At 58.3% G+C, this 60,286-nt stretch overlaps 5 protein-coding genes across 9 annotated transcripts; 3 read left to right on the top strand and 2 right to left on the bottom strand.

The window, feature by feature from the left end:
* Positions 1-451: 451 nt before the first annotated feature.
* Higd1a (HIG1 hypoxia inducible domain family member 1A) lies at positions 452-8,832 on the top strand. 3 transcript variants are annotated; one of them, XM_070017517.1, is made up of 4 exons: positions 452-551; positions 5,674-5,791; positions 6,250-6,384; positions 7,103-8,832. In XM_070017517.1, the coding sequence occupies exons 2-4, from the start codon at positions 5,695-5,697 to the stop codon at positions 7,150-7,152; spliced, it is 282 nt and encodes a 93-aa protein (XP_069873618.1). In that variant the 5' UTR covers positions 452-551; positions 5,674-5,694; the 3' UTR covers positions 7,153-8,832. The 3 variants fall into 3 exon arrangements, with proteins under 3 accessions (XP_069873618.1, XP_069873620.1, XP_069873619.1); XM_070017519.1 differs by having other exon boundaries at positions 462-551; positions 5,677-5,791; XM_070017518.1 differs by lacking the exon at positions 452-551 and adding an exon at positions 4,073-4,209.
* Positions 8,833-11,522: 2,690 nt separating this feature from the next.
* Positions 11,523-33,542, top strand: Ccdc13 (coiled-coil domain containing 13). Its single transcript, XM_070017426.1, has 16 exons — positions 11,523-11,621; positions 12,759-12,985; positions 14,123-14,271; positions 15,700-15,842; positions 16,861-16,932; positions 18,644-18,766; positions 20,598-20,702; positions 22,848-23,009; positions 24,444-24,620; positions 25,270-25,476; positions 27,415-27,554; positions 28,537-28,620; positions 29,492-29,614; positions 31,839-31,984; positions 32,214-32,331; positions 33,084-33,542. Exons 2-16 carry the CDS (start codon positions 12,765-12,767, stop codon positions 33,241-33,243), a joined length of 2,130 nt encoding a protein of 709 aa, XP_069873527.1. The 5' UTR covers positions 11,523-11,621; positions 12,759-12,764; the 3' UTR covers positions 33,244-33,542.
* Positions 33,543-34,518: 976 nt separating this feature from the next.
* On the top strand, positions 34,519-43,629 carry Hhatl (hedgehog acyltransferase like). Of its 3 annotated transcripts, none has more exons than XM_070017515.1 (12): positions 34,519-34,765; positions 35,811-35,928; positions 37,311-37,378; positions 37,881-37,994; positions 38,078-38,272; positions 39,013-39,222; positions 39,477-39,648; positions 40,919-41,063; positions 41,135-41,170; positions 41,853-42,054; positions 42,624-42,765; positions 43,133-43,629. In XM_070017515.1, exons 2-12 carry the CDS (start codon positions 35,823-35,825, stop codon positions 43,255-43,257), a joined length of 1,515 nt encoding a protein of 504 aa, XP_069873616.1. In that variant the 5' UTR covers positions 34,519-34,765; positions 35,811-35,822; the 3' UTR covers positions 43,258-43,629. The 3 variants fall into 3 exon arrangements, with proteins under 3 accessions (XP_069873616.1, XP_069873617.1, XP_069873615.1); XM_070017516.1 differs by having other exon boundaries at positions 35,785-35,928; XM_070017514.1 differs by having other exon boundaries at positions 35,767-35,928.
* Positions 43,630-43,767: 138 nt separating this feature from the next.
* Positions 43,768-49,714, bottom strand: Klhl40 (kelch like family member 40). Its single transcript, XM_070017425.1, has 6 exons — positions 48,515-49,714; positions 47,961-48,121; positions 47,059-47,172; positions 46,178-46,363; positions 45,427-45,573; positions 43,768-44,480 (listed from the first exon to the last, which is right to left on the bottom strand). The coding sequence occupies exons 1-6, from the start codon at positions 49,682-49,684 to the stop codon at positions 44,369-44,371; spliced, it is 1,890 nt and encodes a 629-aa protein (XP_069873526.1). The 5' UTR covers positions 49,685-49,714; the 3' UTR covers positions 43,768-44,368.
* Positions 49,715-52,365: 2,651 nt separating this feature from the next.
* Zbtb47 (zinc finger and BTB domain containing 47) lies at positions 52,366-59,030 on the bottom strand. The gene is made up of 6 exons (XM_070017512.1): positions 58,963-59,030; positions 54,861-56,345; positions 53,920-54,067; positions 53,553-53,668; positions 53,197-53,341; positions 52,366-52,950 (listed from the first exon to the last, which is right to left on the bottom strand). Exons 1-6 carry the CDS (start codon positions 58,963-58,965, stop codon positions 52,718-52,720), a joined length of 2,130 nt encoding a protein of 709 aa, XP_069873613.1. The 5' UTR covers positions 58,966-59,030; the 3' UTR covers positions 52,366-52,717.
* Positions 59,031-60,286: the final 1,256 nt, after the last annotated feature.

Below are 60,286 nucleotides of genomic sequence, written 5' to 3'. Positions count from 1 at the left end.
TCCCATCCTCCCACCCCTGTGAGCCCCTCCCATCCCCGCACCCCTGTGAGCCCCTCCCATCCCCGCACCCCTGTGAGCCCCTCCCATCCCCGCACCCCAGGCCGCAGGCCGCTCGAGGTTCCGGAGAAGACATTCGTTGAGGTTAAAAAAAAAGAAGAAAAAGGCCGAGAGGAAGAGGAGCGGCCGGGGACGGGAGCCGCCCGTCGTCTTCGAACAGGGGGGGCCGCAAACCCCGGAGCCCGGCGGGCCGCACGTCCCACACGCGCCCGGGCCGGCGGCGCCGGGAGGCCGCCCGGAAGCGCTCCGCTCCGCCCGGCCCCGCCTCTTCCCCCGCGCCCCAGCCAATCAGCGACCCGCTTCGGGCCCCTCCCCCGCCCACCCTCCGCGCATGCTCACTTCCACGGGAGCGCGGCCTCCGTGCGCTGCCTTCTGATTGGCTAAGGGCGGCGGTGGGCGGGGCGGGCGGTGTCGGCCGGACGTGACCCCGGGGGCGCGCGGAGTCCCCCGAGCCGGGCCGGGAGCTGCTTGGCGTCGCCGCTGCGGTGCGTGAGGTAAAAGCCGGGGGTCCCGCGAGCTGGGGGCCGGGGCGCGGGGCGGGCGTGTGTGCGGGGGGGGAGGCGGGGGGGGGGGTAAACTGAGGAACCGGGCCTCGGGGTGCCGGCCGGCCTCGGGGTGCCGTCAGGCCTCGGGGTGCCGGCCGGCCTCGGGGTGCCGGCCGGCCTCGGGGTGCCGTCAGGCCTCGGGGTGCCGGCCGGCCTCCGCCGGGACCGGAGGGGAAGCAGAAGTCTGTGGGTGACTCGACAAGACGGGGTGATGGCGAGAGGGGAGGGGGAGGAGGGAGGCGTCGTCGGGGGCCCGGGTCTCGGGGTGCGGCCCCCCGAGTTGGAAGCCTTCACCGCGGAGGAGTGAGGGGGGACGGGGCGGCGGGGGGGGGCGATCCGAGCTAGGGCTGAGGCCCGGACAAGGTCACGGGGGGGGGGAGAGGAGGGGGGAGAGAGGGGGAGGGAGAGAGAGGAGAAAAGAGAGGAGGGGGAGAGAGAAGGAAGAGAGGAGACGGGGAGGGAGAGAGGGGGGGGAGATGGGGGAGAGAGGAGGGGGAGAGGAAAGGGAGAGAGGGGGGAAGGAGAGGGGGAGGGGGAGATGGGGGAGAGAGGAGGGGGAGAGGAAAGGGAGAGAGGGGGGAGGAGAGGGGGAGGGGGAGAGGACGGGGAGAGAGAGAATGGGGGAGAGACGGGGAGGGAGAGATGAGGGGGAGAGGAGAGGGGGAGAGGGAAAGAGAGAGGTGAGAGGGAGAAGAGAGAGGAGGGGGGAGAGGAGAGAGGGAGAGAGAGAATGGGGAGAGAGGGGGAGGGGGAGAGGGTAGAGGGGGAAGAAGGGAGAGGGGAGATGGGGAGGGAGGAGGGGGAGGGGAGAGGAGCGAGGGAGGGGGAGAGGGGGAAGAAGAGAGAGGGGGAGAGAGGAGAGGGGAGAAGGGGAAAGAGTGGGGAGAGGAGAGGGAAGGGGAGAGACATGCAGGAGAGGGGAGAGATAGAGGTGGTGTTGAAGGTCTGGCCACACTGCCTGTGGCACTGGTAGTTCTGTTGATCTGTATGACTCCCTCCCCCCCCCTCTGTCTCTGTCTCTGTCTCTCTCTGTCTCTCTCTCTCTCTCTCTCTTCCTCTCTCTTCTTCTGGGCTGTTCACATTTACATTGCCTGACAAAGCGGGCACAGCCCCATTAAATATAACCGATGACAAAAAGCTGGAGCCCAGAGAGTTCTCTAGTGAATGAGAAGCCCTTGAAATGCTTCAGCTTTCTTAATCCCTTTTTCTTTCTTTGTTTGGAGTCAATCTTGGGGTGGGGTGGAGACTTGAACTTAGGACCTGGACACGCTGCCTTTTTAGCTTTTTTCACTCAAGGCTGTGCGCGCTACTATTGGAGCCACAGCTCCACTTCCACTTTTTTTTTTTTTTCCTTTCTTTTGGTGGTTAACTGAAAGAAAGGAAGAGTCTCACAAACTTTTCTGCCCAGGCTGGCTTTGAACTGTGATCCTCAGATCTCAGCCTCCTGCATAGCTAGGATGACAGGGGTAAGGCCACAAGGCTGGGTTTTTTTTCCCCCCTCTCTTATTCCCAAGCTGGGTGGGAGTGCAAATCCCCACCAAAGGACTCTCCTTCTGGAAATTCCAGAATAGCTGGTTTGGATGATGCAAGGTTTTTGACAGATTCCTGAGCTCCTGAATGAATTAAAAGTTTTCTGAGCTCCTAACTGACACCTTTGGAACTTTGTCTAGTAAGAGGGGTTCTCTTTAATTCTTTGTGTACTAGGGACTTGTTAAACTATTCCTTCTTCAGGCCCTGCCCCAGGACAACTGGAGTAGCATCTCCAGTCTGGAGCAATGGCAGCAGCCATTTTGGATAAGCTGACAGGTGACTGAGGTTGGAAAGCTCTGTCCTGTTCTTGCAAACCAAGATGACATACTGTGACGTCACGCTCTGACATCAACTCGAGGATGCTGGGCCAAGTTCTTTCCTGTTTTCCATCTCATTTCTCTGCATGTGTGGGGAAGTCTTCAATATTATCTAAAAGCTTCCAGAATCACTTTTGTCTTCGACATACTGTCTTTGAATCTCTGTGTTTTGATGCTTTGCTTAAATCATTTCTCAATCTGTTCAGTTCTCTCACAGATCTGGAATTTTTACCTTGTGGGTGGAGAAGGAAAACTCTAGTTGGGGGGGAGGGGAAGCCACCTTCTCAAATCAGGGTTGGAATGGTTAGATGATATAAATCATTGAAGAAAAGAGATTTCATTTAATTTGAAGCATGACTTCTATGGGGGGTTTTAACTATTCAGAGATTATTGTGTCTAGGAAGTACAGGATTTTTGTATTTTTTGATTAGAAATAGACCAACATGATAGAATTGATGATTGGTAATAATTGTCAATCAAAAGAACTTGGTTATCAGGAGAAGCTGGGTTCCAGTGCTACCGTCTCTCTTACTCTGTTCTGTCAGAGATGTGCTGGGGTTGAACAGCTTACATAACTCTTTGCTCTTCTGTAAAATAAGGATATTGACAATCATCTGCTCCATCATTGCGCTCAAATTATATGATTTGACATTGTTGACTCTGAAACTTTGCAAGAATATCCTCGTTAATTGAAGTAGCTATATGTCATGAATTCTTGGGCAACTTCTAATTAGTAACTACATTGATCAAGAATGTATATTTTGGAAAGTCTTTATTTATTTTTGTCAGTCGTGGGCTTTGAAATCAGGGCCTGGACACTGTCCCTGAGCTCTTTTGCTCAAGGTTAGTGCTCTACCACTTGAGCCACAGCGCCACTTCTGACTTTTTCTGTGTATGAGGTACTGAGGAATCAAATCCAGAGCTTCATGCATGCTAGGCGAACACTCTACCATTGAGCCACATTCCCAGCCTCTTGATAGTTGTATCTCATCTGATTTTATACTTCTCTTTCATTCTGAAACATATGCATGAGTTGTTCTGGATTAGAGATATTTCCCCTTTCCCTCATCATTCTTTCCCTCCCTTCCTTTTAGCCTTTCTTCCTTTTCTTTCCATTTAAGGTAGGTCTTTCTGTATAGCTCAAGCTAGCCTCAGACTCTCAAGCCTCCCTACCTCAGCCTTTCCAGTGGTAGCATTACAGGCAAGTGTCACTGTACAGTTCTGATTCCTTTTTTTTAAAAGCAAATAATGACTGCATGATTCCCACACCCTAATTTCATTGCAGAAGCTAATTAATTAATTAGTTTTTATTTTTTTACCAGCCCGGGGGCTTGAACTCATGGCCTGGGCACTGTCCCCTGAGCTTCTTTTGCTCAAGGCTAGCCCATTACTATTTGAGTCACTGGCTTTTTCTGAGTAATTTATTGGAGATAAAAATCTCACAAATTCTGTGTGGGCTGGCTTCAAACCATGATCCTCAGATCTCAGCCTCCTGAGTAGCTAGGATGACAGGCGTGAGCCACTGGTGCCTGGGTTTTTGTTTTTGTTTTTAACAAATCTGGTTTTGCACCATTGGTTATTTCAGTATTTCATTTGCGGGTTTTGTTTGTATTTTTCTTCTAGATAGCATCTTGCCATGTAGTTACCACAGGCCTGGAACTCATGATCTTCCTGCCAAAACTTCTCTCAGCCTTCTGATTGCTGAGATTACAGGCTGGTGCCACTGTGCCTGACTCCTCAGCATTTTATCTGCAAACATAGTAAGCCTCTTGAACCTGGAGATTATTGAACTTTGTATTAAGTTAAAGGTCAGGGCTGGGAAAGTGGCTTAGTGGTAGAGCGCTCGCCTAGCATGCATGAAACCCCAGGGTTCGATTCCTCATGGACCACATACACAGAAAAGGCCAGAAGTAGTGCTAGGGCTCAAGTGGTAAAGTGCTAGCCTTGAGTACAAAGAGGCTTAGGGACAGTGCCAGGACTGGCAAAAATAAAAAGGGAAAAAAAATTAGTCACTTGTGGGCAGGAATCGAAGGAAAAACTGGGGCAAAGTGCAGGAAAGGGTAACATTGTCCAAAAAGAATCATACTCATTACCTGACTTGTGAAATAGTAGTCCCTCTATACAACGCCTTAATAATAATAACAAATTATGCTTATGCCAGGTGCTGGTGGTTCACGCCTGTAATCCTAGCTACTCAGAAGCCAGCCCAGGCAGGAAAGTCCATGAGACTCTTTATCTCCAATGAACCACCAGAAAACTGGAAGTGACACTGTGGCTCAAGTGGTAGAGCGCTCGCCTTGAGCTGAAGAGCTGAGGGACAGTGTCCAGGCCCAGAGTTCAAGCCTCACAACCAACCAACCAAAATAAAAAAAATTATACTTCTGTACATTTTAATCAAAGATCAGTCAGTAAGCCTTTATTGAGTCTTAGGAAGTGATGGGAGTATTTTAAAGTCTTGGTTCTAGCCAGCACCAGTGGTTCACACCTGTAATCTTAGTTTCTTCAGGAGGCTGGGATATGAGGATTTCAGTTTGAAGCCAGTCTGGGCAGTAAAAGTCTGAGAGTCTTTATCTCCAGTGAATCACCAGAAAGCTAGAAGAGGGGCTGTGGCTCAAGTGGTAGGGCTGAGTTGGTCATAACTGACACTAATCAGAGATTCGTGTGTAGTGTATTATTTGACGCCTTTGTTTTATTTAGGAGTAAAGTTTATAGTCATTCAGAATTGTTCATTCAGGTATACATAGTTACTGTGACAGAGGTGAACTTGGCTTTGCTATTGCCCAATAATTTCTGGTATGAGAGGCCGCCCAACCCTAAAAATAATTACTTTCAGGCACCAGTGGCTCATGCCTATCATCTTGGCTACTCAAGAGGCTGAGATCTAGAGGATCGTGATTCAAAGCCAGCCGGGGCAGAAAAGTCCATGAGATTCTTATCTCCAATAAACCACCAAAAAATAGAAGTGGAGCCATGGCTCAAGTGGTAAACTGCTAGCCTTGAGCCAAAAAAAAAAAAAAAAAGCTCTGGGACAATACCAAATCCCTAAGAGGGTTCAAACCCCAGGAGCAGTGCCAAAAAATGTTTTAAAATTTGTTTTCAAGTTGAAGGCTAGTAATATATACCACATTTCATGGAAATGGGAAATGTTTTATATTCATTCAAGTATTTAATAACCACCTAGATATGTTCCACAGTACATGATCTCAAAGTAATTCTCTTTCCAGAAGATTCTTCAAGCAATCACAATGTCTACCGACACAGATGTATCTCTCTCTTCATACGATGAAGGCCAGGGCTCTAAGCTTGTGCGGAAAGCTAAAGAAGCACCCTTTGTCCCTATTGGTAAGTTTGATTTTGACGGTTTAATAATCAGCTATAAACATGAGATCAGAGAAACAAAAGCCCAGCCGGGCACTGATGGCTCACGGCTGTAGCTACTTAGGAGGCTGAGCTCTGAGGATCACAGTTTGAAGCCAGCCTGGGCAGAAAAGTCCCCAGGAGACTCTTATCTCCAATGAACCAGCAGAAAACCAGAAGTGGTGCTGTGGCTCAAGTGATAGAGCGCTGTCTTTGAGCTGAAGAGCTCAGGAACAGCTCCCTGTACAAGTGTTCTCCAATAAAGATGTACAGGGCATACTGGGTTCCTCAGGCATCAGGTGAGGCATACAGACTTAAGGACCCAGGCTGGCTTTGAACCACGATCCTCAGATCTCAGCCTCCTGAGTAGCTGGGATGACAGGTGTGAGTCACCATTGAAGAGTGGTACAGCCATCTTGTTCTAAAACACCTCTGTTTTGTAGGAATGGCAGGGTTTGCAGCCATTGTGGCATACGGCTTATACAAGCTGAAGAGTAGAGGAAACACAAAAATGTCCGTTCACCTCATCCACATGCGAGTAGCAGCCCAAGGCTTCGTCGTGGGAGCCATGACCCTCGGTAGGTTCCAACCAGCCATTTTCAAATTTGTGATTTCCCCCATCATTGTGTGAGGTAGATAACTTTCAACGAACCTTGATAAAATTAGGCCAGTGTCTTTCAATTGCTGCTACTCAGGAAGCTGAGATCTGAGGCTCACAGTTGAAAGCCAGCCTGGATAGAAAAGTCTATGAGACTCTTATCTCCAGTGAACAGTTTACAAACAAAAACTGGAAGTAAAGCTGTGGCTCAAACTGGTAGAGCACTAGCCTTGAGCAAAAGAGCTCAGGAGCAGTGCCCAGGCCCAGAGTTCAAGCCCCAGGACCAACAACTAGAACAACAAAAAGACTTAGAAATGTAAATTGTTAAGCCAGGTGGCAGTGGCTCATACCTGTAATCCAAGCTCCTAAGGAGGCTGAGATCTGAGGATCTCCATTTGAAGCCAGCCAGGGCAGACAAATCATAAGACACTTTCATCTCCAATTAATTGGCAAAAAGCTGGAAGTGGAGATGTGGCTCAGGTGGTAGAGTGCTAGCCTTGAGTGAAAAAGCCAAGGGAGAGCACTAGGCTCTAAATTCAAGCCCCAGTACACACACACACACAAATACAAATTATTTAGGAAATCTGGAGTTTATACCTGCAAGGATTTTCCTCTATTCGTTAGTATTCTTAGCTGTTTTGTATTTCCTTAATGTTGAAGAAAATTTCCAATGGCTCACAAGCGTTTTCTTTCTTTAGGTATGGGCTATTCCATGTACAAGGAATTTTGGGCGAAACCTAAACCTTAGAAGAAGAGATGCTGTGTGTGTCCTGTTGTGAAAGAGCTTGCTTTAATTAGACATCTCATATTGAGGTTTCCTGTTGATGATAGAAATAAATGATTTGAGTGTGTTCCAGAGATAACACGGTATTTTCAATAATGGGCTTTTAAATTATTTTTCAGGCTTGATTTTTTTTTTTTAATTAGGTTACCCTGGGGAGTTCTTACCACAAAAAAAAAAAAAAAAAATTGTGTCACTAAATATACTTGGTTGGAGGCTGCAATGCTTGGTAAGAAATGTACGCATTATCCTGCCCATGTAATTAAAATTAAATTAAAAAAACAAAACAAAACAAAACTTAGAAACATCTTTTAAAATCTAAAAAAACAAAAAAAATATATATATATATATACTTGGTTGGTTGTGTTCAAATGTCCTTTTTTTTGGTGCAGGTACTGGAACTTGAACTCAGAACCTCTTTATATCCTTTAACTTTTTTAATTGTTCAAGGTTGGCACTCTTGAGCCATACCACCATTTCCAGCTTTTTTTGCTAATTGGGAGATTAAGTCACTTGGATTTGTCTGCTCTGGGCTGGCTTTGAACAGCGACCCTCAGATCTTAGCCTTCTGAGTAGCTGGGATTACAGGCGTGAGCCACTACATCTTCCTCTTTAAGCCCGTAGGACAAAAATTGGTTTTAAAATGACAGCTTCTGGTCTGGAAGTGCTTCATCATGCTGCAGAATATGCTACGTGCCTATGTGTTATGTATTAATCTGGTTAGCCCAAGTCATTTTACTTGAGGAGTCCAGTTTGTAGGGTGTTTGCTGGCTCCTGAAAAACTTTTTCAACTATGTGCATGAAATAGAAACTTACAGATCTTCACAAGTGAAAGTTTTCTATTTGTGTGTGTACATACATGTGTTTTATATATTTAAACCAAACCTGAAAAGCTTTCATGAGGTGATAAGAAGAGCGGTATTTTAGGCCCACACTTGTAAATATGAGAACTTTAATTATAGATCCCCGATTTACTGTTTTTGAATTGCAGAATTATATATTTTGCTGATGTTGTATGAGAATCATTTTTAAAGGTCTTTGTGTGTGCCAATATTGGGGTTTGAACTCAAGGCCTGGGCACAGTCCCTTAGCTTTTTCACTCAAGGCTGGCACTCTTACCACTTGAGCCACAGCTCCACTTCTGGCTTTTTGCTGGTTAATTGGAAATAAGAGCCTTACAGATTGGCTGCCTGGGCTGGTTTTTAACCATGATCCTCACCTGTCAGGCTCTTGAATAGCTAGGATTACAGGTGTGAGCCACCAGTACCTGGCTTCAATGTCATTTTGATATAGAGTTCATTTTGTTTGCTTGCTTTTTCATTTTTTTCTTTTTCTTGTTCTTTTTTTTGTGTGTGGTGCTAGGAATCCATCTAAAGCTTCGTACATACTAGGCAAGCAATCTACCAATGAGCTATATCCCAGCCAAGAAAATAGGTACTTTTAAGAGCGAATACAAAGATAATTGAACAGTTTTTCGATGTTAAATAGGCTACTAGAAATGGAAACAAGTTTGCTGAAACACGATACACAAAGTTTGATGTGGTACAGAATGTTCTAGAACACTTGTAAAGTTCTCTCATCTAACCTGAACTTACATTCCATGGTAATAACATGGTATGAGTATTGTTATTAAAGTGAGTGAATGCATCAGGTGTCTTGTATTTATTTCAGCGTAGGCAAAGCCATCATTCTGGAGAGTATTAGGAAAAATTAGACTCCAAGAAAATGACAGAATATACCTCTGATAGGAACTACAGTGAAATGCAATCTACCACATGGAAGCAATGACTCACATTTACTAAAGGTTACACAGTGCTGTACAAACTTTGGATGTTTGACTTGTCAGCTTCTTAAAAAACCCTAGTAAGGGGCTGGGAAGGTGGCTCAGTGATAGAGTGCTTGCCTTGCATGCATGAGGCCCTGGGTTCGATTTCTCAGCACCACATGAGCAGAGAAAGCCAGAAGTGGTGCTGTGGCTCAAGTGGTAGAGTGCTAGCCTTGTGCAAAAAGACTTAGGGACAGCACCTAGGCCCTAAGTTCAAGCCACATGATTGACAGAAAAATAAGTCATGGAGAGCTAACTGCACAAGAGGTGCACAGGTTCTGAACAAATATTGTGCCATTTTATATGAGCCACTTGAGCGTGTGGGGGTGTTGCTCACTGGGGGTTCAATGGTGTACCCAGCTGCTACAGTTACCCAGGAATGGCCTCATTTCTAATTACTGAGCTGCAGTGACATCTGGAGGTGAGAACTGGAATTGCACTCCCACTTTCAAACCTTCCTTAAGTGCTTTTCTGCATCCCGTCAGAAGTTGCGAGTAGTAGTGTGGACACACGGAGGTCATGGGTCATGAAGGCCTTCCTACTTGCATTACAGATGAAAACCAAAGGCTGGGAAGGTGGCTCGGGTAGAGCGCTTGCCTCACATGCATGAGGCCCTGGGTGTGCGATTCCTCAGCACCACATAAGCAGAAAAAGCCGCAAGTGCTGTGGCTCAACTGGTAGAGCGCTCGCCTGGAGCTGAAGAGCTGAGGGACAGCGCCCAGGCCCAGAGTTCAAGCCCCATGAACAACAACAACAACAACAACAAAAAGATAAAATTCAAATACTTGGAAGTCAATTTTACCCGGCACGGGTGGCTCACACCTGTCATCCTAACTACTCAGGAGGCTGAGATCTGAGGATCATGGTTCCATGCCAACCCAGACAGGAAAGTCCATGAGACTCTTATCTCCAAGGAACCACTGGAAAACGAAGTGGCACTGTGGCTCAAAGTGGTAGAAGGCTAGCTTTCCGTGAAAGAGTACAGGGACAGTATCCAGGCCCTGAGTTCAAGCCCATGAGTGACAAAAGAAGACAGAAAATAGAGGAGATGGGTTGGAAGGAATGGAGGAGAATGATCAAGAGGCATTGTACTCTCAGACTGCCATGTTGAAGAGTCTCCCTTTTTGTACAGCAATTTTATTTTATTCTTTGAGGTCCTGGGGCTTGAACTCAGTCTGGGCGCTGTCCCTGAGCTTCTTTTGCTCAAGACTGACACTCTACCACTTGAGCCACCAGCATGTAGAACTATTAAAGGTAATAAAAAATATATAAACGTATAAAATATATATAAAATATATAACATAGCACATAGATATGTATTATATAATACAAAATACACTAGTATTTATGTATTATATAAAATATACTATATTATATAGTACATAAATATATATAAAATACACTAATATATATTGTATAAAATACACTAATATAGTTCATAGATATATAACATAGTATACATACTGTTTTTTGCCAGTCATGGGGCTTGAACTCTGGGCCTGGGCGCTGTCCCTCAGCTCTTCAGCTCAAGGCGAGCGCTCTACCCCTTGAGCCACAGCACCACTTCTGGTATTCCGATGGTTCATTGGAGATAAGATGTCTCATGGATTTACCTCCCCGGGCGATCCTCAGCTCTCCGCCTCCTGAGTAGCTAGGATGACAGGCATAAGCCACCTGCGCCCCGCATACATACTATATTACATAGCATGTAAATATATATAAAACACTATGATATAGTATATAATATAAAATGTACATAAGATACATAATATAGTATATAAATACATTGTCTAAACTATTATTTAGCATATAAGTACATATATAAAATAGACTATATAATGTAATCTATAACTAGTATAGACTTATTTAGTATATAAATGTATTGTATATAAAAATACTATATAATATAGTGCATAATTACTATACAAAATATAGTATGTGTGTAGAGTATGAAATGGACCGTAATTGCACAGTGCAGGCATGCCAGCGTAATATGCATAAGTAAATGCAGTATGAATGGAATGGAGTGAGGACCCGGGGCGGCTCCAGTCAAGGTGACCTCAGCCCCGTTCCAACTCCTCTGGGATCCCTCATTTACATTTTAAAAAAGCAAACCTAAAACAGCTCGTCTCAAGGTCACCGCGTCCTTGCGGGCCGCCGCGCAGGCCCGACGTGCCCCGGCCTCGGCCCGGGCGCGCCTTCCAGGGCCTCCTCGGCCCCCGTCGCTCTCGGCCTCCGTGCGTCGCCGCGCTGACGTCGCCGGAGGGAGGGGTGGGCGGGACGCGTTGCCTGGGAAACGGTCTCCAGGGGCGGGGCTGGCTGTGTCCGTGCGTCGCCGCGCTGACGTCGCCGGAGGGGTGGGCGGGACGCGTTGCCTGGGAAACGGTCTCCAGGGGCGGGGCTGGCTGTGTCCGTGCGTCGCCGCGCTGACGTCACCGGAGGGGCGTGGCGCGTTGCCCGGGAGACGGTTGCCAGGGGCAGCGCGGCAGCGGCGGCGGCGGCGGCAGCGACGAGGTGGAGGGGGGGGTTGGTTGGAGAACGCCGACGCCGCTCCCGCCAAAATCATAAGACAATTAAAAAATCGAGAGCGAGACGCGGGGAGGCCGCCGCCGTAAGTCCCGGGGTGGGGGGGGTCCCCCACACACCCTCCCCCCCCCCGCCCCGCAAGGCGGAAGTGAGGTGTCTGAGGGCCGGACGCACAGCCTGCCCCGAAGTTCCGGTCGGCGGCTGGACTCGAACTCGGGGCCACCCGAGCTGTAACAGCCAAGCACGGAGCAGAGGCTGGGCAGGGGTGGGGAGGATGCTGGACCACCAGACATGGCAAACCCCCACTCCCAGCCCTGGCTTCCCCCACCATCCCCTAGGCCTCCTGCAGAGGCCTCCTCTTGGTGTCTTGATGGAGAATGGAGGAGAGGGGGGGTAGGGAGGGGGTCTTTCTTCCTGCCATGGGGGGGCAGGGTGGACCTCATGTTACTGGGAATTGGAAAATAATGATAATTTTGAGCCCAATCCACCCCGTGGCTCAATGCCTGTCATCCTAGCTACTCAGGAGGCTGAGATCCGTAGGATCGTGGTTCAAAACCAGCCCCAGGAAAGTCTGGCGAGACTCTCATCTCCCACGAACCACCAGAAAAGTGGTCGTCCACTTCCACTGGGAAGTGGTGCTGTGGTTCAAAGTGGTAGAGCGCCAGCCTTGAGCCAAAAGAGCCATGACCCACCAAAAAAGAACATAATTTTGTGTGTGTGTGTGTGCATGTATGTGTGTACCTCTACTGGGGCTTGAACTCAGGGCCTCGCACTCTTCCTTGGCATTTCACGGAAGGCTGGCACTCTCCCATTTGAGCCACAGCTCCACGTCTAGCTCTTTGCTGATACATAGACATAAAGAGTTCCATGGAGGGGCTGGGAAGGTGGCTCAGTGGTAGAGCGCTTGCCTTGCATGCCTGAGGCCCTGGGTTCGATTCCTCAGCACCTAGAAAACAGAAAAAAGCCGGAAGTGGCACTGTGGCTCAAGTGGTAGAGCGCTAGCCTTGAGCTGAAGAGCTGAGGGACAGCACCCAGGCCCAGAGTTCAGGCCCCAAGACCGGACCCAAAAAAAAAAAAGAGTTTCATGGACTTTCCTGGCCCAGGCTGGCCTCAAAACATGACCTTAGCAAGAAACTCCAGGCTGGAGCTGCAAACCGGGGGTTTTTTGGTGCTAAGCACTTGGTGTGTAGTTTTGCCCCAGACTTCTCTTCTGACTCTGAAGGGCAAGATGACCACAGAGGAGAGCTCCCAGGATATTTTGAGGCTCCAGTTCAAGGCGATGCAGGAGCTACAGCATCGCAGGCTACAGAAGCAGATGGAGAAAAAGAAGGAAAAGGAGATGAGCCATCAAAGCCCAGCAGAGGATCCAAAAGAGACCTTGGAGATCCCGGATGGCCTCAGCTTCCTCCAAACAGACGAGCAGAATCTCAAGAGCATCTTTGAACAGAGGTAAAAAAACAGGCCCAACAGGGGCTGGGAAGGTGGCTTAGTGGTAGAGCGCATGCATGAAGCCCTGGTTCGATTCCTCAGTGCCATAAATGCAGAAAAAGCCAGAAGTGGTGCTGTGGCTCAAATGGTAGGGCACTAGCCTTGAGCAAAAGAAACTCAGGGATGGTACCAAGACTCTGAGTTCAAATCCCTGGACCAGCAAGAAAAAAAAAAAGTGGACTTTAAAAAATGTAATGTAGGGCTGGGAAGGTGGCTCAGTGGTAGAGCGCTTGCCTTGCATGCATGAGGCCCTGGGTTCGATTCCCCAGCACCACATAGGCAAAAAGAAAAAAGCCGGAAGTGGCGCTGTGGCTCAAGTGGTAGAGCGCTAACCTTGAGCTGAAGAACTGAGGGACAGTGCCCAGGCCCAGAGTTCAAGCCCCACGACCAGACCAAAAAAATAAATAAATAAATAAATAAAAATAAAAAATGTAATATAGTTTTATTGGTATTATGACAGTGTTGTACAAAGAGATTACCATTTTGTAAGTCAGGTAAATGAGTACATTTGGGGGGGTTGTTTTTGTTTTTGTTTTTGACCATGCTGTCTCTTCATGTGCGTTCCCTCAAAAGCGATTTTTTTTTTTTGTCAGTCCTGACGCTTGAACTCAGGGCCTGCATCTCTTTGTGCTCAAGGCTAGCGCTCTACCATCTGAGCCACAGCGCCACTTCTGGCTCTTTTGAGTAGTTTATTGGAGATAGGAGTCTCCCAGACTTTTCTGCCCAGGCTGGCTTCGAACCCCTAGATCTTGGCCTCCCGAGTAGCTGAGATGACAGGCATGAGCTACCAGCTTGCCTGCCCCAGTTGGGAAATGTCATAGCTCTTTCAAAGTCAGCTAAGAAACAGTGTTGCTCGGATCGTCTTTCCCCTCTGACTGCTGGGCAGAAATCTGGTTATCTTAGCTCACACTAGTTCTACAGTGAAGGACTTTTTATTATTACATTTCCACAAGGGCTAACAATGCACCGCGATCTCCCCCTAGTGGCCATCCTGGGCATCGCAAACCAAACCTAGGCAGGGAGGCCTGGGACACCGGCCCCCCCCCCCCCAGGACATACACAATCCCAGTGATGCATTGGGACCCTTTGCTTACGCAGGGTGTTGGAAGATGAGATCCAGCAGCTGCGGGAGGAGCTCAGGGAGGCGGTGGACGAGAACGGACGACTGTACAAGCTGCTGAAGGAGAGGGACTTTGAGATTCAGCACCTCAAAAAGAAAATTGAAGAGGACAGATTGGCCCTCACAGGTAGCTCCACCATGATGCTACCACCTCCCCCCACCGACACCCCCCCCCAAGCCCAAATGGCTTGTGCTCAGCAGCCATGTTGAGACCAGAAAGCAAGGACCCAAGAGACAGAGCAAGGGGTCAGTTGTATTCACCTCTGTCCAGCCCAGTTTTATGTATGTATTTATTTATTTATTTTGTTTATTGTCAGTCATGGGACTCGAACTCTGGGCCTGGGCGCTGTCTCTGAGCTCTTCAGCTCAAGGCAAGCGCTCTACCACTTGAGCCACAGCGCCACTTCTGGTTTTCTAGTGGTTCATAGAGAGAAAAGTCTCACGGCTTTTCCTGCCCAGGCTGGCTTTGAACCTAGATCCTCAGATCTCAGCCTCCTGAGGAGTTAGGATGACAGGCGGGAGCCATCGGCACTAGGTTTGAGATTCCTGTCTCCAATGAACAACTGAAAACAAAAACAAAAACAAAACTTGAGCTGTGGCTCTAGTGGTAGAGTGCTAGCAAGCCCCAGGATCAGCGCACACACACACACGTGGTAGAAACACACTTAAATATCTGCTAGATGAGCATGTGCATTTACATTGGGATCTATTTTGTCTCCCCACCAAAAATATAAAAAAAAAAATCTGGAGCCGGGCGCTGGTGGCTCACGCCTGTAATCCTAGCTACTCAGGAGGCTGAGATCTGAGGATCGCGGTTCAAAGCCAGCCCGGGCAGGAGAGACCGTGAGACTCCTATCTCCAATAAACCACCAGAAAACCGGAAGTGGCGCTGTAGCTCAAGTGGTAGAGCGCTCGCCTTGAGCTGAAGAGCTGAGGGACAGCGCCCAGGCCCAGAGTTCAAGCCCCACGACCGACAAAAAAAAAAAAAAAAAAAAAATCTGGAATAAACAATCAGGCCATCTTAGCAGCACTGGATTTAGCTCAAACATCGGGGGCGTAGCAAGGCCTGGCCAGGGTGACCCTACCTCTGTTCCCCTGTCCCCCTGCCTGGCTGCTTTCTGTGAGTCACCAGCTGGCCAGAAGAGCATGAGCTCAGCTGCACCAGCGTCTGCCAATGCTCACTCCCGGGCAAAGCTCCAAGTCAAGCAGGCCTAGAAAGTTCCAAGGATGACCAGGCACTGGTGGCCCACACCTGTCATCCTCGCTACTCAGGAGGCTGAGATCTGAGGATCGTGGTTCCAAGCCAGGCCAGGCAGAAAATTCGCTGTGAGACTCTTATGTCCAGTGAACCACTCAACACCGGAAGTGGTGCTGTGGCTCAAATGGTAGAGCACTTGCCTTGAACACCAAGAGGCACTGGGACAGAATCCAGGCCCTGAGTTCAATCCCCAAGACCAGCAATAATAATAATAATAATATAATATAGACCTGTAGACCCGGAGTTGATGAGCAGGCTGGATTTCCTATTGACCCCACCACCCCTCTCTGGTTGTAGGGACTTCCAGTATGGCTGGAGATGTGGTTGCCACCAAAATCATTGAGCTGTCCAAAAAGAACCGGGTGCTGATGGCGGAGTCTGAGGGAGCGAAGACCAGGGTGAAGCAGCTGAATGGCCGCATCCAGGAGCTGGAGCGGGAGGTGAGGGCCTGCCGCCTCTTCCCAAGGGGACCCGGGAGTTTGAAGCCAGCCTGGGCAGGAATGTCCATGTGACTCTCATCGCCAATGAACCAGCAAAAGGCTATTAGTGGAAGTGTGGCTCAAGTAGCAAAGCGCCAGCCTTGAGGAAAAAAGCCAAGCAAGAGTATAAAAGGCCCAGCCAGGCGCCAGTGGCTCCCGCCTGTCATCCTAGCTACTCAGGAGGCTGAGATCTGAGGATCGCAGCTCAAAGCCAGCCCAGGCAGGAAAGGCCATGAGATTCTTATCTCCAATAAACCACCAGAAAACCGGAAGTGGCGCTGTGGCTCCAGTGGTAGAGCACTAGCCTTGAGCTGAAGAGCTGAGGGACAGTGCCCAGGCCCAGAGTTCAAGCCCCATGACCCACCAAAACACAAAGGAAAGAAAAGAAAGGGAAAGAGGGAAGAGAAAGGAAAGGGAAAGAGGAAAGAGAAGAAAGAAGAAGGGGGAAGGAAGGGAGGGAAGGAGGAAGGAAGGAAGGAAGTATGAAGGAAGGAAGGGAAGGAGGGAGGGAGAGAAAAAGGGAAGAGAAGAAAGAAATAGAGAAAGAGAAGGAGGGAGAAAGGGAAGAGGAGGGAAAGGGAAGAGAAGAAGAAAGGAAGAAAGAGAAAAAGATGGAGGAGGAAGGAAGGAAGGAGTCATTACAGCCTCAGTTTCCCTGCTTACAGCAGGCTTAGCACCTTCATGACCTCAAGTACATCCTTCTCTGTGTTTCTAGAACTCTCAGGGGGTAGGGGCTGTGTGTGTGTCGGTGCATGGCTGTTGCTCAAGCTATCAGCACCTCGCGGGGTCCTTAGTGTTAGCATGAGGTTGGGGAATGGAGACAGACAATGGATGAAACCCTCTCCCAGCCCCTGCAGATTCTCCCATGAACCATCCCAAGGCAAGTGAAAAGTTGGGGGTAGGGGGCTGGGTTTGGGGGGGGGGCGCTGGGCCCTTGCCTAACACCATGAAATATAAAATGCCAGGTTTGCTTTTCCAGCTGCTGGCAGCCCGGGCCCAGCTGCCAACCAGGAAGACAAGCGACGAAGATGCCAAGCCATTGAAGGCCCAGGTATGAATTCTCTTTTGTTCTGGAACCTCTGGGAGAGAAAGCACCTGGAGCTCCCCCCCCCCACCTCCTGCAGCTAGAATCCCTTTGGGGCCCCCTGTACCCCACTTTCTTGCCTGGGCTGGCTTTGAACCATGATCCTCAGATCTCAGCCTCCTGAGTAGCTAGGATGACAAGCGGGAGCCACCGGCGCCTGGCTTAGGATTTAAGTCCTATGGTACAGGGACTCAAAGCAGGCCCTGAAGAAGAAAGACTAGAAGGACCTTCCAGGAAGAGTGGTGCAGAGAAAGCTCTAGACCTTTCTGTGGCTGTAGACTGAATGACTATAGCCTAGATCCCAGGAGGGAAAAGGAACTTGAACCCCCAAAAAGTACAGGCAGAATCCAGTGACTCACGCCTATCATCCTAGCTACTCAGGAGGCTGAGAGCCGGAGGATCACGGTTCCAAGCCAGCCCCGGGCAAGGAAAAGCCATGAGACTACTTCTCTCCAACAAACCACCAGAAAACCGGAAGTGGCGCCATCTATATGGCCCAAAAGTGGTACAGCGCTTGCCTAGAGCTGAAGAGCTCAGGGACAGCGCCCAGACCCTCAGTTCAAGCCCCAGGACTGGCAAAAAGAAAAAGAGAAATGCTATTTTCTTTGGCACACCATGCAGGGCCCAGGCCCAGCTACGCCCAGATGCCTGGTGCCCAAGGCCCTTTTCTGGTCCCAAGCCTCGTAGGCCAAATTCCAGAGCATGCTGCATCTCTTCCCCTGCTCCCCGAGGCTGGCATTTTCTCAGGCCTGAGATCTGAGCTCCCCCACAGACTGCGTTTCTGGAGTTTTCCCCCACTCTTCTCCACCTCCCCCACCCCTCCCCAAAGAAAACAGCCCACCATAGAAGCCTCTGGAACTTCACTCTGAGCAGCAGCAAGAGAGCTGCGAAGTAGAACAGGCTGAGTCAGCTTACCCCCCACCTCCACCCCTTCAGTCTGGTACTACAGAAGTACCTGCCTTACTGGAGCCATACTCTTGATATGAGGTATCTCCTCACCCTCAGCCGTACTCAGAGATTGTTAGTCTAGGCCCATCCATCCATGCCGGACAAAGGAAGAGGGAAGGGGAAGCAGCCACAGGAAAAAAAATAATACACAAATAAAAGCATGCGTGTGTGTGTGTGTGTGTGTGTGTGTGTGTGTGTGTACATCGTGGGACTTGAACTCAGGGCCTGGGGCGCTGTCCCCCAGCCTCTTTGTACACAAGGCGAGCGCTCTACCACGTTGAGCCACAGCACCATTTCTGATTTTCTGATGGTTCATTGGAGAGAAGAGTCTCACGGGGAACTTTTCCTGCCCAGGCTGGCCTCAAACCACGATCCTCCAGATCTCAGCCTCGCGAGTAGCTAGGATGACAGGCGTTGAGCCAGCCACGAGACTCTTTTAATCTCCAATGAACCACCCCCTCAAAAAAAAAAAGCTGGAAACGGGGCTGTGGTTCAAGTGGTAGAGCACCAACCAGCCTTGGATGCAAATGAAACAAAGCTCAGGGACAGCAGGCTGAGGCCTTGAGTTCAAGTCCCAGGACGGGCACAGATTCGTTCCATGTTCTCCATGTCAAGGCCTAGGTTGGCGATGGGACAGATGCTGTGATGATCACTACTGTAAAGGCAGCTGGTGACCACACTTCCTGTCCTGCCCCTCCCTCCCCCTCTCCCTCCCCCTCTCCCCCCCTAGCCACAGCTAGAGATGCCAGAGGTCAAAGCACTGCAGGAAAAGCTGGCTGCCACCAACCTGAAGATGAGCGACCTGCGGAACCAGATCCAGTCCATGAGGCAGGAGCTGCGGATGACCCAGAAGGTTCTTTACCAAGGCAGGGCTTGGGATTTCTTGTCTGGCTGCCTCCAATCCCACCCACCCCCACCCCCATCCCCAACTCTGGGTTCCAAGCCAGCTTAAGCCCATCATCCCAGCTACTCAGGAGGCTGAGATCCAGAGGATCTTGGTTCTCAAGCCAGCGCCCCCCCCCCCCGATTAAGGGGAGTGGAGGGGTCCAGGAAAGAACAATGAGACTCTGATCACCCATGAACCACCAAGAAACCGGAAAGTGGCACTGGGGTTCAAGAGCGCTAGCCTTGAGCGAAAGAAGCTCAGGGACAGATCCCAGGCCATGGGTTCCAGCCCCGGGACCTGCACCCAAAACAACAACAAAAAGACTCCTTCCAAAGGAAAAAGAAAATGCTCAGACTTGGGGCACAGCCCAGCAGGGCCCAGCTGCGCGGTGGTTGATTTGTACGGACACAGTGGATCCTCTGGCACCCACCTCCTCTGCTAGAACCACTCAGACTCGCCAAGAGTTCCAGAACAATGTTCTACTGTGGACACAAGGGCCAGAGACTTACTTAGCTTGCCAGATGGGAATCCAAGCCCGGGCTTCCACGGCGCCCAGGGGACAAAGCTAGAATGCACTGCTGTTGGGTTTTCTTTTGTCAGTTGTGGGGTTTGAACTCAGGGTCTGGGCGCTGTCCCTGAGCTGCTTTTTGCTCAAGGCGGGCGCTCTACCACTTGAGCCACGGCGCCACTTCTGGTTTTCTGGTGGTTCCATGGAAGTTAAGTGTCTCACGGACCAGGCTGAAAGCAGCAGCAGACATTGGAAACTTGCACGATCCTGAACACATCAGGAGCAAAGGGGTCCCAGCTGGATACCACCTCCCAGCTCTGGAGGCTGCAGTCTGAGGATTGTGATTGGAGGCCGGCGCAGGCAGATACATTCCGAGAGACTGATCTTCAACAAACTGCCAGAACAAAAAACAAAATTTATTAGTGGAGCGTTGGCTCCAGCAGTAGAGCACCAGCATTGAGCAAAAAAAAAAAAAAAAGGCAAAAGTGCGAGACCCTTGCATTTAAGCCCCAGTACCAACACCGAAAAGAGAGAGAGGAGAGGAGGGAGGGAAGGTGGGTGGGCAGGCGAGGGGCCCGGGCTGGGCCCTGCTGGCCACTCCTTGGATACTCTAAATATCACTTAGGAGATGGCAAAAGTGACGGTCTCCTCTTTCCCCGAGGGAGAGCTGGCCTGGGAAAGCGTTGGAGGCTGGCCTGTGGAGGCCCTGCCTCTAAGGCTAGGAGGGAGAGGGGGAGGGGGGCGTGAAGGCTGGGGCCTTCCAGGAGCCCCGCACCCAGCATTGACTCTTGGATGAATCCCCTCCCTGCTCTCCCTCTTCTCTGTCTCTTTCTCTTGTCTCTGTCTCTCCCTCTTCCTCTGTCTTTCCTCCCTGTCTGTATCTGTGTCTCCTCTCTGTCTCTGTCTTTCTTGTCTTTCTTTTTTTTGGGGGGGGGAGGGTCCAGTCGTGGGGCCTGAACTCTGGGCCTGGGCGCTGTCCCTCAGCTCTTCAGCTCAAGGCTAGCGCTCTACCACTCGAGCCACAGCGCCACTTCCGGCGTTTTTTCTTTTTGCTTATGTGGTGCTGAGGAATCGAACCCAGGGCCTCATGCATGCAAGGCAAGCGCTCTACCACTGAGCCACCTTCCCAGCCCGCTTTCTTGCCTTTCTGTCTGTCTCTCTTGTCTCTGTCACTCTTTCCCCTCTGTATCTGTCTGTCTGTCTGTCTCTCCTTTCTGTCTCTCTCTCTCCTCCCTGTCTCTGGCTCTGTCTGTCTGTCTCAGCCACACCGAACACCTTGCTTCCCTGCAGGTTCTGGTCAGCGAAGTTGGCGAGGACGTCAACATTCAACAACTCCTGTGGTCGCCCGGGTCCTGGCGGGGCCGGGCCCAGCAGATCCTTGTTCTGCAGGGCAAGGTGAGCAGCTGGTGGGCTTGCTCTGTGTGTGGGGGGCGGGGGGTGGGGGTGGGGAGGAGAAAACCTGCAGAACACACAGCAGAGACAGCGGCTCCACAGTATCTCCCCAGCCCAGCCTGCTTCTAATTTGCTCACTTCACAAATAAACACACATGTCACACCCACCCCCACGCCAGGCAACGGAAACAATGCCAAGGTCTTTGGTTGGAATTCCCCCCCCCCCACACACACACACACACACACACGCCCAACAAGTTTATGGAAATCTGCGAGTCTGTTGTAATTGGATTCTTCTCCCTCTCTCCACCCCCTGCTCCGCTAGTTTGGTCCAGAGGCTTGGAATCTTTTGAAAGTTTTCATGAGCCAATGAAATTTAGCCCCTCTCTCTCTCTCTCTCTCTCTCTCTCTCTCTCTCTCTCTCTCTCTCTCTCTCTCTCTCTCTCTCTCTCTCTCTCTCCTATTTTGAGACATACCAGCAGTAGCTAGGGGCAAGGAGGAGGCCCAGAAAGAGGGGACTGCTTACATTCAAACCCCAGCCCTCCCTCTCTTCCTCCCTCTTCCTGCTCTGCGAACCCCGGGCACCCCGCGGCCTCTCCAGGCCTCAGTCTTCCTACCTGTGAATGGGGAGACTTGTCAGCGTGCGTGAAGCACCCAGCAGTGCTAGAGCCCCACCCCCTCCTGCCCTTCAGCAGGAAAAACACGCGAGAATGCGCGTGATTTATTATGATGATTATTATTATTGCTATAATACTATTTATTTTCACCCCCTGGAACTTTGGGATCATTATTTCTGATGGCCTTCATTCTTGGGAGGGTCTACCATGAGATCCTGGAAATCAACAGCAATGGCAGCTCTGGGTAGAGGGGTGGGAATTTAAAAAAAAGGGGGGGGCTGGGAAGGTGGCTCAGTGGTAGAATGTTTGCCTTGCATGCATGTGGCCCTGGGTTCAATTCCTCAGCACCACATAAGCAGAAAAAGCTGGAAGTGGCGCTGTGGCTCAAGTGGTAGAGCACTAGCTTTGAGCTGAAGAGCTGAGGGACAGTGCCCAGGCCCAGACTTCAGGCAACATGACTGGCAAAAAAAAAGAATTGTCAGTGTTTACTTGCATGAACTCTACTGAGTTCACTTGAGCTGTGGCTCAAACTGTAGAGCACGAGTCCTGAGCAAAAATAAAAATAAAAAAAGCTGCCGGGCGCCAGTGGCTCACGCTGTCATCCTAGCTACTCAGGAGGCTGAGATCTGAGGATCACGGTTCAAAGCCAGCCCAGGCAGGAAAGTCCGTGAGACTCTTATCTCCAATAAACCACCAGAAAACCAAAGTGGCGCTGTGGCTCAAGTGGTAGAGCGCTCGCCTTGAGCTGAAGAGCTGAGGGACAGCGCTCAGGCCCAGAGTTCAAGCCCCACAACTGACCTAAATAAATAAATAAATAAATATTTTAAAAAGCTGAGGAACAATGCCCAGGCCCTGAGTTCAAGTCCCAGTTCCAGCACAAATCATAAAAATAGTAAGAACAAGTCACCCAATAAAAGGGTGGGCAAATGAACTGAAAAGATGGTTCTCAAGAGAAGAAGTAAAGATCTGGGAAGGTGGCTCAATTTGTAGAGTGCTTGCCTCACATGCATGAGGCCCTGGGTTCGATTCCTCAGTACCGCATCCACAGAAAAAGCCAGAAGTGGCGCTGTGGATCAAGTGGTAGACCACTTACCTCGAGCAAAAGAAGCTCAAGGACAGCACCCAGGCCCTGAGTTCAAGCCCCAGGACTGACTAATAGTAGTAGTAGTAGTAGTAGTAATATAATCACAGCGAGTAGCTGGTATGCTGGGATTATAGGCGTGATCCAAGGGGCCAACTCAGATCTTCCCACCCAACACCATGGTATAGGAATGCCGTAATATCTGGTTTTGTGTTGGTTTTCGTTTTAGTTGGTCGTGGGGCTTGAACTCTGGGCCTGGGTGCTGTCCCTCAGCTCTTCAGCTCAAGGCGAGCGCTCTACCACTTGAGCCACAGTGCCACTTCTGGCTTTTTCTGCGTATGCAGTACTGAGGAATTGAACCCAGGACCTCATGCATGCAAGGCAAGCGCTCTACCCCTGAGCCACCTTCCCAGCCAACCAGTGCGTGTTGCCCTCCTCTACCGCCCTCAGGTCCGAGAGCTGGAGAAGCAGCTGGGGCAGACGCAGGGCAGGTCTACGGAGACAGCCAGAGAGGCGTCTCCCAACTACCAAGACAGGAAGAAGCTGTCGGCACAGGACAAAAACCTGCTGAGGATCCGCAGCCTGGAAAGGGAGAAACAGGAGAGCTGGGAGGTCAGGGCAGGCCCTGTGGAGGGGGGGAGGCAGCCGGGCGGGGAGGGGAAGAGGGGAGGAACTGGGGGTAGACTCTGAGATCCAGATCAGCACCCCCACTTGTGAGGGCCATTGGCAGCTGAGGATCCCCAAAGCCCTCACTTAGAGCTCTTAGAGCCAAGATACCCCAGCTCTTCTCGGTAGATCACTGGTTTCCTGTCAGCCCATCTTGAGCCATGTGTCTGGGGTCTCCCCTAGCCCATTCAGTGAACTTTGGGGGGCCTATTTTGGAAAATGGGGGATGCTATACCTAAAATAACTTAATTTGGGGAAGGGGGCGGGCCGGGCACTGGTGGCTCACACCTGTGCTTCTAGTTACTCAGAAGGCTGAGATCTGAGGATCGTGATTCAAAGCCAGCCCGGGCAGGAAAATCAATGAGACTCCTATCTCCATTGAACCACCAGAAAACCCAAAGTGGAGCTGTGGCTCAAGTGGTAGAGCACTAGCCTTGAGCACCAAAGAGGCTCAGGGACAGCACCCAGGCCTGGAGTTCAAGCCCCAGCACCACCAAAACAATAAAATAAAAAACTATTGTTATTCTAAAGATATACGGTGGGGTTACAGTTCCATAAGTCATGTATTAAGTTTTTTTTGGGGGGGGGGCAGTCCTGGGCTTGAACTCAGGGCCTGGGCACTGTCCCTGAGCTTCTTTGGCTCAAGGCTAGTGCTCTACCACTTGAGCCACAGCGCCACTTCCAACTTTTTCTGTGTATGTGGCACCAGGGAATCGAACCCAGGGCCTCATGCATGCCAGGCAAGCACTCTACCACTGAGCCACCTTCCCAGCCTGCACATTTCTATTTTTGGACCATGTCTCCCCTCTTCCCTTGCTCTCTCCCAGATTTTCCCTCCTGTTCCCCACCCACAATTTGTAGAGTCCGTTTTCCACATCATGTCCCGTGAGGACCACGGCTGCCTTTGTTCACCCTTTGTCTCTCCCAGAAGAGCAAACAAGACAAAAAGAAAAGAAAGTGAACCTCATTTCCACTTCCTGGAATATTTTACATCTAGCTTCTGCATCTAAAACACTGTTTGTGTGTGTGTGTGTGTGTGTGTGTGTGTGTGTGTGTGTGTGTGTGTGTGTGTGTGTGTGTGTGTGTGTGTGTGTGTGTGTGTGTGTGTGTGTGTGTGTGCCAGTTCCTGACATTTGAACTCAGGGCCTTGTGTGTGTGTGTGTGTGTGTGTGCCAGTTCCTGACATTTGAACTCAGGGCCTTGTAAGTACAAGGCAGGAGCCACAGGGGGTTTTCTGGTGCTTCCCTGGAGATCAGAGTCTCAAGGACTTTCCCGGCCTGGAACTGCAGCCCTCTAGATCTCAGCCTCCTGAGTGGCTGGGGTGACGGACGCAAGCCGCTGGCCCGCTGGTTCACTCTCTCCCTTTCTTCAACCGCGCAGAAGCTCGCAGGCGAACGCGATGTCCTCCAGCGGGAGCTGGAGGAACTGAAGAAGAAGCTGGAGGCCATGAAATCGCGCAACAAGGTGCTGTCGAACGAAGTAAAGACGCTCAAGAGCCAGATGGCGACCCTGGTGGAGAAGGGCAAACATGACGACGAACTCATCGATGCGCTCATGGTACCCAGCCAGATACCCCGGCCAGGCCAGCGGCTCTGTGTGTCTGTGTGTCTGTGTGTACATACTGGTCCTGGGGCTTGAACTCAGAGCCTGGCTGCTTTCCCTGAGCCTTTGTGCTCGAGGCTGGTGCTCTACCACTTGGGGGACACCTCCTCATCCAACTTCTTGAAAAGATCTCACAGACTTCCCGTGCCTGGGCTGGCTTTGAACCACGATCCTCTATTTCTCAGCCTCCTGAGTAGCTCAGGTGGACAGGCGTGAGCCACCGGCTAGCCTGGTGGGATCGCCTTTTTTTTTTTTTTTTTGCCAGTCCCAGGGCTTGAACTCAGGGCCTAGACACTGTCCCTGAGCTGCTTTTTGCTCAAGGCTGGCGCTCTACCACCTGAACCTTAGCACCCCTCCTGGCTTTTTTTCTGTGTCTGTGGCCCTGAGGACTCGAACCCAGGGCTTCCTGCGTGCTAGGCGAGTGCTGTACCACTGAGCCACGCTCCCAGCCCCGGTTTCTTTTGGTGATCCTGCCCTCCCTGCCAGGGGAGGGGGGAAACCTCAGCTAATGTGGCCCCCCACTGACCAGGAAAAGAGGGAATTTGAGGACAGGAGAAGAGGGGGCGCCTGACTTGACCCCTGCCCCGCCGCCCCCCCCCTCCAGGAGCAGCTGAAGCAGTTACAAGAGATCTTGGGCAGCCTGAGCCTCCAGGAGGAGAAACTGCGCAAGTCCCAGCACACCGAGGACCAGAGGGCCAACAGCGAGGCGCAGCGGAGCAGCAGCCTCGTGGCCCAGCTGCGGGCCATGGTGGCCGAGCGGGAAGACAAGGTGCGGCAGCTGGAGCTGGAGATCGGCCAGCTGAGCAAGCAGGTGAGCAGCGAGCGCGGCCGGCTGAGCAAGCAGGTGAGCAGCGAGCACGCCAGCTGAGCAAGCAGGTGAGCAGCGAGCGCACCAGCTGAGCAAGCAGGTGAGCAGCGAGCGCACCGGCTGAGCAAGCAGGTGAGCAGCGAGCGCACCGGCTCATAGAGCTGGGGCTGGAACTCTGGGCCTGGGCGCCATCCCTCAGCTCTTCAGCTCAAGGCGAGCGTTCTACCACTTGAGCCACAGCACCACTTCGGTTTCCTGACTGGGGCGGGGGGGGGGGGGGGAGATTCCTTGGAGATCAGAGTCTCACAGACTTATTTATCCCTCTCCCCCCCCCCCCCCCGGGCTGGCCTCGAACTTCAGTCCTCCAGATCGCAGCCTCCTGAGTAGCTAGGCTGACAGGCGTGAGCCACCAGCACCCGGGCTGCCTCCCACACATCTTTTGCCTCATGGTGCCACTCTGGACACTTTGGGGGCTCGATGGCACTCCCCCCCCTCCCGTGGTGGGGGCTGATGCAGGGAGGGGGGAGGGAGAACCAGTGGCTTCTGGGAGAAAAATTCTGTGCCAGGTACAGGAGGCTGTCTGAGACAAAGGAGCCTCACAGCTCAGGGCTGCACCGGGTGGGGGTTGAACGGCACAGTCGGAGATAGACCCCAGAACAATCCGCTTCTGCTGTCCTAGGCTCCAGGGCCCGCCCTCCCCCTCCCCCAGCCTCGGGGCCACCTGCTTTGTCCTGCAGCTGTCATTCCCCAGGGGAATGGGGGAGGGCCCCAGGGGGCCGTGCGGTGGCCCATGTGGTAATCCCTGCCCTGCTAGAGATTCTTCAGCTTCACCACCCTCCTGCCATTACTATTATTATTATTGTTGTTATTTTGTGCCAGTCCTAGGACTTGAACTCAGGGCCTGGGCTCCATCCCTGAGCTTTTTCTGCTCAAGGCCAGAGCTCTACCACCTTGAGCCACAGCATCACTTCTGGGTTTTTTGTTGTTTTTTTTTTTTTTGTCGGTCGTGGGGCTTGAACTCTGGGCCTGGGCGCTGTCCCTCAGCTCTTCAGCTCAAGGCGAGCGCTCTACCACTTGAGCTACAGCGCCACTTCCGGTTTTCTGGTGGTTTATTGGAGATAGGAGTCTCACGGTCTCTCCTGCCCGGGCTGGCTTTGAACCACGATCCTCAGATCTCAGCCTCCTGAGTAGCTAGGATTACAGGCGTGAGCCACCAGCGCCCGGCTAGTTCTGGTGTTTTTTGTTGGTTCACTGAAGATTGGAGATAAAGGCCCACAGTTCAAGCCCCATGACTGACAAAAAAAAAAAAAAAAACACCAGAAGTGGGCCTGTGGCACAAGTGGTAGAGTACCAGCCTGGAGCAAAAGAGCTCAAGGATAGTGCCCAGGCCCTGAGTTCAAGCCCTAGAACTTGCACGTGTGCGCGTGTGCGTGCGCACACACACACACACACACACACACACACACACAGAATTATTTGGGACCTTTACTACAAGAGCCAAACTAGTTGAAAGTTAAAATAACAGAATTCCACCCAGATAGAATAATGAGGCGAGAAAAAGCAGGAGCAGAAGGACAGTTTACTTGGAAGTAAGAGTTAAGCTGAGACCCCAGAGGAGGGGCTGGGAAGGTGGCTCAGTGGTAGAGCGCTCGCCTCGAATGCACGAGGCCCTGGGTTCGATTCCTCAGCAACCACAGACACAGAAAAGGCCAGAAGTGGCGCTGTGGCTCCCTTTCTGAAAGAGAGGCATTTCTCGGGTGTCACTGGCCTCCAATCTAGCCAGCCTGATTTGTTCTCTTTGTTGGTCCCCCGAAAAAACAAGCCCCTTTTCATATCCCCTGAAAGCCAGAAATCAATCCGAGCCCCACCCACCCAGCTCCCACCCACCCCCACTTCTTCCCAGCCTCTGCGCCCAGCCCTGAGCACACTGTCTCCCTGCAGTATCCTCGGAATAAAGGCCTGGGCGAGGGAGCCGGTGGTCCTGAGGTCAGCCCTGCCCACACCAGGGTCTCGGAGGAGCAGAGCTTCAGCAAGTGTGCGGGCTCCTCGGGCGATCATGCCGGCCGGTTGGGATCTTCCCGGTAAGAGAATGATGGGATGGGTGGATTGGGGGGGGGGCTTGGTGGGGAGGGAGGGGTCTGGTTTGATTAATCTGCGATCACAATGATAAATCCACCCACTGGAATCGCCACCGTGATAGCCAGGAAAACACAGAATCGCCTCAGCCAGGCAAAGTTACTTCTACGCAGAAGGGCACGACCATCAGTCAGAGATCAGGCAAGCAAGCGACTCAGAGCAGGCTGGCCGGCCCCCCCTATTTATCCCTGATGCAGCAGGCCCCGCCCCTCTGCTCGGATTCGCTGAGCTCAGATTCACAGTCTGCTCCTGATTGGCTGGTTTAAGTAGGGTCAAACATAGGTACATAGGTTATCCCTGATGCAGCAGGCCCTGCCCCTCTGCTCCGATTGGCTGAGCTCACGTTCAGTCTGCTTGCGAATGGCCAGTGTGAATAGGCCCAAACACAGTGACATAAGCTGATTGAAGATGAACAGTTCACAAGTCATTTCAATATACCCTTCCTTACCCTCGGCTACTGCGTGAGCAGTCTGATAGTATGTTGTAATTCCATCTTGAAAGGAACACACACACACACACACCCCACATCCCCCCCACACCCCCACTTCACACCCCCTGTAAGACAAAAACCTTCCAGTTTGTAAATCCTTATCCCAAGGCTGTTCCTCTTTTTCCCTAACAAGATCCCACCCACGGGGCCATTTGTTCACGTCACTGCTGGGTGACAGTGGCTTGGGTGACAGCCTCTCTGGGCTGGCCTCAGACCCTCAAAGACACCCAGTGATCTGTGGCTCAAAGGCCCTTTGTCACCTGGGGTCAGGACCCTGACAACAATAAAGGCTCCCGCAAGCGCCATACGGATCTCCCAGCCATCCTCCCTCCCCCAAGAAAAAGCCAGAAGTGGCGCTCACATGCAGAAATGAGGCCCCAGAAGCTCCCCCCGGGTTCCCCCAATTCTGACGGACCCCGTGCCGCGTCTTTGTCCAGCTCTGTGTCCAGCCTTGGCCACACACTGGTGGAATCGGCGCTCACCAGGCCCTCCCTGCCCAGCCCTCACCAGACCTCGCCCAGGTACGCACCTGCCCCCCACCCCGTCCCCCTACCCCGTGTTTACCAGCCCCTCCACTCAAAGGCCCAAAGATGGGGGCTGGGAAGGTGGCTCCATGGTAGAGCGCGCGCCTAGCATGGACGAAGGCCCTGGGTTCGATTCCTCCATACCCCATCCCCAGAAAAAAGCCAGAAGCGGTGCAAGGGGTAGAGCACCAGCCCAGGCCCCGAGTTCAAACCCCAGGACTAGCAGTACCAAAAAATAAAAAATGGGGTGACAAAGATGAGGAACTTGGGGTGAGGGTCCTAGGGAGAATCAGGTGACTTCAGCCTTGAAGACCTGGCTAGAGGAAGCATCAGGCCCTTCTGGCTTCTAGTACCTTCCCTGACCTGGGGGGGGGGCTTTTAAATCATCCCGGCCCCCAGTCTGTCACTGATACCCTGGGCTCGGCTCTTCGGCCGCATCTGGTAGAGAATGAAGCCTCAGGGAATCAATGGGCCCTGTGTTCTCAGTGCCAAAATGGTGGACAGAGGGCGGCATTGTCCCCCCTGCTTCTGAACCCCGTCTTCTGTCATCGGAGCTGCGCTTGGGCAGTCAGCTCCAGTTACAGTGCGCCCGGACCCACTTCCTTTGAATTTTATCTTGTGGGGGTCCTGGGGCTTAATAAACTCAGGGCCTGGGTGCCATTCCCTGAGCTTCATTTTGCTCAAGGGCGGGCGCTCTACCACTTGAGCCACAGCGCCACCCCTGGCCTTTTCTGTGTATGTGGTGCTGAGGAATCAAAGCCAGGGCTTCCTGCACGCGAGGTGAGCGCTCTAACCACTGAGCCACCTGCCCAGCAGTTGTCCTCAGCTGTTCACGACCTCCTCTCTCTGCCTTCCACCTTCCCCCCAGGTTCTCAGACTCGCCAGAGCACAAAGGCTGGCAGGCCCAGGTGGCAGAGATCAAGGCCCTGTGGCAGGCCACCGAAGTGGAGCGCGATCGGCTCCAGGAGTTTGTGACCGTCCTGCAGAAACGGTAACCAAGGGGCACCCCGCGAGCTCTCCATCCTGGGCGCCGGCTGGGGGATACAGGGCTGGTGGCTCAAGCCTGTCATCCCAGCTACTCAGGAGGCTGAGATCTGAGGATCACGGTTCAAAGCCAGCCCGGGCAAGGAAAGTCCGTGAGACTCTGATCTCCAATGGGGCACCAGAAAACCAGAAGTGGCGCTGTGGCTCAAGTGGTAGAGCGCTCGCCTTGAGCTGAAGAGCTGAGGGACAGCGCCCAGGCCCAGAGTTCAAGCCCCACAACCAACAACAACAACAACAAAGCCAAACAAGAGCTCAAGGCCCTGAGTTCAAGCCCCAGGACTGGCACAAAATAAAACCACAAGAGCACAAGCAAAAACACAAGAGCACTGCGGGAGAGCTGCTTAGCTCCAAAGGATGCTGACCTCTCTGCCAAAATAAATCAGGGCTCCTTGCTCAAGTGACCTTCTTGGCAAGAAATGCAGGTTCCCAGACCAGCATGTGGCTCAGCCATGTGACCTCCTCCCTGGGTTAAAAAAAAAAAAAATACAAAGGACACTGCTGAGAGTCACCGGGATCAAGTATCAGGTGGTACCCTTTGAAGATTGGAGAAACCAGTTCTGTCCAATTAAGTGGAAGGGAGATGTGGGGTTTGTTTTGTTTTGTTTTGTGTTTGTTTCCACAAGTCCAAGGGTCAGAGCAAGACAAGAGCAACAGAGAGCCTCGTAGCAAGAACTCTTAGGCTGGGCGTCCGGTGGCTCACACCGATCATCCATCCTTAAGCTACCCAGGAGGCTGAGAGCCGAGGATCACAGTTCGAAGCCAGCCCAGGGCAGGAAAAGTCCATGAGACTCTTATTTCCAATAGAACCAGCCAAAAAGGCGGAGGTGGAGGCGTGGCTCAAGTGGTAGAGCGCCAGCCTTGAGTGGAAAAGAAAAACTCAGGGCTGGGCAGGTGGTTCAGTGGTTAGAGTGCTCGCCTAGCATGCGTGAAGCCCTGGGTTCGATTCCTCAGCGCCACGTATACAGAAAAAGCCAGATGTGGCTCTGTGGCTCAAGTGGTAGAGCACCCACCCAGAAGCTCAGGGACAGCGCTCAGGCCCTGAGTTCAAGCCCCAGGACTGAACAAAAAAAGAAGAGCTGCAACTTCTTCCCGTTCGCTGCTGCGTCTCCACTGAGTCACAGCAGCCTTCTATTTCTGTTTTTCAGTTTTCAGCCTGTAATAAATTTTTAAGCGAGGTCATACATTATGCATCATCCTCTGCTACTCAGCAAATTTGCTCAGATCAGACTTGCTATTCGTGCCAGTACGAATTCTTTGTTTCTTTTGTCAGTTGTGGGGCTTGAACCCTGGGTCCGGGCACCGTCTCTGAGCTCTTCAGCTCCTCAGTACCACAGTCACAGGAAAAAAAAAACCAGAAGCGGCGCCGTGGCTCAAGTGGTAGAGCACCAGACTTGAGCACAAAGAAACTCAGGGATGGCGTCCAGGCCCTGGGTTCAAGTCCCAGGACTGGCACAAAGAAAGAAAGAAAAAGGAAATAGGATCACGAGTGTATTTCAGGTCCCAGCGCCAAGTAATTGTCTAAATGTCTCCCCCTGGGGACGGCGGGATGGTCTTGTGATCATGTGCTCGGTGCTGCCTGCCGCTGGGTCTGTGAGCACTTGATGTTACCGAGCAAAGAGGATTTGTGCAGATGGACCCATCGTGACAGACGCTAACGTAGAGGGGGAGGTGATCCGGGATTAGCAGGTGGCCTCCATCTGTGGGCACGGGGGCCCTAAAAGCAGAAGGGTGTGCCGATTGCGGGCGATGCAGAGACCAGGCCTGGAGACCAAGTCAGGGCCAGGCTGCCTTTGCTTTAGCCACAATCGAGAGGATCGTGGTCTGAGCTCAGCAGAAAAGGAAGATCGCAGTCCGCTCCTGCTGAGAGAGCTGGCTTCCTTCCCCAAGACCTCCAGTGGGCTTGGAAACTCCCCTCTTCCCCCTTCGGCCCCCCCCCCAAAACCCCCAGAATTTTGTCGTTGTGGTCTTTTTAAACTCGGGGTTCCTGTGTGACCCACACGAACGAACCAACAAACAAGCGAATGAGAGCCAGCCTCAAATCGTGATCCTCCCCCTTCGGCCTCCCTGGTAGCCGGGATCTATGGCAGTGAGCTAGCTGCCTGGATTGGGGGGGGGTGCAAGGCCGTGCCCCCAACCTGGCCCTGCAGCCCCCCCCACTGTAAACCGCCCAGGGTGGAGGAGAGCAGCAGCAGACTCCTGGAGGCTGAGCGGAGGCTCCAGGAAGAGAGGCAACGGGCCGTGGTCCTGGAGCAGAGGCTGGAGAAGAACCGCCTGGAGTCGGGCCGGACCCTGCAGAAAGCCTCCAGGAACAAAGCAGGTAGCAAGGCCCCTGGGAGGAGGGGGGTAAGGGGTGGGGGGAGATGCCGGCCCTGGGACTTGAACTCAGGGCCTGAGCTCTGTCCCTTTGGCTCAAGGCTGGCGCTCGACCCCTTGAGCCACAGCGGGAGAAAAGGAAAACAGAAAGCCCTGGTTGGAGGTGGGATAGGAGTGTGTGTGTGGGGGGGGTTCTGGCCTCGTGGCACAAAGTGGCTGCCGTGGCCCCGCAGGTGCACCTGCCTCCACCACCAAACACAACCCAGCTAGCAGCGAGAGGAAAGACCTGTCTTCTGCTACTGAGCTCTCGGATGTACCAGCGGAATCCCAGATCCAGGAACTGACCACCAGGTACCAACCTTTCCTCCCCACTGTGCCCCCCCTCCCCGCTTCCTGAAAGGGCAGAGGTATCTGGGAAGGGGTGGGCAGTGGGGCTCCTGGAACCTTTTGTATCTATTTTGTACAGAAGGCTGGTCTTACAGGGGGGTGTGGTGGGGCAGGGTTTTTGTCTTTGGTTTTATGGTCCATTGTGGGGCTTGAACTCTGGGCCTGGGCGCTGTCCCTCAGCTCTTCAGCTCAAGGTGGGCACTCTACCACTTGAGCCACAGCGCCACTTCTACTTTTCTGGTGTTTATTGGAGATGAGAGTCTCACCGACTTTCCTGCCCAGGCTGGCTCTGAACTGCAATCCTCAGATCTCAACCTCCTAAGTAGCTAGGATGACTGGTGTGAGCCACCGGTGCCCGGCCCAAATGCCTTTATATGAGATCAGTCAGGATAATGAAAGGACCAGGCCTGGCAAAGGTGGCTCACGCCTGTCATCCCAGCTACTCAGGAGGCTGAGATCTGAGGATCGTGGTTCTAAGCCAGCCTCGGGCAGGAAAGTCCATGAGACTCTTTGATTTTGCTGCCAGTCCTGGGACTTGAACTCAGGGCCTAAGCGCTGTCCCTGAGCTTCTCTGTGCTAAAGGCTGGTGCTCTACCACTTGAGCCACAGCGCCACTTGGGACTTTTTCCATGCCTGTGGCCCCGAGGAATCAAACCCGGGGCTTCCGAGCCGCCTTCCCAGCCCCACTCAGGCCTCTCTGGTGATCCGTGATGTAGGCTGGCCATCCTGGCGGAGGAGAACGAGATGCTGAGGGCGGCCCTGGGCAGCGCCCTGCAGGGCAAGGAGGAGGACTTCCGCGTGTACCACGAGACGCTGGGCCAGGTCAAGGGCGTCTTCCTGCAGGCCCTGAGGCAGCAGAAGGCCGAGAGGAGCTAGGCCCAGCCCCAGGGCCCTTGCATCTGCCACACAGAGGGACTAGAGGCCACGCCCCCAACCCCAGGGGCGGGACAAGCCCCCAGGCCTGGCCCCCCACCGGACGCTGGAACTGTCCATCATCCAGTAGACTTGATTCCCTCCCCCAGGGGCCCCGGGGCCTACAGGAGAGCCCTTAGTGTCCAGGGCTGGGAACTTGGCCCTGCAGCTGGTACGCCCCCCCCCAAGCCCAGCCCTGCCCTGCCCACCCACTGGCCAGCCCCCACCCTCACACTCCCCCTCCCCGCCCCCAACCTCTGCCACACTTGTAATAATAATGGCGATTTTCCTAACCCACTCTGGATCACTGTGGGTGGGAATGACACACCATGCGGCGGGGCCTGGGGGTGAGGGTAGCACAGGGGGTTTGGGGTGGGGGGGATCCTCACAGGGGAAGATCCCAGCCTCAGAATGAAGCTGGGCCGGAGCCGAGCGCCGGCGGCTCCCACCTGTCATCCTAGCGGCTCAGGAGGCTGAGGGCGGAGGATGGTGATCGGAGGCCAGCCCGGGCAGGGAAAGCCCGTGAGGTTCCTACCTGCCATAGAAAGAAGGAGAAGAGGGGCTGGGAAGGTGGCTCAGTGGTAGAACACTTGCCTTGCATGCCTGAGGCCCTGGGTTCGATTCTTAAGCACCACATAAGCAGAAAAAGCCAGAAGTGGCGCTGTGGCTCAAGTGGTAGAGCGCTAGCCTTGAGCTGAAGAGCTGAGGGACAGCGCCCAGGCCCAGAGTTCAGGCCCCACGACTGGACCAGATCTCAGATCTGGAGGATTGGAGTTCTAGGCCAGCTCGGGCAGGAAAAGTCCGTGAGACTCTTTAATGAATCACCAGAAAAAAAAAAACAAAAACAAAAAACACAAGTAGAGGTGTGGCTCAAGTGGTAAAGCACCAATCTTGAGCCAAAAGAAGCTCAGGGACAGCGTGCCCAGGCCCTGAGTTCAAGCCCCAGGACTGACAAAAACAAATTCCAGGGGTGTGGGGCTCCAGAGGAAGTGGGGGGGGTCCAGCCCTGGGATCTCGCGTGGGTCCCACAGGAAGGGACTGGACGGAGCAAGTCTGGGGGGCTTCCGGGAAGAGGCGGCCCCGTCCAGCATCAGAAACCCGAAGCCCTCCCCCCGCCCACCCCAGGCCCTCTTTTAGAGGTAGGGGTGCAGGCTGGAAGTGAGGGTCAGGTGTCCCCCCCTCCCCGCCCCCACCCCTGGGTGTGGCCAGCCCTCCCCCTCCCCCCCCCCGCTCCTGCGGCCTGCGGCTCTGCTCCATTCTGTCACCAACTCCCGCTGCGGGAAAGGACAGCTCCCTCCTCCTCCTCTCCCTTCCCCCCCCCTCCTTCTGTGTCATTCCATCTAGCCTCTGGGGGTGGGGTGGGGAACCCCAGAGACTGGACACCCCAGGACTTCAGCAGGGGGAGGGGTCCACAAGAGAGAGAGAGAAAGACAGACAGAGACCCACTGCCGCCGTACCAAGCTGTGTCCCTCAAATCCACCTCAAGGTCAGTGGCTGGGCTGGGGGGGAGGGCTGGGGGAGGGGGCGGGGGGGAGGAGAGGGTCTCCCCCTCAACCCCAGACTCTCGATCTCAGATTCCCACCCGCACCCCCCCCTCCCCACACACACCCCCCCCCAAGGTGGCTTTTTCCATGGTGGGGGGGTTTACCTGAGGCAGGTAAGGATATGGGGGGGTCCTCAGATTTGGGGTGTAGGCCTGGGGAGGGGCTGGTGGGGGGTGCTAGCCAAGGAGAAGTGTCAGGCAGGGTGGGGGGGCAGGGGAGGGAGAGGGGGGCCGGCTCCTCCCCCAGAGTCCGGCTTGGGGGACCCGGCTCGGCCAGCCGGAGCTAAAATTGGAAAGCGGCTCGTGGGAGGCAGCTGACGAAGCTGTTCACGCGGGCCCGGCGCCCTGCTCCGGTTTCAGGCGCCCCGGTTCCGTGAACCCGATCCAACCCCCCCCTCCACCCTGCTGATAACTGAGTGTCCTGTCCCGGCAACCGTCCCACAAGTCCAGCGGGCAGCCACCACCCCCCCTTCACCACCCATCCCCTGACCTGGGCATAGTCAGGTAGCGCCCTCACTTAGTCTGAGACTTCAGAGGAACTCTGTGTGTACACACACACACACACACACCTCCTCTCTATTCTTCCAGTTTTGTTTTGTTTTTTTCTTTGCTAGTCCCAGGGCCAGCCTGGTCACCGTCCTTGAATTTTTGTATTTTATGCTCAAGGTTGGTGCTCTACCACTTGAGCCACGGCTCCATTCCAGCTTTTTGATGATAAGAGTCTGATGGGGACTTTTCCTACCCCAGGCTGGCTTTGAACCGTGATCCTCAGATCTCAGCCTCCTGAGTCGCTGGGGTGACAGGCGGGAGCCATCGGTGCCTGGCTCGGGTCTCACCCTGGGCCTGACCTTGGTCAGCACCTTGGACAGTGGCCAGCAGCCTCCCTGAGTGGGGCCTGGGGCTGCAGTGTCTCAGACCGGCCTCAGCCCGGCCTCCTCCCGCAGCCCGGCCTCCTCCCGCAGCCCGGCCTCCCGGCCTCCTCCCGCAGCCCGCCCAGGCCATGGGTATCAAGACGGCGCTGCCCGCGGCCGAGCTAGGCGTCTACTCCCTGGTGCTGAGTGGAGCTCTGGCCTACGCCGGCCAGGCTCTCCTGGAGGCGTCACAAGGTAATGCTGGGCCCCGGGGCAGGGGTGATGGGGTCCCCCACGCAGGGGTCCCAGGAACGAGGCTGGAAACTGGCAGGCTCCAGTCCCAAGGCGGCCAAGGCCTGGTCCAGGGGACACACACACACACACACACACACACACACACACGGAGATCAGGACTTTAACACACACACACGTGCACACACAGGCCAGGAAACACACACACCAGGATTCTAACACTAACATGCACACACAGATACACGGAGACCAGGACTCATATACATGGAGACCAAGACACTTAACACATACAAACAAGACCAAGACTCTTAACACACACATACACACATGCACACACAGGCCAGGACTCACACACACACACCAGGACTTTATACACACATACACGGAGACCAGGACTCTTAACACACACATACACACACACATATCCAGATCAGGATTCTAACACACACACAGGCCAGGACACACACACACACACACACACACAGAAACCAGGACTCACACAAACACATACACAGAGGCCAGGATTCTAATACATACACACAGTCCAGGACACACACACACACACACACACACACACACACAGATCAGGATTCTAATACACACAGGCCAGGACACACACACACACACACACAGATCAGGATTCTGATACACACAAGTCAGGACACACACACACACACAAACACACACAGATCAGGATTCTAATACACACAGGCCAGGACACACACACACACACACAGATCAGGATTCTGATACACACAAGTCAGGACACACACACACACACACACACAGAAACCAGGACTCACACAAACACATACACAGAGGCCAGGATTCTAATACATACACACAGTCCAGGACACACACACACACACACACACACAGATCAGGATTCTAATACACACAGGCCAGGACACACACACACACACACACACAGATCAGGATTCTGATACACACAAGTCAGGACACACACACACACACACACACAGATCAGGATTCTAACACACGCAGAGCAGGATACATACACAAACACAGAGACCACAGAGACCAGGACTCTCTCTCTCTCTCTCTCTCTCTTCCTTACACACACACACACACGGAGACCAGGACTCACACACAGGATTCTAACACACACAGGCCAGGACACACACACATACACACACAGATCAGGATTCTGATACACACAAGTCAGGACACACACACACACACACACACACACACACACACACACACTCCCCAAGACCCAGAAAGGCTCATATGCAGAACAACACCCATCTCCCTGTGGCCTCAAACTCCGGCAGAGGGGATGGAGTAAACCTCTTCCCTTCCCGGGGGTCGGGCGGCCGCGGGAAGCCGGGCCTGCGCACCCTGAGCCGGTCCTCTCTCCTCAGATGGCGCCCGCAGGAAGACCTTCCGCGAGTCCGTGCGGCCGGGCTGGGAGTACATCGGCCGGAAGATGGTGGGTCCCCCGTGCCCCCTGACCCCTGTCCCCTGGTGGGAGGGGCTCTGCTACCCCAGACAGTGCACCTCACACCTCTGTGGACGCCATTCCTCCCCCATGCCCTGCTCACTTGGGAAATGGATCCCCTAATCGTTAAAATCAGAGGCCGCACGTCGGTGGCTCCCGCCTGTCATCCCAGCTGCTCAGGAGGCTGAGACCTAGAGGATCGCAGTTCAAAGCCAGCCTAGGCAGGAAAGGCTGTGAGACTCTGATCTCTCATGAACCACCAGAAAACCGGGAGTGGCGCTGTGGCTCAAGGGGTAGAGCGCTCGCCTTGAGCTGAAGAGCTGAGGGACAGCGCCCAGGCCCAGAGTTCAAGCCCCACGACTGACCAAAACCAAAAAGGGAGGGAGGGAGGCAGCAGGGGCTGAGCCAAGGGCCTGGGGCCGTGTCCAGCCAGTCTTGCGATTCCCCCTCCCTTACCCCCTTCCCATTCCCCCCTCCTACCCCTGCCCCCTAGGATGTGGCGGACTTCGAGTGGGTGATGTGGTTCACGTCCTTCCGCAACATCATTGTCTTCGCCCTGTCGGGCCACGTCCTGTTCGCAAAGCTCTGCACCATGGCTGCACCCCAGGTGAGCCCCAGAGGATGCTGGGAAACTCACCCCTGGGCTCCCCACTCACCCACTGAAGCCTTTCCACCCCCCGCACCCCACAGCTGCGTGCCTGGATGTACGCCGTGTATGGCCTGGTGGCCGTGGCCGGCACGATGGGCCCGTGGTACCTGCTGCTCCTCCTGGGCCACTGCGTGGGGCTCTACGTGGCCTCCCTTCTGCGCCAGCCCTGGCTCTGCTTGGGTCTTGGCCTAGCCAGCCTGGCCTCCTTCAAGATGGACCCCCTCATCTCTTGGCAGGTACAGACTTGGGGGGGGGGGGAGAGAACCTGCCATTATGTAACACTTCTGTTTGTTTTCATTTGGTCAGTCCTGGGGCTTGAACTCATGGCCTGGGGGGGACTGCTGCTTTCATGCAAGCCAAGCATGCTCTACCACGTTGAGCCATATATATATATATATGGTGCCACTTCTGGTTTTCTGGTGGTTCATGGGAGAGAAGAGTCTCCCGGGGACTTTCCTGTCTGGGGCTGGCCTCAAACCACGATCCTCCGAATCTCAGCCTCCTGAGCAGCTGGGATGACAGGCAATAAGTCACCAGCGTCCGGCTCAACTTATTTGATTCTTTCCAAACAGCCTCTTCTCACTTTTTGCTTTTTCCTCAGCCAGTCCTGAGACTTGAACTCAGGGCCTGGGCACTGTCCCTGAGCTGCTTTAGGCCCGTGGCTCATGCCTGTCTTCCTAGTTCCTCAGGAGGCTGAGATCTGGAGGATCCCCGTTCGAGGCCAGCTCCAGGCAGGAAAGTCCCTGAGACTCTTCTCTCCCCTGAACCACCAGAAAACAGGAAGTAGCATTTGTGGCTCAACGTAGTAGAGCATCAGCCTTGAGCCAAAGAAGCTCAGGGACAGTGCCCAGGCCCTGAGTTCAAGCCCCACCAAAGCCAGGGTGCGCAGCCGGTCTCTCGCTCCATCTGGGTGGCCCTGTGGGAAGCCAGGGGGTTCCCCCTGGTGAGCCAGTGTCCCGTCCTCCCTGCCCTCCAGAGTGGGTTCGTCACGGGCACTTTTGATCTTCAAGATGTCCTGTTCCACGGGGGCAGCGGCTTCACGGTGCTACGCTGCACCAGCTTCGCGCTGGAGGCCTGCGCCCACCCCGACCGCCGCTACTCCCTCGCCGACCTCCTCAAATACAACTTCTACCTGCCCTTCTTCTTCTTCGGGCCGGTCATGACCTTCGACCGCTTCCACGAGCAGGTGAGCCCAGACCCCACACACACACACACACACCCAGCAGCGAGGCCTTGATGGTGCTCTACCATTTGGACCACACCTCCATGGCCAGCTTTGGGCTGGCTTCATTGGAGACGTAAAAAAAAGTCTCATAAATTTTTGTGCTCGTTTTGAACCACGATCCTCCGGATCTCAGCCTCCTGAGTACCTAGGCTGACAGCCCTGGGAGCCCTGGCTAGGGGCTCTCAGAGACTCAGAACACCCCCTTTCCCCCCCAGGTGAGCCAGGTGGAGCCAACAAGGGCCGAGGGTGAGCTGTGGCGGATCCGGGCCCAGGCGGGGGTCAGCGTGGTGGCCATTATAGCAGTGGACATCTTCTTCCACTTCTTCTACATCCTCACCATCCCTAGTGACCTCAAGTTTGCCAGCCGCCTCCCGGACAGCGCCCTCGGTGGGTGACCCAAGGGGGTGGGGGGTGAGGACGTAGCTCTGCACCCCCAAAGCACACAGCACCCAGGGGCCCGGGAGGGGAGGCCCTGACTTCCTTCCTCCCTCCCTCTGCTCCTCCTCCTCCTCTTTTCCCTTCTTCCTTCTTTCGGTGTGTGCTGTGGCTGGTGCTCCACCACTTGAGTCACACCTCCCAGGGCTGGCTTCGAACCGTGATCCGCACATCCTCCGCCTCTGGAGTAGCTGGGGTGACGGGCGGGAGCCAGCAGCCGGGGTGCATCCTCGGGAAATGCCCGGGGCCTTGGCGTGAGCGTTGTTCCTGGGAGGCAGGGTGCCCGGTCCGTCCCAAACCGTCTGTCCTGCTGTACCCAGGCCGGTCTTAGTTGGGGGCGTGGCCTTGGAGTGGGCGTGCCCGACGCAGGGCAGTTGTTAATGGAGGAGGGTGGGGTGGAAGGGAAGGGGCGTGGCCTTGGAGGGGGCGTGCCCGACGCAGGGCAGTTGTTAATGGAGGCGGGTGGGGTGGAAGGGAGGGGGCGTGGCCTTGGAGTGGGCAGTTCTTCGTGGGGGTTTGGAGGGGCGTGGCCTTCAAGGGGGCGTGCCAGAAGCCGGGCAGCTCTCCATGGAGGAGGGTGGGGTGGGAGGGAGGGGCGTGGCTTTTGAGTGGGCGTGTCTAATGTAGGCAGTGCTCAATGGGGATGGGTGGGGCTGCGAGGGGCGTGGTCTTTGAGAGGGTATGTTGGGCGCAGGGAATTCTTGAGGTGGGTGGGGCTGGAAGAGAGGGGGCGTGGCCTCGGGGTGGGCGTGTCCAGTGCAGGGCAGTTGTTAATGGAGGTGGGTGGGGCTGCAAGGTAAGGGGCGTGGCCTTCAAGCAGGCGAGTCCGATGCAGGGCAGTTGTTAATGGAGGAGGGTGGGATGGAAGGGAGGGGGCGTGGCCTTCGAGTGGGCGTGTCTAATGCAGGCAGTGCTCAATGGGGGTGGGTGGGGCTGCGAGGGACGTGGCCTTCGAGTGGGCGTGTCCGATGCTGGGAATTCCTAATGGAGGTGGATGTGCTGGAAGGAAGGGGCGTGGCCTCTGAGGGGGCGTGGCCTCGGAGGGGCGTGGCCTCACAGGGCGTGAGTAAAGGGGAGGGCGGAGGGAGGGCGGCGTGTCCGCAGGCCCGGCCAGGGCAGGGGTGGGGGGGGCTCAGGATCTCCCCCCAGGATTGGGAATCCCCCCACCCCCACCCCCCGAGGGCGGCGGCGGTGACCCCGGCGTCCGTCCGTCCGTCCGCAGCCGGCCTGGCCTACGCGAACCTGCTGTACGACTGGGTGAAGGCGGCCGTGCTGTTCGGCGTGGTGGGCGCCGTGGCGCGGCTGGACCACCTGCAGCCGCCCGCGCCGCCCAAGTGCATCACGGCGCTCTACGTCTTCGGGGAGACGTGAGTGCCCGCGGGGGGGGGGGCCCCCACCCCGCCCTACCTCCGCTCACCTCCCCTCCCTTCCCCCACAGGCACTTCGACAGGGGCATCAACGACTGGCTCTGCAAGTGAGTGGCTCAGGGGTGCGTGTGTGTGCATGCGTGCGTGCGTGTGTGTGTGTGCGTGTGCGCCCGTCCTGGGGCTTGAACTCACTCCCCGCTTTTGGGATGTGGTTAGCTGGAGATCAGAGTCTCACGGACCTGCCTGCCAGGGTTGGCTTTGAACCACGATCCTCCAGATCTCACCAGCTAGGAGTCCAGGCGTGAGCCATTGGTGTCCAGCTGAGAGAGAGAGAGAGATCTTTATGGAGACTCAAGGACTGTTGAGTCTAAATGTCTGAGGGGGGAAGGCCGGGGGAGGCTGGGCAGGTGGCTCAGGGGTAGAGTGCTCACTTAGCATGCATGAAGCCTTGGGTTCGAGTCCTCAGTACCACATCCACAGAAAAAGCCACAAGTGGCGCTGTGGCTCAAGCGGTAGAGCGCCCAGCCTTGAGCAAAAGAAGCTCAGGGATGGCGCCCAGGCCCTGAGTTCAAGTCCCAAGACTGGCAAAGCCAATTCATTCATTCATTCATTCAAACGTCTGAGGGGCAGAGAAATCTGGTTCACCCCACTGCACCTTGGGGTGTCTGTCCATCTTTGTGTGTGTGTCCCAGATGACAGAAAGTTGGGGTGTCAAGGAACACATCACATGCGCCCCGGGCCTCTACCAGCCTGCTTCTCCCATCTTTCCTCCCCTCCCCTCCCCTGCAGATACGTCTACGACCACCTTGGAGGGGATCACACCTCCGTGGTCCCGGAGCTCGTGGCCTCCGTGGCCACATTCGCCGTGACCACTCTGTGGCTTGGGCCGTGTGACATCGTGTACCTGTGGTCCTTCCTTAACTGCTTTGGCCTCAACTTCGAACTCTGGGTGCAGAAGCTGGCGGAGTGTGCACCTCTGTCACACATCGAGGTGAGCCAGGGATTGGGGGGCGGGGGGGACCCACAGGAAAAGGTGACACGATTACTTTCTGGAATTACCCAGCCTGGGGCCCCAGTCAAGAACTTTCTCCCCTGGGTGGGCGCTGGTGGCTCCCGCCTGTCATCCTAGCTACTCAGGATGGCTGAGATCTGAGGATCGTGGTTCGAAGCCAGCCTCGGACAGGAAAGTCCGTGAGACTCTTATTTCCAATGAACCACACAAAACCGGAAGTGGCACTGTGGCTCAAGTGGTAGAGCGCTCGCCTTGAGCACAAAGAAGCTCAGGGACAGCGCCCAGGCCCCGAGTTCAAGTCTCACAACTGACAAAAAGAAAAGAAACCTGACTCTACTTCCACGGATCCAAGCTCAGCCCACTCACGCCTGGCTATGTTGGTCAAGTCTTTAACCTCTCCCTGGGCCTCAGTTTCCCCGTATTTAGCAATGAAGAAAGGGCCTGGGTGGTTCTATAGGGCCCAGTCACTGGCTCACCCCCCCCAACTCTTGCTTTCTTTCTCTCTCCCTCTCCCCTTTGGGCAACAAACATTTCCCTGGACCAAGTAGGCCTCTCTGTCGGATCAGATGTCTCGCAGGGTTCGAGGCCTCTTTGGAGCCATCAACTACTGGGCTATCATCATGTACAACCTCGTGAGTCTCAACAGCCTGGCGTTCACCGAGCTGGTGGCCCAACGCCTGCTACTCACAGGTCAGAAACAACTGTGTGTGCATCCTTCCTCCCCCACTTTCTGCCAGTCCTAGGTCTTGAACTCAGGGCCTGGATTCTATCCCTGAGCTTCTTTGTGCTCAAGGTGAGCGCTCCACCACTTTAAGCCACATAGATGGCGCCACTTCCGGTTTCCTGGTGGTTCAGGGGAGATCAGAGTCTTGCAGACTTTCCTACCCTGGGCTGGCCTCATACTACGATCCTCCAGATCTCAGCCTCCACTTGAGTAGCTAGGATGACAGGCGTGAGCCACTGGCATCCAGTAAAGAGGGCTTTCCCGGGTGAGTGGATGGAGCACAGAAATGGGAAAAAATGAATCTCCAGACATCAGTGGCTCCTCTCCCAACAGGCTTCCCTCAGACCACACTGGCCATCTTGTTTGTCACCTACTGTGGGGTCCAGCTGGTGAAGGAGCGGGAGCGAACCCTGGCATTGGATGACGAGCAGGGGCAGGACAAAGAGAAGCCGGAGTAGATGGATGGGAGGGCAACGCGTTGATTGGCTGTGGATGAGGAGTAAGGGGCGGGACAGAGAGGAGCAGGAATAGATGGATGGCAGGGCGCCGATTGGCTGTGGATGAGGAGTAAGGGGCGGGACAGAGAGGAGCTGGAGTAGATGCATGGGAGAGCAACGCGTTGATTGGCTGTGGATGAGGAGTAAGGGGCGGGACAGAGGAGCAGGAGTAGATGCATGGGAGAGCAACGCGTTGATTGGCTGTGGATGAGGAGTAAGGGGCGGGACAGAGAGGAGCCGGAGATGGACGGGAGGGCGACGCGTTGATTGGCTCTGCTCAGCTATGTCTGGGTGATAGAATAAAAAAGACTTTTCTACCATAGCCTGGTTGCTCCCCCATTTCCCCCCTGCCCCGCAAACAGGAGCAGAGAAGAGAGAGCACAGGAAAGCAGAGATCACCACCTTATGACCTAAGGAATCTTCCAGACACTTAGGAATGGCCCCTTGGCCTACTGGACTCCAGATCTGGAGTTAGTGGTTTGCTTGTACTTATTTACTTTTATTTACTTTTGTCTGTGCCAGTCCTGGGACTTCAACTCAAGGCCTGGGCGCTGTCCCCCGAGCACTCTTACCATTTGAGCCACAGCTCCACTTCCATGGGAGTCTCTTGGACTTTCCTGCCCGGGGCTGGCTTCGAACCGCCATCCTCAGATCTCAGCCTCCAGAGGAGCTAGGATGACAGGCGTGAGCCACTGGTGCCCAGCTAGAGCGTTGATTTTGTTGTTGTTGTTGTTATTTGCCAGTCCTGGGGCTTGAACTCAGGGCCTGGGCACTGTCCCTGAGCTTCTTGAACAGGCTAGCGCTCTACCACTTGAGCCACAGTGCCACTTGTGGCTTTTTCTGTGTATGTGGGACTGAGGAATCGAACCCAGGACTTCATGCATGTTAGGCAAGCACTCTACCACTGAGCCATTGTTTCTGTTGTTGTTCTTGCTGCTTTCTCTCTGCCTTAGGCAGAGACTTGGCTGACTACACTAGAAAGTCTCCATGAGTTCTTGGTCTCTCGCAGCAACCCTCCTGACAGCGCCCCCTACAGTCAGGGCTGTGCAGGTCACGCAGGTGGACAAGGTGGTCACATCTTGGTCAGGCGAAGGACGTTAAGCCTCACGGGCAGGAAGGTGGCGCCGGCCGCGTACGGGATTTCCCGCAGCACCCCTTCCCACTTCTTCTCTTCCTCGTTATATCTGGGGGGACGGAGGGGGGTGGAGACATTGGTCAGCTGATCCACTGGGAGGAGTAAGCCCTGGAGCCGGGGCCAGCCTGCCTTCTTACATCTTCACCCCATCTCTTTTTTTGGGGGGGTGGCTTCATTAGAGATGATGGTCATTCCTCCCTGGGCTGGCCTCCAGCCGCGATCCTCCAGATCTCAGCCTCCTGAGTTGCTTCCCATGACAGGCTGTGTGCCCAGCTGGCTGGATCAGTCTTAGACAATTCCCATGCTGCCAGAAAGCCCACCCCTCACCCCTCCTCACATTCTGGGAAGGATCCCACCACTCGGTTTCCAAAAAGCCCCCCTGAGCCGGGTGCTGGTGGCTCACGCCTGTCACCTCAGCTCCTCAGGAGGCTGAGATCCGGAGGATCGCGGTTCAAAGCCAGCCTAGAGCAGGAAAAGTCCCTGTGCGACTCTGATCTCCACCGAACCACCAGAAAACCAGAACTAGTGCCATATATATATGGCTCAAAGTGGTAGAGTGCCAGCCTGGAGCACAAAGCAGCTCAGGGACAGCGCCCAGGCTGTGAGTTCAAATCCCAGGACCAACAACGACACAGAAAAAAAAGCCCCCCTGTACCCCACTCTGCCCTGGAGGCTGCCAGGTGTCTGAAACTTCTTCCTCCTACTCTCTGCTCCCCAAGAACCAGCCGTGGGAAGCAGAGTCTCTCAGAAGCAGGGTGTCTTACCCACTGACCCTCATCAGAAGATGGGGGGAAGACACGGGGCGGGGTCTTGCAAACCCAGACTTGTCCCGCGCAGACTAGTGAGAAGCTGGGATTAAGGGAGGTCTTTGTGGTCCCTTCCCCTAGCACTCCTGGAAAGTGGGGTGGCTTTTACCTAGATGGTGCTGTGGGCCACTCATCTAGCTTGGGATGTCCCCCCCAAGCCCCGTGACACCCCCTGGGGGCTGGGCTTACCTCCAGATGTCACTGAGCTCCGTGGGGACCAGCTCCCCCGACTCAGTCTCCAGAGTGGCAAAGCCACCGATGGCGTAGAGCGTCCCAGTCAGGCTGACCAGGCTGAGCGAGCTGCGCTCCTGGGGAAAGGCCTCGAAGGGGGACCATCTGAGGGGGCGAGAGAGGAAGCGGGGGGCCTGGGGGCCTTCCACAAATTCATTTGCACCCCCTTTGAAGTCTGAATACCAGGTCTCCGTTTCCTGGGGCTACCTTCTTTTTGCTGATTTTATTTGTTTTGGCCAGTCCTGGGGTTTGAACTCAGGGCCTGGGCGCTGTCCCTGAGCTGCTTTGGCTCAAGGTTGGGCGCTCTACCACTTGAGCCACAGCACCACTTCTGGCTTTTTCTGCTTATGTGGTGCTGAGGAATGGAACCCAGGGCCTCATGCATGCAAGGTAAGCGCTCTACCACTGAGCCACCTTCCCAGCCCAGAATCTGCATCCTAGCCGGCCCGTGGCTCCTGCCTGGCCCCCCAGCTACGCAGGAGGCCGAGGTCTGAGGATCAGGGTTTGAGGCCAGGCCAAAAAACAACCCCCAAAACTAGAAGTCGTGTGGCTCAAGTGTAATCAGCCTTGGGGTGGGGGGAAGGCCACGTGGGAGCCGGAGGCCCCGAGTTCGAGCCCCGGTACCCCAACACACATACGCAGGCACCCCTCTGGCTGGAGACGCCCTCTCTGGTCCCTTCTGGTTGCCTGGGGGGCGGCAGCTCCCTACTTGTTGTCGGCGATGCTGTACACCTCGGCCGAGCCGGTCAGCCCCGTGTCGGTGACCCCCGCGGCCACGAAGATGCGGCCGTCGTGGACGGTGGCCCCGAAGAGCGAGCGGGGGGTGCGCATGGGGGCCAGCTCCTTCCACTCGAACCGCTTCGGGTCGTAGACGCACATCCTGCTGAGACACTTCCTAGGGGGGGGAGGCGGGCGTGGAGGGGGCAGGGGTGGAACCCTGCTCCCCATCCTGGCCTGTCCCCCTCCACCCCCCCTCCTCACCTAGCCTGGTCCCCCCCACCCCGGGCCTGGCCTGATCCCCCCACCCCGGGCCTGGCCTGCCCCCCCCGGGCCTGGCCTGGTCCCCCCCACCCCGGGCCTGGCCTGCCCCCCCCGGGCCTGGCCTGGTCCCCCCCACCCCGGGCCTGGCCTGCCCCCCCCGGGCCTGGCCTGTCCCCCCCCACCCCGGGCCTGGCCTGATCCCCCCACCCCGGGCCTGGCCTGATCCCCCCACCCCGGGCCTGGCCTGTCCCCTCCGGGCCTGGCCTGCCCCCCTCACCCCGGGCCTGGCCTGATCCCCCCACCCCGGGCCTGGCCTGTCCCCCCCCGGCCTGGCCTGTCCCCCTCACCCTGGGCCTGGCCTGATCCCCCCACCCCGGGCCTGGCCTGATCCCCCCACCCCGGGCCTGGCCTGATCCCCCCACCCCGGGCCTGGCCTGATCCCCCCACCCCGGGCCTGGCCTGCCCCCCCCGGGCCTGGCCTGCCCCCCCCACCCCGGGCCTGGCCTGATCCCCCCACCCCGGGCCTGGCCTGTCCCCCTCACCCCGGGCCTGGCCTGTCACCCCCACCCCGGGCCCGCCCCCCCCCTGGCCGGGGAGAGGGGGCGGGGCCTCACCTGTCCCCCGCCCTTGCCGCCGATGACGTAGACGAGGTCCAGGTGCGAGAGCACGGCGTGGCCGTACACGGCGTAGGGCAGCGGGTCCGACTCGCCCCATTTGAACGACCTGGATGATGAGGGGGAGGGCGGGGAAATGGGGGGGGAAGAATGGGTTCGGGGGTGCCCACCAGGCCTCTGAGGGTCGCCAGCCGCAACTCGGGGTGCATCCCACAGAGCACCCCGCTCCGAACCTGGGGGCGCCCCCCCCCCTGGGGTCTAGCTCGCCCCGGCCGCCCCTCGGCGGGCCCCGCCCACCAGCCGGCCACGCCTCGCGTGGAGCCACGCCCTGTCATGCCATGCCCCTATCAGGCTCCGAGCCTAGGCCAGACCACGCCCCGCAGGCCACGCCCTCCCGCAGGCCACGCCCACCGGCGTTCGTTCACCCTTCCAGGCCCTGCAGGCCCCGGCCCCGCCCCCAGACCCGGCCCAGGCCACGCCCACACGCGCCAGCAGTTGTAGCACAGCACTGAGTCCGCAGGCCCCGCCTCTCTCAGGCCCCGCCCCGAGGGCCCCGCCCACACGCGCCGGTCCAGGCCGCCCTCACCATCGCTCAGGCCCTGTCCCCTCGCAGGCTCCGCCCCATGCCCCGCCCACACGCTCCGGGCGGTCGTAGCACATCACCGAATCCAGGCAGCTCTGGCTGTCGCGCAGGCCCCGCCCTCCCCGCAGACCACGCCCCACACCCCGCAGGACACGCCCTCCCCGGAGGCCCCGCCCACACACACCAGCGTAGCACATCACCGAGTCCAGGCAGCTCTCGCCGTCGCGCAGGCCCCGCCCTCCCCGCAGGCCCCGCCCCCGCAGGCCCCTCCCCTCCCGCAGGCCCCGCCCACCGCAGGCCCCGCCCACACGCACCGGCGGTCGTAGCACATCACCGAGTCCAGGCAGCTCTCGCCGTCGCGCAGCGCGCGGCCGCCCACCGCGAAGATGGAGCTGTGCGCCTCCCCCAGGCCGAAGAGGCAGCGCGGCGACGGCAGCGGCGGCATCCCCAGCCAGCCCGCGTCCAGGTGGTCGTACTGCGGGGCGGGGCGGGCCGGGTGAACTCCCCGCAGCGGCCCTTCCTTCCAGCCCAGACCGCAGCCAGCCCCACACCCGCTCCCCGCTGCTCCTCGGGACGCGGAGGCTGCGATCCGGAGGATCGTGGTTCGAGGCCAGCCCGGGGGAGGGGGGGAGCGAAGCCTCCCGAAGCCCCCGATCTCCAGAGAACGAACCAGCACGAAGCCGCTCGGGGCCCGTGGCTCAGGCGGCGGGGAGCCCGCAGCAAAGCCAACCGCTGCCACGTGGCGCCCCGGCCGTGAGTTCGAATCCCAGGCCCGACTCGGCGACACAACACCGATCCCGCGTCCCCTTCCCCTGCGCCTCCCACGGCCTCGGGGTCCTCCCTGAGCCCCCCACACCTCCCCGCGCACCTGCAGGAAGTAGGCGCTCAGGGGCTCGTCGGGGTCGTCCTCGTTGTGGAAGAGCCCCCCGGCCACGAACACCTGGTTCTCGGCGGTCACCAGGCTGGTGTGGTTCTTGGGCACCTGCGCGGACAGGGCGGCGAGGTGGCACTGGTTGGAGGCCGGGTCGTAGGCCACGGCGCCGGCCTCGCTGACCATGAGGATCAGGTCCTTGAGGAACATGCCGAAGCGCGGGGTGTCGTTGAGGATGCCGGGCAGCACGCGGGCCTCGGCCTCCTCCTCCTCGGCCTCCGCCTTCGGGTCTCCACCCTCGGCCTCCACCTGCGCCTCCTCCTCCTTCTTCTTGCCCTTCCTCCTCCTGCGCAGCGTGGGCAGCCGCCCCTCGTGGGCCTCCCTCACCATCTGGATCTTGCGCAGCAGCTCGGGCTGCGTCTTCACCAGTGGGTGTCCGGCCACGCGTGTCTCCAGGAACTCGCGTGGCAGCAGGCGGCAGCGCAGGCTCTCGAACACGGTGGGCAGGGCGCCTTGGCGCTCAGCCCGGAGCCGGGCGTCCCCTGCGGCCTCGGCCCAGCGCATCACGGCCTCGAACACCACCTCCTCCCGGGCCACGTCCAGCCCGTCGCTGCACACGATGGCGATCAGCTCGTCGGGGGACAGGCCCACGAAGTCCCCATCGCGGGCCACCAGCGGGAAGCGGGCGCAGATGAAATCCCGGGCGGCCACGGCCAGCCGGGGGCAGTCGAGCAGGAGGCCCAGGCGGTAGACGGCCAGGCAGTTGGCCAGACAGAGCCGGCGATGCAGGAAGGAGATGCAGAGGGTGAAGATGGAGGCGATCTGGAAGCGGTGCGCGGTGGCCAGCAGCTCCTGCACGCTGGCCTCGTCCAGGGCCAGCTGCGAGGTGTACAGGTAACGCAGCATCTGGCTCACCACCTCTGGCGAGACGTCGTCCAGCCGCAGCTGGCCCGGCTCGGCCCCCGGCTCCGCGTCCCCCAGCAGCCGGGCCCGAAAGTAGGGACTACAGGCGGCCAGCACGAGACGGTGACAGGGGAACTCGCGGTCGGCCACCTTCACCACGCAGTCCACCAGCTGGCCGCCGTCCAGCAGGTCCCTGAGGCCGTCCTGCAGGAGGGTCTGCTGGTACAGCCGCTGCTCCTCGGCCTCCTGCAAGCCCACCGTCATGATGGCCGCCCTCCCTGGTCCGTCTGTCTGTTGTCTTCCAACCCAGCAGCTGCAGGGAGGAGGAGGGTTTTATATATAGACACGGCGCCCAGCCAGGCCCCTGTGTAAGGTGATCTCGTCTGGCCTGTGACGCATATTTCAAGGGGGGTACGGGGGGGGTGGACAACTGGTCTGGAGGCGTTGACTCAGCTCTGGGGGGGGGTGCAGCCCCCCCCCGGGGAGATTGAAGGCCTTTTTACTCTCAGGTGGATGAATCAGTGGCTCACACCCGTCATCGCAGCTCCTCAGGAGGCTGAGATCTAGAGGATCGCAGTTCGAGGCTGGCCTCGGGCAGAAAAGGCTGTGAGCCTCTGATCTCCCAAGGAGCCACCAGGAAACTGGAAGTGGCCACAGCACCAGCCGTGGTTTGAGCGGTACAGCACCCGCCTTGAGCCACAAAGAAGCTCAGGGATGAGGCCCAGGCCCTGGGTTCGAGTCCCAGGATGAGCACCAGGAAGAATAAGGATCCCAGGGTCTGGACCGTGTGTCCTCCATGAGCATCTACTTAGTCTTGGTTCTTCCTGCCTGGCCTGGGTACGGTGTCCAGGTAAAGGGGGGGCCCTCGGTGCCCAGGGCGGCCAAACACCCCCCTACCCACCATCCTCTGCGCGCTGCTCAGTGCCAGGGCCACAGCTGTGGGTTAAATTTAGCCTCAGGTCCCGGGGCCTGAGCTCTGTGGGAACCAATGACTCATTCGTCTCCTTAGGTTCTGGCCTGGGGCGTGGCGGGGTGAATAGGAGGTCGCAGGCTAGGCCGTGACTACTGAGTCACCTTCCCTCTTTTGGGGGGTCCCCGTCATCATGTCTCACACACCTAGCCCTCCCCCCCCCCCGGCAGCTTCTAGAAGGACCTTGTGGAACACACAAGGATGGCTGGTGGCTTCATGCCAGGCGTTCTAGTGACTTTGGGAGGCCGAAATCCGGAGGATGGTGGTTCGAGGCCCAGCTGCAGGGGCAGGAAAAGTCCCCGTGAGACTCTGACCTCCAAATGGAAGCACTCAGAGAAAAAGACAGTGGCGCTGCGCTTCGGGTGGCCGAGCGCCGGCCTTGGGGCACAAGCAGAGCAGCTTGGGTCATGAGTTCGAATCCCGGGACTGGAGCCCAGCAGGAAGTTCTCCTTTTCCAGAGAGGAAGATGGGGCCTCCTTCCCCTCCCCCCAAAAAAGCCAGGACACAGAATGTCTCTTCCCTCCCCCACCCCCCACCCATTCCCCCCAATGGGGGGGGGGGGCGGCTGGCACTCGAGTTACAGAATAAAGTGCTTCGTTTATTGATGATTAAAATGTCCCCCCCTCTCCCCCCCCCCCGGCTCTGGCCAGCAAAGGGGGGGCGCCGGCTCCCCTTCCCGGCGAGCACAAGAGTCCGCGTGTCCAGGTGTCCTGGGGCGCAGGCCCCACCCACCGCCGGCAGGTGGAGCTGGGAAGGGGGGGGCGTTGTAAGGTGCAGAGTCAGACAGACTGGGGCCAGGGGGGGCCGGGGGTGCACGTAGCTTAGGCAGCTCCCTCCCTACCCCAAAGGTGGGGATGGGCGAAAAGAGAACAAGAAACATGGGGGGGTTCCGTGGAGCTGGGGGCCGGCAGGCAGCGCGGGCCTGTAATCCCAGCGGCCCGGGAGGCCCAGGCTGGAGGATCTGCGGCAGAGGCTGCGAGACTCCTGTTTGCTTCTCCATGAAGCCGGTGGTGGACGGAGCCGTGGGCCTGGGGGGGGGGGGGAGAGGACGAGGGCCAGGTCCCTGAGTTCAAATCCCGGGGCCGGCACAGAGCAGGTTCAATGCCCGTCTTGGGGGCCAGCGGGGTTGGGGTGTGTGGCCAGGCCTGGGTGTGTGTGTGGGGGGAAATCAGACAGACAGACAGACTGATGGACAGACAGAGGGACTGTCCTGGTGTGCGTGTGCGCGCACGCGCGTGGCGGAGGGGGTAAAGCTAGGCAGGGGGCGGCTGATAGATAGCACCTTGAAACCCCAGGGCCGACGCCCTCTCCTTTCGGGGTGCTGCTCCCCGGGAAGGGGGGTGGGGCAGGGGGGCACCCCAGGGATCCGGCCCGGGGTCCCTGTCCCCCCCTGCCGCTTCTGGGGCTGTCATAGCCAGGATTGTTTTTTGGGGGGCCCCCGTGGCACCCCCAGATGACACCCCGGTGGGGTGCGGGCCTGGAGCCACAACACCACCCCAGTCTCCTCGGGATGACGGAGGGGGGGGGGATGCGCTAAGGGCACAAAAAAAGGGGGTGGGGGTAGAATTTGGGGGTGCCCTCCCCCCTCTCCCCCAGAGCTCGACCCAGGCCCAGCCTGGGCTGCAGCCGCTCTGGCCCGCGCCCTGCGCCCCGGGTCCCCCTTTGGTTCCTTGGCCCCCGAAAAGAACCATCCTCCAGCTTCCTGGGAGAGGAAGGGAGGGAGGGAGAGAGGGAAGAGGGACGGAGGAGGGAGGGAGGGAGGGAAGAGGGACGGAGGAGGGAGGGAGGGAGGGAGGGAGGAGGGAGGGAAGGAGAAGGGAGGGAGGGAGGAGGGAGGGAGGGAAGGAGGGAAGGAGGGAAGGAGGGAGGGAGGGAAGGAGAAGGGAGGGAGGAGGGAGGGAGGGAGGAGGGAGGGAAGAAGGGAGGAGAGGGAGGGAGGGAGGGAGGGAAGGAGGGAGGAGGGAGGGGAGGGAGGAGGGAGGGAAGAAGGGAGGAGGGAGGGAGGGAGGGAGGGGGGAGAGAAGGAAGAAGGGAGGAAGGAGGGAGGGAGGGAGGGAGGAAGGGAGGAAAGGAGGGAGAAAGAAGGAGGGAAGAAAGGGAGGAAAGAGGGAAGGAGGGAGGGAGGGAGGGGGGGGAGGCGGGCGGCCTGTCCGGCTGTCCGGGGTCAGTGGTGGCCGTCCCCCCCCCGGGCCGTCGGGGCTGTCCGGGGTCAGCGGGGGCCGTCCCCCCCTGGGCCTGCGGGCGCGCCATCGGGGCCTGTCCGGCTGTCCGGCTGTCCGGGGTCAGCGGGGGGCCGTCCCCCCCCGGGCCGTCGGGGCTGTGCGGGGTCAGCGGGGGCCGTCCCCCCCCGGGCCGTCGGGGCCGGGCGGCTGCGCGGGCGCGAGGCTGAGGCGGAAGCACTTTTCCCGGTGCGCCTTGAGCATGTTGGAGAAGCGGAAGCGCTGGCCACACGCCTCGCACGGGTACGGCTTCTCGCCGGTGTGCGTGCGCCGGTGCCGCTTCATGTTGGGCCGGCTGGTGAAGCTCTTGCCGCAGATCTCGCAGATGTACGGCTTCTCCCCTGGGGGGACGAGAAGCCCGCGTGGGAGAGAGGCCGGGGCGTGGAGGCCCCCGGGGGAGGCCTGGGAGGCGAGGCCCGGCCTCCCCTGCGGCCTCCCCAGCCTCCCCCTTGGCCTCCCCTTGGCCTCCCAGGCCTCCCCCTTGGCCTCCCCCCTTGGCCTCCCCCCTGGCCTCCCAGGCCTCCCCCTTGGCCTCCCCCCTGGCCTCCCAGGCCTCCCCCTTGGCCTCCCCCCTTGGCCTCCCGCACCTGTGTGCGTCTTCATGTGCTCGTCGAAGTACTGCTTCATGTTGAAGTCCTTGCCGCACCACTGGCACATGAACTGCTTGTGTCCGATGTGGATGCTCATGTGCGAGCGCAGCTGGTACTTGTACTGGAAGCGCTCGTTGCAGTTCTGAGGGGGGAGGAGGGGGAGGGGGGAGGTCCACATCCAGAGGCTCGGGGGAAGGAAGGAGGGCCCCCCCACCCCACGCTTGTTCCAGGCTGGGCTCTGCACTCCCTCCTGTAGTCCCGGATTCCCCCCCTTCCCCTTCCAGGCGGAGCGGGGGGGGGGAGGGGAAGGCAGGGAGGGGGGGCTCCCCCCACCCCCCCAGGGCGGGACCCACCTCGCAGCGGAAGGGCTTCTCCCCGGAGTGCTGCAGCGAGTGCACCTTCAGCGACATGCTACGCTTGAAGGACTTCCCACACGTCTCACAGGTGAACGGCATGTCCTTGGTGTGAGCTGTGGGGCACACGCGGGGCCGTGGGGTCCCCCTGCCGGAGGAGAGCCCCCCCACCTCCCACCAGCCCCCCCAGCCCGGCCCTGGCCTAGGCCTGCCACCCTGACTCCCCGGGGAGGCTGAGATCCGGAGGATCGGGGTGCGAGGCTGAGATCCGCAGGATCTCGGGGTGAAGCTGGGGGCTTGGTGGGCGACCTGCCCGGCCGCCAGCCGGCCCCTGCCGGGCCGAGCCCCCTCCCTCCGCCCCACTCACCGACCATGTGCTTGCGCACGTGCGCCATGGTGTAGAACTTCTTCTCGCACACCTCGCACGCGAACTTCTTCTCGGCGTAGCCGTGCACCACCTTGTTGTGCTCGTGCAGCGACCACAGCTTCTTGAACGCTTTGCCGCACGTCACGCACTGCGCAGGTGATGGTGGGGGCCCGGGGGGAGGCCTTAGGCCCGCGGCCCCCTCCCCTGGCCTCAGTTTCCCCATTGGCAACATGCTGACAGGACGGAGGGGGGTCGGAGCCCCATTCCCCCCCTCCCTGCCCCGCACTGGCCTCGGGACGCCTCCTCCCGGAAGTCCTCTGGCCAACCCCTCCCCCAGAGAACTCCGTCAGGGAGGCTGAGATCTGGAGGATTGTGGATCAAGGCCCGGCCTGGGAGCCAGGAACATCGGGGAGACTCTCGTCTCCAACGAAAACCACCAGGAAACTGGAGGTGGCGCTGTGGCCCAAGTGGTAGAGCGCCCACCTTGAGCCGAGGAACTGAGGGACAGCGCCAGGCCCTGAGTTCAAGACCCACAACCGACAACAACAAAGTGCTATCCGATTCCTTTTACTCATTTTTGTTGTCAGTGGTAGAGCTGGAACTCGGCCTGGGCGCTGTCCCTCAGCTCTTCAGCGCTCAACCACGTGAGCCACAGCGCCACTTCTGCTTTTCTAAGTGGCCTATCGGAGATCAGAGTCCCACAGCCTTTCCTGCTCCAGGACTGGCCTCAAACCACGATCCTCCGGATCGCAGCCTCCCGAGAGTGGCTGGGATGCCCGGTGTGAGCCTTGCATTCTCTCCACCTCCTCCTCCTCCTCCAGGGAGCCCTCCTGGCTGACTCGTGTCCCACCGCACCCCCAATCTGCACCCCGGGGGCCACCATCTCCTCCTCGGGGGAGGCTCACGGGGGGGGGGGGGGAGGCCCGCGGGGAGAGGCCCACCTGGACGTTGCGCTCGCAGTCGGTCTGGCGGTGCAGCAGCAGCTCGCTCTCCAGCAGGAAGCGCTTGCCGCACTGGTCGCAGATGTGCATGCGGCTGTGGGTGACGTTCATGTGCTTCTCCAGGTACCAGCGGTTGTTGAACACGCGCGGGCACTTCTGGCACGCGTGCGCCTTCGCCCTGGCGTCGGCCGGCCCGCGCTCGTCGGCATGGTCGGGGGGCTTGGGCTGCTTGCCGCGGGGCTGGGGATCGCGGGGTTCGGGGGGCCTCCCGGGCTGCGTGTGCTCGCGCGATCGCGTGGCCATGCGGCTGTGGGGCGGGGCGCGGGGCTCCCCGGAGGCCCCCGTCCCTGGGGCGTCCACTTCCTCGGGGCTCTCGGGATCCTGCCCGCTGAGACCTTCTTCCTCCTCGTCCTCCTCCTCGTCCTCTTCCTCCTCCTCGTCCTCCAGACTTGGGCCTTCCTCTTCCTCCTCCTGGCTGCCTCCTTCCTCCTCCTCCTCTTCCTCCTCTTCCTCTCCAGCTGCGCTTTCTCCACCCTCCTCTTCCTCCTCCTCCTCCTCCTCCTCCTCCTGGGCCCTGGGCAGCCCGGCCTCTCTGGCCAGCACCACAGTGGCCAGGTTGGTGGCGGCCGTGGCCTCCGTGGCCTCCGTGGCCTCGGCGCCCGTGGACACGTGCAGCGTCTGGTTGTTGAGGTTCACCTCCACGATGATCTGCGACTGCTCCTGGCGGCCGTAGGGCGCCGCCTGCACCCCGACGTCGCCCCCAGCGCCTTCGACTTTGCACAGGCCGCCGGAGGCCGCGGCCTCCTCCGCCGGGCCTCCATCCGTCTCCTCTTTGCACACGGCCCCAGCGGGCGCCGGGGCGGCCTCGGGGGCCGGGGTGGGCGGCGGCCCGCCGTCCGTGGCATCTTCCACGCGCACCGAGTAGCGATCGGGCCCCTCGCGGGCGTAGATCTTAGCCAGGCCCGGTGGAGGCTCGGCCTCCTGTTTGATGTCGCAGTAGTAAGGAGGCGTGGCGGGGCTGCAGGAGGAGGCGGAGGCCGGGGGGCCGGGCCCCGGGGTGCCCAGCGAGCGGGCATCCAGCAGCTCCTGGCACGAGGCGGCCACGTCGGCCATCTGCAGCAGGGAGGCGGCGCTGAGCACCTCGTGCACGTTGGAGGCCGTGACCAGCAGCTTGGAGGTGTAGATGAAGTTGAGGATCTGCTGGAGGCCGCCGGGCGCCAGGGCCTCGAGCGACAGCTCCACACGCTGCAGCTGCTTGTTCTGCGTGAAGAGCGCGTGGAAGAACTGGCTATAGGCGGCCAGCACGCCCTTGTGCGCGGGGAAGACGCTGCGCTGCGGGACCAGCACCAGGTCCACGTCGCACAGGTCCGGCTGGAACAGACGCTGCTCGTTGAGCCGGTCCATGAGCCGCGCGAAGTGCAGGGCCACGTCTTCCACCAGCGAGAACTCGGCCGCGGGCGAGTCCGTGGTCTTCTCCACCAGCAACTGTGCGCAAGACAAAGAGACAGGGAGAGAGGGGGACTCGGCCTCCAACCGCGATCCTCGAGACCGCAGCCTCCGGGTGTGCGTGACCCATTGGGGGAAGGCCCAGCCCAAGGGAAGGCAGCCTTCTCCTTCTTCTGGGGGGGGGGACTTCCTAGATGGAGGGGGGGCGGGCAGGGAAGGGGGCTCAGTGGTTGCGTGCGCGAAGCCCCAGGTTCGATTCCTCAGGACCACAGAAAGAGAAAAAGGCCCAGAGTGGCGCCGTGGCCCAAGTGGTAGAGCGCTCACCTTACGCTGAAGAGCTGAGGGACAGCGCCCAGGCTGTGAGTTCGAGACCCACGACTGACAACAACAAAATAATAAAGGGAAAATCCTGCGGCCCACACTGGGAAGCTTGGGGGGGGGACCTGGGAGGCTGGGGGAGGGGAAGGACAGAGCTGGGCACCTGTTCACCCCCTTTTCTGGGTGGGAGGACACCCCCAAAGGCTTACGCTGGACATCTTCTCTCTCCAGGTTCTGCTCAGGTATAATCCAGAGAGAGAGGTTCACTACATGGGATGCTAGCTCAGAGGCTCTACCTTCTAGAACGTTCCAGTGGGAACCTCAAAGGTCAAGAGAGTCAGGCCACAGAGCCAGGGAGGCCTATTCAGTAAGATGCTGGTTCTGCCACAGAGGACCCCCCCCTTCCCCTGAAAAAAACCCCAAAACTCCAAACCACTGTGGGCAGCACAGCCAGGCACCTGGCCGGGCGTGGAGCGGAGATCACTTAGTACCTGCCACGGCCTGCCCTGCATCCCCCGCTCCCAGCCTTGGCTGCATTTTGTCCTCTTGACAAGTGCCCTGGGTTCCATTCCTCAGCCCCCCGCCACAGAAAACGCTGGAAGTGGCGGTGTGGCTCGAGGGGTAGAGCGCTCCCCCTGAGCAAAAAGCAGCTCAGGGAAGGGTTTGTCCAACCAGGCATTTTGGGGGGGGGGTATGGTGGAGGGAAGGGGAGAGGTTGGGGGGCAGAGCCTGTGGCTCAGGCCTGTAAAACCCTAGCTCTTCAGGGAGGCTGAGATTGGAGGATCGAGGTTTGAGGCCTAGCGCCTGCAACCCTGAGGTGCGTGTGTGTGGGGGGGGGTTAAGGGAAGGGACAGCACCCCGATACTGAGCCGAGCCCCAGTCCTGGGACCCGCCTGTGTCCACCTGCTGGGGAGGTGGGGGACAGGGTGGGGGTCGGGGTCGGAGGTCGTGCCCGCCCAGGCCACCCCAGGTGCCTGTCCCCCACTCCTGTCCCCCGCCCTGGGGCCTGGCGGGAGGGGCTGGGCCCCCATCCCTGCCCCCCATCCCTGCCCCCCATCTACGTCCCCCAGCCCTCCCCCAGCCCTACCCCCCAGCCCTGCCCCCCCAGACCCCCATCCCTGCCCCCCCATCCCTGCCCCCCCCATCTATGTCCCCCAGCCCTCCCCCCAGCCCTGCCCCCCCGCCCTGCCCCCCCAGCCCTCCCCCCCATCCCTGCCCCCCCATCCCTGGCCCCATCTACGTCCCCCAGCCCTCCCCCCCAGCCCTGCCCCCCAGCCCTGCCCCCCCAGCCCTGTCCCCCAGCCCTGCCCCCCCAGCCCTGCCCCCCCAGCCCTGCCCCCCATCCCTGCCCCCCATCCCTGCCCTGTCCCCCAGCCCTGCCCCCCCATCCCTCCCCCCCAGCCCTGCCCCCCATCCCTGCCCCCCCAGCCCTGTCCCCCCAGCCCTGCCCCCCATCCCTGCCCTGTCCCCCCGCCCTGCCCCCCCATCCCTGCCCCCCATCCCTGCCCCTCCCAGCCCTGCCCCCCCATCCCTGCCCCCCAGCCCTGCCCTGCGCAGAGACACGGGGACACAGGGCCACCACCCACCCCGCCTGGCCCCGCGGGGGTCGGCGGGAATCCGATCCCACCCCCCCCCCGCGGGAGGGCGGGCCCCCCACCCCAGGAATGCGGGCTCCTGCGAGGGAGCTGCGAGGCCAGGCTGGAGGGGACCCCGGGATGGAGAGGACCCCGGGATGGAGAGGGACCGGGATGGGGGGGCCGGGATGGGGGGGACCCCGGGATGGGGGGGCCGGGATGGGGGGGGACCCCGGGATGGGGGACCCCGGGATGGGGGGGCCGGGATGGGGGGGCCGGGATGGGGAGGAGACCCCGGGATGGCAGGGGGGCGACCCCACAGGGTGGAGAGGGAGGCCCGAGGACGCAGGGGGGACCCCAGGACGCAGGCCCGCGCTGGCGGGGCCGGGGCGGCGGTGTGCGGGGGGCCGGGGCGTGCGGGGGGCCGGGGCGTGCGGGGGGCCGGGGCGTGCGGGGGGCCGGGGCGTGCGGGGGGCCGGGGCGGTGTGCGGGGGGCCGGGGCGGTGTGCGGGGGGCCGGGGCGTGCGGGGGGCCGGGGCGTGCGGGGGGCCGGGGCGGCGGTGTGCGGGGGGCCGGGGTGTGCGGGGGGCCGGGGTGTGCGGGGGGCCGGGGTGTGCGGGGGGCCGGGGCGTGCGGGGGGCCGGGGCGGCGGTGTGCGGGGGGCCGGGGTGTGCGGGGGGCCGGGGTGTGCGGGGGGCCGGGGTGTGCGGGGGGCCGGGGTGTGCGGGGGGGCCGGGGCGTTGGTGTGCGGGGGCCGTGCTCACCATGGTGCGGGCGCGGGCCTCACCGGGCCCCGCGGGTGGGCGCCGCCCCCGGCGGCCGGGCCGGGGCCGCTCCGTGCAGCGCGGCGCTGGGGGCCGCGGCGGCGCCGGGCGCGGGGAGCATGGCTGCGGCGGCGGGCAGCGCGGGCCGGGCGGCGGCGGCGGGGACGCGGGGACGCGGGGCGGCGGCGGCCTCGGGCGCGGCGGCGCGGGGGGGCGCGGGCCGCGATTGGAGCCCGCGCGTCAGCTGGGGCCGCGGCCGGCGCTTAAAGGGCCAGCGCCGCGCGGGGGGGGGGGGGGGCGGGGGGCGGGGCCTCCGCGGGGAGCGGGCGGGGGGGGCGGGGCCTCCGCGGGGAGCTGGGCCGCACCCGGGCCCGGGAGGCGGCGGCGGCCGCGGGACCGAGCGCGGAGCTCTCGCTGAGCGCCGACCCCGCCCCAGCCGGGTCGCTCTCACCCCGAGGCCCCGCCCACCCGCCCGGCCCCGCCCAGGCCCGCAGGAGGCCCCGCCTCTCCGCGGCTTGGCCCCGTCCATGACCACGCCCCGCCATTGGCCCCGTCCGTGGCCCCGCCCCCTCCGCGGCATTGGCCCCGTCCGTGGCCCCGCCCCCTCCGCGGCATTGGCCCCGTCCGTGGCCCCGCCCCCGCCGCGGTATTGACTCCGCCCATGACCACGCCCAGCCACGGCATTGGCCCCGTCCGTGGCCCCTCCCTGCCGCGGCATTGGCCCCGTCCGTGGCCACGCCCCGCGGAGGCCCCGCCCCGCCGCCGCGGCCGGGCAGAGGAGCGCCTCCCGGCGCTGTAGGAGGAACCGCAGCCGCAGGCCGGGCCGCTCTGGGCCACGCAACCTGACACGGCCTGATGAGGCGTCCAAGGCGGGGTCCGGAGCGACCCGACCCCGCCGAGGACCGAGGGCTGAGGCCTGCGCGGGCGGACACATCCACGGGGCTGCTTCCCAGCCTCGGTCGGCCGTGGGGCTCGAACTCGAGCGCTGACACTCGAGGTTGAGCCACAGCGCCACTTCCGGTGTTCTGGTGGTTCATGGGAGATCAGTCTCACGGAGGTTCCTGCCCGGGCTCCCCCGCCCCGTGGGCCGCAGCCTCCCTCCCCTCTGAGGCTTGCACTCGGGGTGCCGGGCGCTCTTTCCTGCCCCGGCCGGCTGGGAGCCCCATCCTCACATCTCAGCCTCCGGGGGCCCCCCCGAACCACTAGAAGACCGGGAGTGGCGCTGGGGCTCAGGTGGCAGAGCGATCGCCTTGGGCTGAGGGACAGCGCCCGGGCCCAGAGTTCCCACCATCAATGAAACTAAACCCCACACCCAGACGAATCC

Source organism: Dipodomys merriami, unplaced genomic scaffold (genome assembly GCF_024711535.1).
Source record: "Dipodomys merriami isolate MVZ:Mamm:240054 unplaced genomic scaffold, mDipMer1.0.p SCAF_125, whole genome shotgun sequence".
Lineage (NCBI taxonomy): Eukaryota > Metazoa > Chordata > Mammalia > Rodentia > Heteromyidae > Dipodomys > Dipodomys merriami.
This window is presented reverse-complemented; position numbering and strand designations above follow the sequence as displayed.

Bases quoted from the DNA above. Each gene is read 5' to 3' on its own strand.
- Klhl40 (XM_070017425.1), bottom strand. From the start codon at position 49,684: ATGACGGTGGGCTTGCAGGAGGCCGAGGAGCAGCGGCTGTACCAGCAG. The intron at 48,122-48,514 runs GTGCGCGGGGAG...CCCGCCCCGCAG, and splicing joins TGAGCGCCTACTTCCTGCAG to TACGACCACCTGGACGCGGG. The intron at 44,481-45,426 runs GTAAGCCCAGCC...CCGTCCCCCCAG, and splicing joins GAGCTCAGTGACATCTGGAG to ATATAACGAGGAAGAGAAGA.
- Zbtb47 (XM_070017512.1), bottom strand. The intron at 54,068-54,860 runs GTGGGCCTCTCC...TCACCTGCGCAG, and splicing joins ACTGCGAGCGCAACGTCCAG to TGCGTGACGTGCGGCAAAGC. The intron at 53,669-53,919 runs GTGAGTGGGGCG...TGTGCCCCACAG, and splicing joins CGTGCGCAAGCACATGGTCG to CTCACACCAAGGACATGCCG.
- Higd1a (XM_070017517.1), top strand. From the start codon at position 5,695: ATGTCTACCGACACAGATGTATCTCTCTCTTCATACGATGAAGGCCAG. The intron at 5,792-6,249 runs GTAAGTTTGATT...TCTGTTTTGTAG, and splicing joins AGCACCCTTTGTCCCTATTG to GAATGGCAGGGTTTGCAGCC. The intron at 6,385-7,102 runs GTAGGTTCCAAC...TTCTTTCTTTAG, and splicing joins CGTGGGAGCCATGACCCTCG to GTATGGGCTATTCCATGTAC.
- Ccdc13 (XM_070017426.1), top strand. From the start codon at position 12,765: ATGACCACAGAGGAGAGCTCCCAGGATATTTTGAGGCTCCAGTTCAAG. The intron at 15,843-16,860 runs GTGAGGGCCTGC...TTGCTTTTCCAG, and splicing joins TCCAGGAGCTGGAGCGGGAG to CTGCTGGCAGCCCGGGCCCA. The intron at 32,332-33,083 runs GTACCAACCTTT...TCCGTGATGTAG, and splicing joins ATCCAGGAACTGACCACCAG to GCTGGCCATCCTGGCGGAGG.
- Hhatl (XM_070017515.1), top strand. From the start codon at position 35,823: ATGGGTATCAAGACGGCGCTGCCCGCGGCCGAGCTAGGCGTCTACTCC. The intron at 37,995-38,077 runs GTGAGCCCCAGA...CGCACCCCACAG, and splicing joins GCACCATGGCTGCACCCCAG to CTGCGTGCCTGGATGTACGC. The intron at 41,171-41,852 runs GTGAGTGGCTCA...CCTCCCCTGCAG, and splicing joins ATCAACGACTGGCTCTGCAA to ATACGTCTACGACCACCTTG.